Source organism: Hibiscus syriacus, unplaced genomic scaffold, assembly GCF_006381635.1.
Source record: "Hibiscus syriacus cultivar Baekdansim isolate YM2019G1 unplaced genomic scaffold, ASM638163v2 tig00113124_pilon, whole genome shotgun sequence".
Lineage (NCBI taxonomy): Eukaryota > Viridiplantae > Streptophyta > Magnoliopsida > Malvales > Malvaceae > Hibiscus > Hibiscus syriacus.
Window position 1 is genome coordinate 132,732 of NW_024063444.1, and position 60,948 is coordinate 193,679.

Genomic DNA, 60,948 nt, shown 5'->3' on the forward strand with positions numbered 1-60,948 from the left:
GCTAAGAGGGAATGGAAGAGTGGTAAAAATGGTCAGTTTTCACTTAGAAAAGAATGGATGGTTTTAAGAGCAATGGAGAACGATGTGCCAAATCTGAAAATTGCAAACAATAAAGAGGAGTCGTTGCAGGTTCAAGGGGCTTGAGGATATCGTCGAGGACAAATGACTACGTTTGGTTGGGAGTTTTTTTGAGATGGAGCATTGTGCATTTTCCATCTATGAGAAAAACCCTGGTAGATCTATGGCATCCTCTGAGGGGGTATTCCCATTCCAAATATGGGTGGCAAAATACGAGCTTGGTTTGAATAGAGTGTTTGAGGGATCCCCATGGTTCCTTAATAATCACTAGTCTCGGGAACAATACAAGAACAACCTAATCGTGCAACTAAATGAACTGAAACTTGCTTTAAAGTTTGCAATTGAGTTGAAATTAAAGTTGGAATCCGGGCAAAAACATAATACGGTAACCCGGTCGGTATTTTGTGCCAGCTCCGATTTGTCCGAGAATCTAGCAAAACATAATACAGTATTTTCCTGTTTTGTTTTTCTTGTCTTGTTGTATATAATACATGTATGTATGTACTACAACCGCTGGTTGTAAGATTCACAGCAAAGACTTAAAAAATAAACCACCATCTAATTTCTACGGTAAATTACTTGTTTAGTACTTAAATTATCAATTTTGATTCGTTTTAGTATCTAAATTTTTAATATTTTCAAAATCATAACTAAAGTTTAATTTTTATTTTATTTTAATATCCCGTTTAAAATTTAACGTTAAGTTTTGAGAAAAAAATGAAAGCTTAGGTATTAAAACGGACAAAAAATTATGATTTAGGTACTAAACATGTGTCGCGGCCGTATTTCGGGTGGGCCCGGGAATTAGGCTTCGACTTAGGAAAATGGATTAGGAGTCGCCACCGATCTTTTATTTTAAAACAAATTGGTAGATCGGATACATTACTTCTTACTTGATCTGCGTCTTACCGAAGATGTGTCGGATTCGAGAGTCGGTTATAGTCAAGGAAGGGTTAGCACCCTTGAACTGCCCTTTCGGTACTACGTAGTTTTCAGTTGTCTTTAATTAAGAAAATTGCAAGTTTAATTAAAAAGGTAAAAACTGATCCGAATTACTTACCTTTAACGGTTTAAAATGTACCCTTAGAGAGTCGAGAAACGTGTTAGAGGAAAAAAGTAACAAAAGTGAATAAAACGAAGAAAATAAAATAAAGAAGGAAAAACAAATGGAACGAAAATAAAGAAAATGAAAGAAATAAAAAAAATTAAAAAATAAAGGCAAATATAATAAATAAATAAATAAAATAACTAAATAAAGATAAAGAAAAATAAAAATAAGATAAAGAAAAGAGAATACATAAAAAATAATAAAAGAGTAATAGTAAAAATAAAATATACAAAATAAATAAAAATAAATAAAATAAAGATAAAGGAAAAAATAAAAATAAAATAAAACTAAATAGGATAAAAACAATAAAGATAAAAAATAAAAATAAAAGGAAACATGAAACAAAAAATATATATAATAATAATAAAGACAAAAGAATGATGAAAAACAATATAGTAAAAAAAATATAAAAGTAACAAATAAAAATAAAAATAGAAAATAATAAAAAATAATTAAATATATACATATATAAAATATATAAAATATAATGACAAATATATATATATATATATATATATATATATATAAGTAATTATAATAAAAAAACAGAAAGAGAAAAAAATAAATAATAAAAGATATAATTAAATAATATATAATAATGAGAGACTAAAATAAAATAAAAACCAAATTGGAGGCCAAATTCAAAGCCAATCGAAGGAAAAAAGTGTGAATCAGCGTGTATTTAAAATCAGAGGGACCGAAATGGGTATTAACCCACTTTAAAGCATAAACACGCGAATCTTGTGCGTGAAGGGGTCGACACGCGAGTCTAACTCAGGTTGGGTATAAAGCCCAACTTTCAATAACAGTTTCTCACTTCTACATTTGATCCAAAATAGATCAAAGCCAAACCCTTTCTTCTCTCGAGAGTTCATGGGTGTTCTTCATTCGTGAAGAACACTGCCGCAGCAAACCCAAAACGTGGTGGCCACCGCCTCGCCGGCCGTCGTTCATCGACAGTGGCCCACCCAACAAAATATATTTTTAAAAAGCCTTTTTTTCTATCCGAAAATCCAAGTAACTTTTTGAGATCAAGCCTCGAGAGGAGCAGATCTAGGGTAGATCCTTTCGAAAAACCCCTCCCCGGGTCATCGACCGAACATTCTTTGGGACTTTTGCGTGCTCAAACAATGAATCAAGATCCACAATGATACATGCATGTAAAAACAAAGATAAGAGCTTTTTACCTTTACTCTTTTTGAAATATAGCAAAAAAAAATATTCTAATTGCTTTGAGTTTTTGGATGATTTCTCTTTGTATTTCTCTCGAATTTCTGTGTGTAATTTGTATGTATTTCCATCGTATTTTCGTGTACAACCTTGTGTGATTGTGGTGATTACATGCCTATTATTTATAGTCTAAAAGAAACTATTTTTTAGTCCCGATTCATTCGGGTTTTTGACTCCTAACAAAACTGAAATTGGTTGTTTTTTGGTTGTTGATGTTGACGTTCCTTGCGTTAGAGGATTCGGATTGTTAGAGGCGTGAGACGTGTGGTCGTGGGAGTCTTTGGGGTTTGGTCGAGCGCCGCTTGGGTCAGATTCTGCTAGGGTTGGAAACAGACCCTAATTTGCACCGGGTCGTAGGGTCGATTCGGGTGCGATTCGCGGGTCCTGAACTTGGGTTCGCTCCATTCGAGTCACGAGTTATTGCTACTGGGTTGTTGGGTCGTGCGTCAGACTTGGGTTTTGGGCCTGACACAATGTAAAAGTAAATGTAAATGCCTGACCATGTAAATGATAAATTAATATAATAATATATATGTTATGTAATTATATCCTATAATGTGTATATTTTATGTAACATAATACCCATACATTATATACCATAACACATAAATTAATATGGAAACATAGTCGGACGAAAATATGTGTCGACAGCTGCCCCTCTTTGTCCTTTTTCAAGAACGAAAAATAGACAAAGATAAAAAACACAAATTTTCGTTCGGTGGAGTTGAAAATTGACTCTGATATTTCAATTAAGGATAACCCCCTGTCGAATTGAGTTGTGGATGACTCCTCCATTGCGAAGTCGAGTCCATCTTGAAATGATATAAGATTGAAGTTGTAGTTCAAAATTTGAATCGGAATGTGACTTCTCGTTGCCTTTTGGTCTTCTTCTCGACTTTAATACCTCGGTTAAAACTTTACCCAGAAGGTAGTTGATAAGGCATCGAGCTAAATAGAGTCGAACTCGAAAGTTTTTATTGACATATAACCCTTTTTTGCCTTGAGCTATGTTGTACTAAGCTAAGAGATTGCCCAGATCTTCTTCTTGACTCAAAGACCTTGGCTTCAACCAGAAAGTATTTTCTTGATGATGTGTCATCAAGCTAAATGGAATCGAACTCGATAATTTTTATTGACAGATAACCCTTCTCGCCTTGAGTTATGATGTACTGGATATGCCTTTGAGCTGAATATCGAACTTGAAGGTCTTTTGTTGTCAGATAGCCCTTCTCGCCTTGAGCTATACTGTAAATTATGTGCCTTTGAGCTGAGTGTAATCGAACTCAAAGGTCTTTGTTGACAGATAACCCTTCTAGAATTGAGTTATGCTGTAAATGATGTGTCTTGGAGCTGAGCGTAGTCGAACTCGAAGGTCTTTTGTTGGCAGATAATCCTTCTAGCCTTGAGTTATGTTGCAAATGATGTTCCCTTGAGCTGAATGTAATCGAACTCGAAGGTCTTTGGTTGGCAGATAAACCTTCTCGACTTAAGCTATACCGCAAATGATATGCCTTTGATCTGAGTGTAATCGAACTCGAAGGTCTTTGTTGACAGATAAACCTTCTCACCTTGAGCTATATTGCAAATGTTGTGCCTTTGAGCTGAGTATAATCGAACTCGAAGGTCTTTTGTTGGCAGATAACCCTTCTAGCCTTGAGTTATGTTGCAAATGATATGCCTTGGAGCTGAGCGTAGTCGAACTCGAAGGTCTTTTGTTGGCAAATAACCCTTCTTTCCTTGAGCTATGTTGCAAATGATGTGCCTTGGAGCTGAGTGTAGTTGAACTCGAAGGTCTTTTGTTGGCATATAACCCTTTTAGCCTTGAGTTATACTGCAAATGATGTGCCTTGGAGCTGAACGTAGTCGAACTCAAAGGTCTTTTGTTGGCAGATAACCCTTCTATCCTTGAGTTATGCTACAAATGATGTGCCTTGGAGTTGAACGTAGTCAAACTCGATGGTCTTTTGTTGGAAAATAACCCTTCTTGCCTTCAGCTATGTTGCAAATGATGTGCCTTGGAGCTGATCGTAGTCGAACTCGAAGGTGTTTTATTGGCAAATAACCCTTCTAGCCTTGAGTTATGCTGCCAATAGTTTCTTTAAAAATGGCTTCTCTTCACGGGTCTAAGCCGGTCATAATTCTTCAAGTGGTTCCTTTGAGCAGGTCTGAACCAAGTGCTATGATTTTTTGATGACTCCCCTTCACGGGAAAGCCCACTGATAAATTCTGTCAGCCGGATATCTTCCGTCATGGAATTGAAATCTGGCTTGAAAACGTAAATTGGAAACCTGCTACTAATTATTGAGTTAAGCTGAACTGGATTCGTTCTGAATTGGCTCTCGAACCCATCTGAAATTGATTATGAAATCGGTATATATGTCAAGTTGGTTGAGGTGTAGATTCTCATTGCTGAGTCAAGCAACCACCATCGATCTTTGCAGGTGTTTTTGAACCGAGTATCTTTCTTAATGAAGTCGAAACTTGACTCTGAAAGCTGCAAAAAAGTATGCATGTGAAAAATGATAAATGTAATGCTCTTAAGTATGTCTAAGATGCATGCAATATGAATTAGCCTTGGACGGAGTCTCATGCTTTGTCTGCTGATCTTGATCCTTGGAATCGATCATGCCCCATTTTCTTCTCTGGTTGCAGCCTTTCACATTTGAGATTGATCTGTTTGAAAATGATTTTCCTTTCTCTTATTTAGGAGGAAAAAGGATATGAAAATAGAATAATTCTATAAAACATTGCCCCTTAATTCAGGCTCGCACTCAAATCGAATCAAATCATAAACATGAGTTCAAAGAATATCAAAGGAATTAATAACTCTTTTAATGCTCTCAGAGTTATAGCTCTTTGAAAAATATTCAAGTGGATGAGTTGGCTTTAGGTTGACCTAAGGTTTCAACCATAAAAAATGTCATTTTTTTCGGTTATTGCAACATGCTTTTTCTTTGGCTTGATATTTTAATTGGATGCAGACAAAATGATGCAACTAGCATTATTAATTACTAGACCTTCTATTTTGATTCTCTAAAATCTTCCATTTGTTCAAGCTTCGTAGGCTCCTCTAACAAAGGTAGTGCAGAAATATCGGTCTAAAAATGAAATTCCTGAGTGCTCATGTGAAATTGACTACAATAGGTGTTTCTTAACTCCCTTAGTCCATCTTTTACCGAAACTCCTTATTTAATTTGCCATTGTATGGCTAGCTGGATCCATAAAGCCGGGACATTTAACCAATTTCTCTAGAGGGACAGCTCAATATCATTGTATAAATATTATAATCACCTTTATCGGGCTAGCTTAATGTTATTCATAAAGTCGGGCGTTTAACCAATTGCTCTAGAGGGACAACTCAAGCTTTATTATATAGATATTATAATCACCTTTATTAGACTTAGCTGAATCTTATTCATAAAGCCGGAGCGTTTAACCAATTACTTTAGAGGGACAACTCAAGTTTTATTGTTTATATATATAATTATAATTTGGGTATATGGATTTAATTTTTTAAGTTTGTCAAGAAGAACATGTTATAGTCTAGGTGTTTTTGAAAGTCAAGGAATCTCATCTTTAGAGTTCAATTTCCAAACAACTGACCTAAATTAGATTTGATTACTCGACTGTTCCATCTGTGAAGATCATTATCATCACTAAACGTCTTAAACAAAAAGTATAGTAATGTTATATGCAAAAGGATGCCCCATGTTGTCCGCACATATACATATCTAAATACCAAGTCTTTTTTTTGTTCCCTTATGAGAAGGAAATGCTATATTGGTTATCTGCAAGAGAATGGTACGTTGTTTAAGCGTATCTTCTTGGGTAAGGGTCAAAGTCCTTTGTTGTATTAGCTCTTCAAAGATATATAACTCTGAATCATTTACAGAGTTTTTTAATTCAGTTGATATTCAAAGAATTTCAAGTTGTAAATTTGATTCAATGCTCAGCATAAATTCATTGAAACATCCTTAAAAAGTAAAATATGAGAGTTCGAAAGCAAGTTACAAAAAAAAGTATATGAGAAAGTTCAAAAACAAAATCAAACATGATGCTGCAAAATGGAATAATACCTCATTAGGATGCCCCATTAGTTGGATTAGGGCCTTCATCTGCATTTGCGCCCTTTTCTCAATTGCTTTACTTGTCATAGCTTCTTTTGAAATACCCTCAAACGCACGAATTTTTACTCTGAGAGTGTCATTGTTTTCATCATAAAATTCCCGCTCTTTTCTGTTGAACGAGTGTTATGTGGATGAGGTGTGTCCAACTCTTGTTAGTTAATGTAAATGTAAAGGAATGAAAATAAAAAAATGCAAAATATGTTTAAATGCATAATGTATGCAATGTTCGAGGCATTGATCCAAAAATGTGTCTGTTATTATAAATAATCCTTATTGGGGACAAAAGTGTTACATCTTAGGAGACAAAAAACATTTTAAAGGTATAGATCCCGAACAGCCTCTGATAAGTTGATTCAATTTCTGTCTTTTTTCTGTCATCGGTTGAATACCCTGTCGAACCGTTCCGGCTCCTTTGGCTAAACTGTGCAAGTGACAAGCTGTTTGCCCCAAAAAGTCTCGAATGACTGCATCTCTGACTTTCACTCTCTGTTGAGTCTGTTCCCTATCGAAAACACCATTGGAGGAACTATCCGAAGCTTGTTTCTTTAGTTCATCAGCAAAGGCCTCCTATTGTTTTGTCATCTTGTTCTTGTTGTTTTTGAAGGGACTCCCCAAGTCAGTAACCTTTTCTCGTCTTGCCCCTGCAACCTTTACCAGCTCAAAAAGTCGAGTTTTAGTGTGCACATCTTGTTCTTGTTGTTTTTGAAGGGACTCCCCAAGTCAGTAACCTTTTCTCGTCTTGCCCCTGCAACCTTTACCAGCTCAAAAAGTCGAGTTTTAGTGTGCACAGTGTAAATCCCGGTCCATTCTGAGTATTCTCTGACCATAGCTGGACTTCAGAGCTTTTCATCTCTTGTATTATAACCTCTTTGTCCATTAATGCAAATTATTTACGTTTAACGAACACATTTTTTGTGGATCAACACCTTGTTTGAATGAATGATGCAAAAGATGAAAATAAAATAAGAGATAACAAAAATGAAAAGAGTTAGTGAGGTAAAGATAAAAACAATCATGAAAAAAAAAGTCTTACCCCATATGATATTTACCCCATATGCTTATTATTCTTACCCGAACATGATCTCTATCCCGTAAGTTGATTTTGAACAAGTCATAACCGCATAAATTTCTAGTTCACATGCTTTGAACAGAAAAATAGAGCATGAAATAATTTTTCATCCTACGGTTTGAAATGAGGTTTTGGGGTGGGCTATAATTCTCTATAATCTCCCGGTTTAGGTTCTAAAAAGGTACCAAAGTTCTCATTGCTAGTGCCCCCTTGGGCTTGTCAGACCCTTAGTCCTAAGCCCATTAGAAGCTTGTGTGGACTAAGTTAAACTCGAGAGGATACATTCCCTTATGCCCATACGGAGAATAAATTCACACGAAAGCATAAGGTATATGAATCCCGAAAGTTACTTGCTAGGCCAATACGGAGAATAAATTCTCACGAGAGCGTTGCTTTCACCCCTACTTAAAACGGGTTTGGAGCTCGGGTATAGAGTATGAGATGAAAATTTTGAATAATCTGAAATAATTGAAAAATGTTAATACAACTATTTATTTGATAAAATGATCAAAGATAAATAATTAGAACCAAATAAATTAATTAAAACTTAAATTTGTAATTTTCGCTCGAAAAAGACAACCGGAAATTAATTTTGGCCTGACTCACTTACCTGTCCCCAGCAGAGTCACCAAGTTATCTCGGCCGTATTTCGGGTGAGCCCAGAATTAGGCTTCGACTTAGGAAAATGGATTAAGAGTCGCCATCGATCTTTTATTTTAAAACAAATGGGTAGATCGAATACCTTATTTCTTACCTGATATGCGTCTTACCAAAGATGTGTCACATTCGGGAGTCGGTTACAGTTAAGGAAGGGTTAGCACCCTTGAACTGCTCTTTCAGTACTACGTAGTTTCCAGTTGTGTTTAATTAGGAAAATTGTAAGTTTAATTAAAAAGGTAAAAATTGATCCGAATTACTTACCTTTAATTAGGAAAATTGTAAGTTTAATTAAAAAGGTAAAAATTGATCCGAATTACTTACCTTTAATGGTTTAAAACGTACCCTTAGAGAGTCGAGAAACGTGTTATAGGAAAAAAGTAAAAAAAAAAGTGAATAAAACGAAGAAAATAAAATAAAGAAGGAAAAACAAATGGAACAAAAATAAAGAAAATACAAGAAATAAAAAAAATAAAGGCAAATATAAAAAATAAATAACTAAAATAACTAAATAAAGATAAAGAAAAATAAAAAAAAAGATAAAGAAAAGAGAATACATAAAAAATAATAAAAGAGTAATAGTAAAAATAAAATATACAAAATACATAAAATAAAGATAAAGGAAAAATAAAAATTAAATAAAAATAAATAGGATGAAAACAATAAAGATAAAAAATAAAAATAAAAGGAAACATGAAACAAAATATATATATAATAATAATAAATACAAAAGAATGATAAAAAACAATATAGTAAAAAAATAAAAATAAAAATTATATAATAGTAATAAATAAAAAGAAAAATTAAAAATTAAAAAATTAAAAATTAAAAATTAAAAATATACATATATAAAATATATAAAAAATAATAATGACATATATATATATATATATATATATATATATATATATATAAGTAATAATAATAAAAACAGAAAAAGAAAAAAAATAAATAAATAATAAAAGATATAATTAAATAATATATAAAAATAAGAGACTAAAATAAAATAAAAACTAAATTGGGGGCCAAATTCAAAGCCAATCGAAGGAAAAAAGTGCGAATCAGCATGTATTTAAAATCAAAGGGACCAAAATGGGTATTAACACACTTTAAAGCAGAAGCACGCGGATCATGTGCATGGGGCGAGTCGGCACGCAGGTCTAACTCAGGTTGGGTATAAAGCCCAACTTTCAATAACAGTTTCTCACTTCTACATTTGATCCAAAATAAATCAAAGCCAAACCCTTTCTTTTCTCTCGAGAGTTCATGGATGTTCTTCATTCGTGAAGAACACTGCCGCAGCAAACCCAGAACGTGGTGGCCACTACCTCGCCGGCCGCCGTTCATCGGCAGTGGCCCACCAACAAAAAATATTTTTAAAAAGTCTTTTTTTTTTCTATCCGAAAATTCAAGTAACTTTTTGAGATATAGCCTCGGGAGGAGTAGATCTAGGGTAGATCCTTTCGAAAAATCCCTCCCCGGGTCATCGACCGAACGTTCTTTGGGACTTTTGCGTGCTCAAACAACGAAACAAGATCCACAATTATACATGCATGCAAAAACAAAGGTGAGAGCTTTTTACCTTTACTCTTTTCGAAATATAGCAAAAAAATATTCCGATTGCTCTGAGTTTTTGGATGATTTCTCTTTGTATTTTGTATGTATTTCTATATGTATTTTGTATGTATTTCCACCGTATTTTTGTGTACAACCTTTTGTGTTTGTGGTGATTACATCTGATTTTCGGGTTTTTGACTCCTAACAAAACTAAAATTTGTTGTTTTTTGGTTGTTGATGTTGACGTTCTTTGCGCCGGAGGATTCAGGTTGTTGGAGGCGAGAGACGTGCGGTCGTGGGAGTCTTCGGGGTTTGATCGAGCGACGTTTGGGTGAGATTCGGCTAGGGTTGGAAAACATACCCTAATTTGCACCGGGTCGTGGGGCCGGTTCAGGTGCGGTTCGCGGGTCCTGAACCTGGGTTTGCTCTATTCGGGTCACGGGTTATTGATGTTGGGATGTTGGGTCATGCGTCAGACTTGGGTTTTAGGCCTGACACAATGTAAAAGTAAATGTAAATGTCTGACCATGTAAATGATAAATTAATATAATAATATATATGTTATGTAATTATAGCCTATAATGTGTATATATTATGTAACATAATACCCATACATTATATACCATAACACATAAATTAACATGGAAATATAGTCGAACGAAATTATGTGTCGACAACATGTTAAATTTTTAACCGCAAATATTAAAATAAAATAAAAACTAAACATTATGAATAATTTTAAAAATATTAAAAGTTTAGGTATTAAAATAAATTAAAATCGATAGTTTAAGTACTAAATACTTAAGTTTTATATTCCAAATGGAAAGTTTTGGCCATAACTTACCGTTCCAAATTCCATCGCTTGCGCCGATGTTCAAATCCCAGCGCCCCACCTCCACCACTACCAAGTTTCCCACTAACTGATAAATATCGACGGGGAGAATAAAATTACCATTATGCTCTTCCAACGATATCCCATTCTCCCTTCTCTTCTTCACCTTCACGTTCTCCGTTCTTCTCACCTCTTCATTGATTCTCTCTATGATTTTCTCCAGTTCCTCCTTCGATATAAATCGCTCTCTTCGGACTGAAGCCTCGGCCTCGTCGAACAAACCAGAGAGATCGAAACCGGATGAAAATGAGATTATATCGAAGGCGTTTAAGAACTTCTTGCCCTGGTTTCTTCTTTGAATACAAAATCTTCATCATGGAATTTGATTTCATTGAGACCTTCGTTGAACCAAGTTTCGTTGATGATTTCATCGGCGCATGATAGCAATCTACCTCTTAACATGCTCGGCGAACACCTCGATATTGATCTTATTAAATAAAAATTTACTTGAAATATTATTTTTCGGTGCACAGCCAACGACAGAAAATATTGAAGCTAGAAGTGTTTATGTCAATACTACATAAAGAACATTTGTGCAATTTTTTTTACTAACGGGATTGGTTTAAATGGTAAACAGTTTGATTTCGCTTAAGTAGGTCTTGAGTAAGAGTCTTTGTATATATATGCAGTAAATCCATGTTAGAAGATTCACTCACCAAAATTAAATGTGTGATCTGAATCGATCCAAATTAATGAAGGTGAAGCCTTAGAAACTTAGAGGTGAAAAAAAACAGTTGTGCATTTTCTCTCAAACTTTGTTGGAATGCGGCGAATGGTGAAATGAATTGTCCATTTGATTCATCCAAAAGGTTTGCTCAATTGCTCTACTTCCTTCATTGTTCTTTTTTAAATTTAGTAAAAGAAGTTGACATATTATTTGAAATTTCCCTCCTAAAACAATATTTTAATGATTATTTATTTTGTACGAAAAAGATATACACAAGATAATAAAGGTATAATTCAAAATTAACCCCTAATATTTATCAAAATGATCAATTTTGACTCCTTTTTTTGGAAAATTTGAACTCTTGACGTTTCATTTTGGGACAAAAACCCCTTTATAGATAAAAATTGTTAGTTAACAAATAATTAATGCTTCAAAATATGGGGTTCTTAATCCTAAAATAAAACATGAGGGCCAAAATACTCCTAAAAAAATATTAAGGGCCAAAGTGACTATTTTATCAAATGTTATGAGCATTTTTGTCCTAAAATGAAACGTTAGAGATCAAAATGCTCTGAAAAATATTATGGGCCAAAATGACTATTTTGATAAACGTTCGGTACTAATTTTGACATTATGTCAATAATAAAATGAGCTATACTTTCAAATGATAAATCTTTGATAGTTCTTTGGGTGCCTTAAGAGATCAATGTTCTCTTTTAATACTATGCGGTGATTATAAATTATTATTTGTTTTAAAATATAGTCAGTAATAACATACACATCCTGAAAATATGATTGTTCGAATCAAAATCTCTAAGAAATAATATTTTCTTTTATATGTGAAATCACTCAACGAATTCATATTTACTATGAACATTAAAAATTATAGAATTGATTCAATATGATATGATAGATGTTTGAAGAAAAATAACAAAGATCGTGAATTAAATTAATTGTTGCTATGATTATGTGCATCTCTTTTGAGGACGTAAAAGGCCAGGCAAAGGGAAGGAGAATAAAAATATTGTTCCTGATTGGCTTTCTAATACTGAAGGAGAATAAACAACGTTGCCAAAGGTCGATTTCATCAAGGGATTAAATCATTTTAATTTTACTATTATTTTTTTTGACTAATTTATTTTACTATTAAACATGTACATTAGGGCCGACTATTTAATTAGTAGTGTTTAAGATTAAGTGAATAAATCTAAAAAATAAAAAAAAATTAATTCGAACTATGACATTTATGTGATTTATGATTTATAAATGTAAAAAATATGATTATCTAAATTGAAATAAATTTAAAAAAATTATTATATAAAAATAAGTATTTCATATTTAAAATAATGGAAATCATGCAGTGATTACAAATAAGAGTTTACAAGGGATAAGTCCATTTGCAGTTCTCACAACTTGTTCAAAATAATGCAACTAACGTGGCACTGGTTATAGACGATGAGAAATCTGAAACTCTACGAGCGAGGCCATGTTTTATTTTTATTTGTGATTCTGTTTGTAATTAATGGGGATGCCTCTCTATTTTCTTATATGCTTTGAACATGTATCAAACTCTTCTGTATTAGCTATATATGTTCCAACTTTTTTGTATCAATTATGTACGTTCAAACCAAAGGGTGCTTCGTCCAGTGGTATGATTATCGTTTTGGGTGTGAGAGGTCTCGAGTTCGATTCTCGGAACCACCCCTATCTGTAAATTACCTTCCATAAAATTTAATCTATGAATGTCCAAACATCTTATAAATATAGATCATCATAGAGCAATGTTGACTGTAAAGTAAACAGGTTGTGAAGGATTTGAATGGTTTTGTTTTTGGATAAGGAAAAAGAGAGGAAGGTGAGTTGCTATGACTTAGGAAAGAATTAGTAGTTTGTGTTGAACTAATTTTATTTTGAAGGTGTAAATTTCATTCAAATGCCAATCGCATCAAGGATTATAAATTGTTCGATACATTCCAGTTCATCCATATAAAACCAAAGCGGATTGGGACAAAGTCACATTGGCAAAGGCATGAGACGTTCGATTCGCCTCTCAGTTGACGTAGTGCGCATTAAGGGACGATAATTTTTCTAAGACCTCTCTAGTTTCGTTGAGCATCAATCCAATAGCAGAAATATCTTTAGTCAGATTTGTCAAGCGGTTCACAATGAAGATTGCATCTCCTTCAATGGTTATCCCCTCTCACCCATTGTCTTTACAAATTTCGGCCCCTTTGTTAACGTTGCAGCCTATGTAGACTCGACGGAATGGACACGGTGACGGAGCCAGGTAGGCCACTGTTGGCCCCCAAATTTTTTTACCATTAAAAAAATAGGGATAATTACCAATTTAGACCTTTAAATTTTGATTTATTTTGATTGTGTCCCTATCATTTTCTATTGTTAATTATACTTTGCCCCTGAACTAAAATCCTGGCTCCGTCTACCATCAAGCTTTCGTGCAACGCCTCCAACAACAAGGCCATGGTGATCACGAGCAACCATTCAGATAGCAGCTTCCATGGAATGTTGGATAAATGTCCCGACGATGTTAATCTTAAGCTCCCTTGTCATCGGTTGTCTATTTTCTTGACGATTCCTTGTTGAGAACCTGAACTTGAGATTTTTGGGTAGCTTCCTTAAACTCACTTCTGAGTGTCCATGCGATATTGATCACCTCGTCGGCTGGTTGAAGTATGTTATCATGGCACCATTTGTTTCGTCTATTCCTCATATTCCAAAGTAAAATGATAAAGCAAGCAAAGACATCACGGTCGATTTTGGAAGCAACCTCTTCAAACCAAGCCTTACAAGAGGAAGCAAGAAGTTCAACAAATTTTCGCTCCAATCCCGAAAGAAGCACCTCTGGTGGTCACGTTCTCCTCCGGATTTCATGAGAAGCCAATTGTATCCCGACTTAACTGAATAAATTTCGGTGTTGTGGTGTTCCCAAATAAACTGCTAGTCGAGATGAGGTGTGATGAGCGTGCTAAGAATAGCCTTAGAGACATGTTTATGGAAGACTCTTTTAATCTTAATCCCATTCCATCTCAGTTGACCATGGATCATGAACTCCCCACATCTAATGGGATTATCCATGCTATCAATATACCCACTTGTTGAACTAATTTTGTTACATTATTTAGGGGTTTGAATAAATACTTTTGGGTTTAAAGATGAGTACAATCTTATGGGTGACTGGCTCAATCTAAGCTCACAAACTACAACTCAAAATGTAAAAAGTTTTTGCTAGCTTTAGTTCCGGTCGGACTTAGCTTTCCAAATTGAAAACCCGTTTTGTTATATATTTGAAATTGTACATGTCCATTTTTGTCCGGGACTTATTTAGTATATATATATATATATATATATTATACTTTATGTTTGTATTTTAGTTTAAATAAATGTTAGTATTTCAATTAGGATTTAGGATATTATTTTATTTTATCTTTGTTTTAGGTATTTTTGTTTAAATAGTTTTAAGTGTTTTAATTAAGATAAAATATATTATTTTAGGAATTATTTTTAGCTTGTTTTTAAGAACTTGAAGTCTATAAATACCCTCCCAGGATAAGCCTAGAGGGAACACAGACACACATCTGAGAATAAAATATTCTTCTTCTCTCTAGCTTTCTCTCTATTTTTAGCACTTCTTTATTTTCTTTTAAATTTTGTTTCAACAATTATGCTAAGAATGATTTTGGTCATGCTTAGCTAATTTTCTTTTAAGCCAAAGGCTAAAGCGAAGACTCAATTCCAAACGTGAAAATTAAGGGTTTGCTTATTGAAGCACATTCGACTTTCAAAGAACAAACTTAGCAAAATTGTTTGCTAAGAGGAAACTGAGATCGGAACCAGTTATTGTTGAAACAACATAATCTGAGTTGGCGACGAAGAATTGTCCTTGTAAGCCGACGTGAACTTTGAAGTAAAGATCTGTTTCGATGATCCGAGGAATTTGAGGTAAAGCTGAAGTCTGAGGCTACTTTCACTATAAGTTTCTCTTTATCTCAATCTCTTTAGATTATTTATTTAATTATTTTCTTTTATTTAATTCTTATCTTTTATTTTAAAAATAACTTTTAAAAACCCTTTTTTATCTTTACTACTACTATTTATTATTTTTCTCTTTTATTTATTATTATTTTGTTTTGTTTTATTTTATTTTCCCACTTCTTTTTTGTAACATCCCAAACTAGGGGTTAGTGACTAAATTGTAAAGTTTAAGAATTTTATGAATTAAGTAGAAGAATGGAATAATTCAATGATTTATTTGGAAATAATTCCTAAAAGTTGTTAGTAATTATTAAAGTAGATGAAGGGCAAAATGGTCATTGAACAAAGATAATATTAAATATTAATAAATGGGTATTATAATACATGAGATGTATGATTGAAGAGATAAGTTTTAGACTTATCTTCTTCATCTTCATCTTCTCTCAAACGTGAAGAGCCAAGCTTGCAAAGGTGAGTTTCTTTGTTAGTTGGTTATTTACTAAATTTATGGTTGGGTTTTGATCATTAGATAATAACTAAGCTTAAGGAAAGATTAAGTTATCTTAAGATTGAAAGATAAAGAAGTTATGAAAGATTAAAGAAAATGAGTTTTTAAAGGAAATTCTGGAAAAGAGTTAATAAGAGATTTTTAAGATGGAATTTGACTTGTCATCAATAAGAATAAGAGATTTATAAAGTTAGAAAAGATTTATAACAAATTTGAAAGTTTAGTAAGATTCTTAATTTTAAGAATCTTGATGAAATATGGAAGATAAATATGATTTATATGGTCATAAGTTGGTTTCAATAATGATAGTTGAGTTTAAAGACATGATAGAGGATTAAAATAGAAGAATTGAATGAAGAATTGATGAATTTCGGGCTTGAAATACAATTTCTGGACAAGGTGCATCGATGCACATTCATAAGTGCATCGATGCATTCCTTTAAAAGAAGAACATCGAATGCCTTTAATGCATCGATGCATTGCTAATGCATCGATGCATCCTTTTAAAATAAAAACATCGAATGTAATTCGTGCATCGATGCATAAGTAGTGCATCGATGCATCCCGTTATTAATGAAACATCGAATGCATTTTATGCATCAATGCACAAGTAGTGCATCGATGCATACCTTCATTAAAAGAGGAAATTGGCTTTTCTCTTAGCCTAAGAAGTGACAGTTTAGAATATATCAATTGGAATATTGATATGAATCTGTGTATTGTTATGTAGAGATAGAAAGTGATCCGTTTCGGGACAATTGAGGAATTAGAATCGAATCAAAGCAAAGCTAAGGTGAGTGCAATTTATTTTGTACTTATTTTATTGAATTAACATTGGCTTGTGATGAGCCAGTGATGGAGTTACTATGTTAAGAAGTAACTTCTAAATTGTTATGTGATTACCATGTATGCATTAATACATAGAAATAGATGGATGCTATGTTATATGATTTATATGCTTAAGTGAAAATGCAACATATGATATATGTTATTTGACATTATATGCATGGTTACATGAAAGAAAGCTATGTGACTACATGTATATGTGAAAGAAGCTATAAGCTTATATGCACATGTGATATATGTGATATGAATTATATGAAATGATTTACGTGAATACATGTATATAATACATGTGATATGATATGAGATATATGGTTACACATACATGTGGTATGTGACAGAAGAGAAAGAACAAGTGATACGAATGTATAAATAAATGCTCATAGTATATGATACGAGAGCTATAGGTAGTTGGCATGCCAAGAGTCGAGGGTTACCTATGTTGAAAGGAACATATGGATAGTTGCCGAGGATCTTTATGACCTCTGGATAGTTACCGGGGTTCTTTGTAACCTCTGGACAGGTCATTCGGGACGAATACTGAACGAATGTTCGGTGCCCCATGAGGGAATTTATACGAGCTGTGGTGACAGCATTAGTGCACAACCTCAATGTACTCATATACCTCTATTCTCAATAATATACATGGGCAATGAAATTGAAAGACAAATGAAAGTGAAAGTGATACAAGAAGGTAAGTTGCATGTGTGCATGACCTGATTGTATATTGTTATCATACAATAGATTCATGCATATTGATATGTCATGATTCAATGATATGAATGCACATACATGAATTATATGATGTTATGTGTGTTTCTGGGTATAGTGATATATGTGTTATATGATGAGTATATGGTAAGTGGAAAGGATTATTGATAGTGTTTGCATATGTATGTCTTTTATGTATATGAAATGATATATGGTTATATTATATGTTTTATATGCCTCACTAAGTCTATGACTTAGCGTGTAAGTGATTTACACGTAGGTACCAAGAAACGAGAAGTGAAAGAATAGAAGTGGCAAAGACAGTATCACTACTAAAAGATCAGATCAGAAGTATTTGACAAAGTATGTATTTGGTTATGTATAAAGTGTTGGCATGTAATAAGTCATTAAGTACGAGCACTCTGATCAAGTCTGTATTTTGTTTTAAATAAAGTTTTAAATTTCCCGGGATTTTTCTTAAGAGTCAAGATTTGAAAAGTCAATGTGACACGTCGGACTCGTATCCGGTTCGGGTACGGGTTGGGGGTGTTACATTTAATGGTATCAGAGCTACGGTTTAGCCGATTCTAGGCTAAAAATGAAGTCAAAAGTGTTTTAAAAAGTATACATTCCAACGAAATAGTGAAAACTTCTGATCTGATAGAAAGTAAGTATATTGTTTTGCTAATAGAATGATATGATTGTATTTTATTAGATGTCTGGACAAGACAACTCCCGAGACGTAGCGGGAAATGATAGATTAGCTGAAGGTAGTAATTCACCTGCCCTGGCCAGGCAAGGTGAATGACAGACACTTTCTGGAGTGACTGTGCATGACCAAGACGTTTTCTTTAGAACGTTAGACGCGGTGTTGATGCGTTTCCAATCTCCTGCTCCTTCCACTCCGAGAAGGAATATAGCAAAAGATTTAAAAGGATTAGGAGCTCCTGAATTCAAAGGTGAAGTTGAGAGAGTCCTGTTGAAGCGGACTTTTGGCTCAATGACGTAAAGATTATGCTAGATGGACTTCATTGTTCTGATATGGAAAAGTTAGACGGAGTAGTCTCCTTGCTTCGTGGACAAGCGAGAATATGGTGGACGAACGTTACTCTAAGAATGACAAGTGACCAAGTGACCTGGTTCTTGTTTTTAGAAGAGTTCAAACACAAGTATATAGGAGACCAGTTCATCAAGCAAATGAAACAAGAATTCTTGAATCTGAAGCAATTGGATCACACTATATATGAATATGAGTATGAATTCAATAAGTTGAGTCGTTTTGCGGCTGAGTTAGTTCCAACAGAAAAAGATGCATGCGAATGGTTTGTGGAGGGCTTACGCCCGAGATTAAAGGAGATGTTGATTGTGTTAAATCTGTCCTCGTTTCAAGAGGTAGTGAATCGTGCAAAAGCTCTTGAAAGAGCTCAGAATGAACGTTATGGGGATCAAAGAGTTCAATCTTTTAAAAGAACGGGGCCTTCATCGAGTTTAGTATCACCCAAAAGAAGTAGAGATTCTGGTTTTCGATCTCAAGCACGGTCAGAGTCGATGACATCCTCCGCTAGAGGATCAAGTCAGATGAGAGATAGACAGACTCAATTTGTAGAGTCTGGTGATAGAAGAGCACAATTGAGACATTGTCAGAATTGTGGAAGAAATCATGGTGGGATATGTAGAATTAAATCTGGAGCTTGTTTCCGATGTGGGGAAATAGGACATTTCATGAGAGATTGTCCATTGAAGGACAGAGAGCTTGCACAATCAGAACGATCTGTTTTGATGTCTCAAAGAGGTAGGGGTAGAGGTAGAGAAAGAAATCAAACATAATCTTCTACTCAACAGGAGATGCGCTCCACTGTTAGAATATATAATCTTAATGCTAATGAAGATTGTGAGGACCCAGAATTATTAGCAGGTATCTTTCGGTTGTATAGTAAATGCGTTATGATATTGGTTGATTTAGGCTAGCATAATTACATTTGAACAGTAAATTGATGAGAGAAGTACTAATTTTAGTTATGAGTTAATTGTAGTAGTTTTATTGGTATAAACCCATTAAGGTATAATGTTCAGGTAAATAAGATTTGTGGTTACTTGAGTGGATTAAATAGCATATGAGAACATGAGAAAATATATGGTTTAGTTATGCTATAAGGATTGCTTCATATTGTTATAAAATGAAAATTCGAGGATGAATTTTCTTAAGGAGGGGAGAATTGTAACATCCCAAACTAGGAGTTAGTGACTAAATTGTAAAGTTTAAGAATTTGATGAATTAAGTAGAAGAATGGAATAATTCAATGATTTATTTGGAAATAATTCCTAAAAGTTGTTAGTAATTATTAAAGTAGATGAATGGCAAAATGGTAATTGAACAAAGATAATATTAAATATTAATAAATGGGTATTATAATACATGAGATGTATGATTGAAGAGATAAGTTTTAGACTTATCTTCTTCATCTTCATCTTCTCTCAAACGTGAAGAGTCAAGCTTGCAAAGGTGAGTTTCTTTGTTAGTTGGTTATTTACTAAATTTATGGTTGGGTTTGATCATTAGATAATAACTAAGCTTAAGGAAAGATTAAGTTATCTTAAGATTGAAAGATAAAGAAGTTATGAAAGATTAAAGAAAATGAGTTTTTAAAGGAAATTCTGGAAAAGAGTTAATAAGAGATTTTTAAGATGGAATTTGACTTGTCATCAATAAGAATAAGAGATTTATGAAGTTAGAAAAGATTTATAACAAATTTGAAAGTTTAGTAAGATTCTTAATTTTAAGAATCTTGATGAAAATGGAAGATAAATATGATTTATATGGTCATAAGTTGGTTTCAATAATGATAGTTGAGTTTAAAGACATGATAGAGGATTAAAATAGAAGAATTGAATGAAGAATTGATGAATTTCGGGCTTGAAATACAATTTCTGGACAAGGTGCATCGATGCACATTCATAAGTGCATCGATGCATTCCTTTAAAAGAAGAACATCGAATGCCTTTGATGCATCGATGCATCGCTAATGCATCGATGCATCCTTTTAAAATAAAAACATCGAATGTAATTCGTGCATCGATGCATAAGTAGTGCATCGATGCATCCCGTTATTAATGAAACATCGAATGCATTTTATGCATCGATGCACAAGTAGTGCATCGATGCATACCTTCATTAAAAGAGGAAATTGGCTTTTCTCTTAGCCTAAGAAGTGACAGTTTAGAATATATCAATTGGAATATTGATATGAATCTGTGTATTGTTATGTAGAGATAGAAAGTGATCCGTTTCGGGACAATTGAGGAATTAGAATCGAATCAAAGCAAAGCTAAGGTGAGTGCAATTTATTTTGTACTTATTTTATTGAATTAACATTGGCTTGTGATGAGCCAGTGATGGAGTTACTATGTTAAGAAGTAACTTCTAAATTGTTATGTGATTACCATGTATGCATTAATACATAGAAATAGATGGATGCTATGTTATATGATTTATATGCTTAAGTGAAAATGCAACATATGATATATGTTATTTGACATGACATGCATGGTTACATGAAAGAAAGCTATGTGACTACATGTATATGTGAAAGAAGCTATAAGCTTATATGCACATGTGATATGTGATATGAATTATATGAAATGATTTACGTGAATACATGTATATAATACATGTGATATGATGAGATATATGGTTACACATACATGTGGTATGTGACAGAAGAGAAAGAACAAGTGATACGAAATGTATAAATAAATGCTCATAGTATGATACGAGAGCTATAGGTATAGTTGGCATGCCAAGAGTCGAGGGTTTACCTATGTTGAAAGGAACATATGGATAGTTGCCGAGGATCTTTATGACCTCTGGATAGTTACCGGGGTTCTTTGTAACCTCTGGACAGGTCCTTCGGGACGAATACTGAACGAATGTTCGGTGCCCCATGAGGGAATTTATACGAGCTGTGGTGACAGCATTAGTGCACAACCTCAATGTACTCACATACCTCTATTCTCAATAATATACATGAGCAATGAAATTGAAAGACAAATGAAAGTGAAAGTGATACAAGAAGGTAAGTTGCATGTGTGCATGACCTGATTGTATATTGTTATCATACAATAGATTCATACATATTGATATGTCATGATTCAATGATATGAATGCACATACATGAATTATATGATGTTATGTGTGTTTCTGGGTATAGTGATATATGTGTTATATGATGAGTATATGGTAAGTGGAAAGGATTATTGATAGTGTTTGCATATGTATGTCTTTTGTATATGAAATGATATATGGTTATATTATATGTTTATATGCCTCACTAAGTCTATGACTTAGCGTGTAAGTGATTTACACGTAGGTACCAAGAAACGAGAAGTGAAAGAATAGAAGTGGCAAAGACAGTATCACTACTAAAAGATCAGAGAAGTATTTGACAAAGTATGTTTGGTTATGTATAAAGTGTTGGCATGTAATAAGTCATTAAGTACGAGCACTCTGATCAAGTCTGTATTTTGTTTTAAATAAAGTTTTAAATTTCCCGGGATTTTTCTTAAGAGTCAAGATTTGAAAAGTCAATGTGACACGTCGGACTCGTATCCGGGTCGGGTACGGGTTGGGGGTGTTACATTTTTTATTTTATTTTGTTTTATTTTATTTTTTTAACATTTTTATTATTTTTCTTTTCTGAAATTTAATATTTTCTTCATTTATTTTATTTTTTCTTTTAACATTTTTTATATAACATTTTTTTAAAATTTAATATTTTCTTCTTTGATTTATTTTTTAATTTAATTTTTATTTGATATTTCTTTTATTTTATAATCTAACGTTTTCAACTTTTTAGAGATAATTTCAATCGATCAAATGTAATTAATTCCAATCAAGTCTTTAAATTTTAATTTTCGCAATTAAGACAACCGACAAATTAAAATGGTACTAAAAGGGCAATTCAAGGGTGCTAATCCTTCCTTAACTGTAACTGACTCTCCAATCTGACATATTTCTAGTAAAACGCAGACCAGGTAAGATGGTGTCCGATCAACCTAAATATTTTTAAATGATCGGTGGCGACTCTAACGTGTTTTATTTAAGTCGAAACCCAATTCCGGACCCATCCTAAAGACGGTCGCGACAAAAATATATTAAACCATTATTCAATAATATTTTTCTATGAATGAATTTATAACTGTCAAACTTTCATTTTGGTGATACGTCAGACCCCAGAGCCAAAGTGATTCATAAAATAAAGGTAAATTACACCGTATACCATTGATCTTTGTTCAATGACTCGTTCATAAATCATACTATTAAACTTTTAATTTTACTAATTATAACATTGAATTTTAGTTTTAAATTTAATTATGTTATTGTGTCGTTAAGTCAATAACAAAATAATAATATGACTAATAATTACTGACATGGTCTACCACACCAAAACAATGTCATTTTTGGTGCAATTATTTGGTGTCAAAAACGATGTCGTAGACATCCAATCATCACTCATCACCGATTATATGTGGTGGCAAAATCGGTATCGAAACTTTCACATTTCACTCATATTTCTTCTCAAATAATTAATTTTCTATGAAATCCACCCAAAATCGATAAAATTAAACAAAAAAATCTACTATTTTTTTAGATGTTTAGAGGTTTTTTTATATTTACGGGATTTGAAATGTTTGTTCGATAATTTAAAGAATGAGAAACATTATTTCAAGAAGACGAACAACATACCTCAAAACTAATCTCACTGTACGGTCTTAAAAAAGTCGTAACATTTAATACTTCATACTTTTAAATAAAATTTTATCGATTTTATATTAATTTCCTGAAAAATCAGTTATATGCTGCTTGAGATAAAAATAGGTGTCATTTTCATAAATAATCTTTTAAGAGAATAATATTTTTCATAAATAGTTTTAAAAAATAATGTATTTATATAATAAAACCACCTTTGAATCTATTTCAGGCTTGAAATCCTCAATAATTGCTTTTTTTAGCAAATAATTGCATATTCAAATCAATAATATTTGACGCTTTCTGCCGTCATTTTGCGACTAATTTTGTCAGCGGTAACATATTTCTCATTAGACATTATATAATTTAAATATTATTATTTCCTACTGTAGTGTAATGAATATAATTAAGGCAAACTCCAAATTTGACTTTGATTTATTCTAATTGCGGCGGGGATATGCAACTTCGTCCTTCATGCATGCATCTTGGAATTTACTTTTCCTCGCACGTAACATTTCTTTAATTTCCACCCATTTAAAATTTTAAAATAATAAATAAACGAGTTAATTATTATCGTTCTAACTTGTAACAATATATTTTTTAAACTTTTGTATTAGGTATCAATTAATATTAAATTAGAGTAATTAATTCTGAAATCAATTAATATTTTTAAAATTATATATAATAATTATAAGATAATATATATTTAAAATATTTTTTAATCATCCCTTACATACATCCTGTCGATATTATTATTTAAATTCAAAATTTTTCGGATAAATAATATTTTTTTTATTATTGAAGTGATTTGATTGATTTTGACGTCGATTAATATTAAATTAGAGTAATGAGTGGTTGAGAAATGTTAGCCTAAAATTGCAAAATGCCGCCGGGTGTACTATCCGTCGCCATTCTTATTTTGTTCTTGGCTATTCCATTCTGATTTATTTAGTAAAATAATTGGAACATTTACTTTGAACCTCAAAATCACGACTAAATACATCGCATGACTGAGTTTAATATAAAAATAAAATTACAATCCCAAAACAGTATTGGGGGCGTGGAATTAAAGTGTTGAAAAAATCAAAGGGGGACTTGTCCAAAATTAGACCAAGAAAGTTTATCTAAATTCGACAGTTCTTCATACCCAGTCAAGGGCCTACGCATTAGCATAATTCAAAATATTAATTTTTGGTAACATAAATTTGAAGATCTGGATTTTCATTTACATACAATGTATGTTGCATTACTCAGAAATAAATAAATAAATTCAAATGCATACTACCGCTTAATTTGAAAATATAAATTTGTAAATAAATACTACATGGGCCATGCAGAAAAGTTGAAATGCAACTGGCCAACCTGTTCTACCTGTTATCAACGGCTGGCTATATCTTCTTCTTCAATTCAAATATTTGACAATAAAGCTACCAAATTTCCTCTTCCATTAGCTCACATTTCTCTGTTACACACAATCATTCCGCAAGAGTTCTTTCTGTTTATATTCCGTCATCCATGGCCGTTTCTCCTAGAGTTCTCCCGCCAAGAAAGCGGCGGCCGTCACCATCTCCGACATTAGCAGACTTAAACCTGATCAATTCGCTTCTTTCTCTGTCTCAGGAAATCTCGACCCTTAAACCTCTTCAATGTCTTCTCATTCGAAAGTCTCTTTCCATAATAAACACGTCCAAGCTTCTTGCAATCTTATTCGAAGAGCTTCTTCGAGATTCAGTTTCTAACGTCTTCTTCTCTCCTTCAACACTCCTCTGCTTCGAAGAGATGTACATTGTTTTACAGAGAATAAAAGCTTTGATCGAAGATTGTTCCAATGGAAGCAAGATGTGGATGCTCATGCAAAACTCACATTTGGCCAGCAGTTTCCATGAGCTCACCCTCGAATTATCAACTGTCCTCGACATTTTCCCTGTCGAAGAATTTGATCTGAGTCAAGACGTGGAAGAACTCGTCGTTTTGGTTAGAAAACAGTGCTCCAAATCAAAACCATCGGTAGATCTCAGAGACGATTCTCTCAGGCGAGACGTTTTAGCTTTGCTCGATCTCATCAAGAAAGAGATCGTCCCGGATCATTTAAAGCTCAAACGGATCGTGGAGGATTTAGGATTAATCGATTATTCAACTTGTAGAGAAGAAATTTCGAGTCTCCAACAAGAAATCCAGAACAAAAGCGATGAAAAATCCAAATCGGAGATTGTTTCTTTGATCGGACTCGTTCGTTACGCTAAATGTGTTCTATTTGAATCTTCAACGACGGAGAAACCAGGCTATCGCCGACGAAAATCGATGTCAGATATTACTGTTCCAGTAGATCTCCTGTGCCCGGTGAGTTTAGAGTTGATGCGGGACCCAGTAGTCGTGGCTTCCGGACAGACGTACGATCGGGAGTCGATTAATCAATGGATTGAATCTGGACACAACACGTGTCCAAAGACAGGTCAGACTCTGGCCCACACGAACCTCATCCCTAATCGTGCTTTGATGAATCTTATTGCCACGTGGTGCCGTCAACAAAGGCTCCCGTTTGAAACGGCGGGAAATAACAATAAGGCTAACGGCGTTAGAGCCGCCTTTGAATCTACGAAAATGACGGTGTCCTTTTTGGTCAACAAACTGTCGGGTTCCCCGTCCATGGAGACGGCTAACGCTGTCATTTATGAGCTTCGTGCCCTCGCTAAAACTGATTCGGATACCCGAGCCTCAATTGCCGAAGCTGGCGCCATACCAATCCTTGTCCGATATTTAGCTCCGGGTGTAGGCTCCGAGCACCCAAACCTCGAAGTGAACGCCGTTACAACGATTCTTAATCTGTCCATCCTAGAAGTAAACAAAACGAAGATCATGGAAACTGACGGAGCTTTAAACGGTGTTATCGAGGTATTACGTTCGGGTGCGACGTGGGAAGCCAAAGGAAATGCAGCCGCTACAATTTTCAGCTTATCAGATATGCACGCGTACAGGAGAAGGCTAGGGAGGAGGACACGCGTCATCAAAGGATTGATGGATTTGGCGAAACAGGGGCCCACAAACACCAAAAGGGATGCACTCGTGACAATTTTGAATTTGGCGGGAGATAGGGAGACCGTTGGGAGGTTAGTGGAGGGAGGAGTGGTTGAGCTCGTGAGCGGAGTCATCAACCTGATGCCGGAAGAGGCAGTGACGATACTCGAGGCGGTGGTGAAGAGAGGTGGATCAGCGGGAATTGCAGCCTCCTATGATTTAATAAAGAAATTAGGCATAATTTTGAGGGAAGGTTCAAATACTATGAGAGAAAGGGCGGCTGCTGCTTTAGTCATAATTTGTAGAAAAGGGGGATCAGAGATTATGGCAGAGCTAGGAAAAATTCCGTCAATCGAAAGGATTATATGGGAAGTGATGGGGACAGGAACAACGAGAGCTCGACGGAAGGCGGCGACACTACTTAAGGCTCTTCGAACATGGACTGCTGGTTTGGATAGTTCGATGATGATGAGCGGGAGCGCTACTACATCAAGAACCATGTTAGCAACATAATTGTAAGAATTTGTTTCATTCTTTTTTTTCTGAGGTCGATTTGTAATGTTGGAAGAGAGGTAAAATTGTACTTAAACCATTCTTTGAAAGTTCATTCTATCACTTTCTATTTTATAAATTGCCTTCAAAATTTGATCCTACTACTTACTATATAGTTGATATACACATTAATTATTAAAATTTTTCGTATGAAATTAACATAAATAAAATTTTAGGGTGAGTACTCATAGTAAAAATAACAACTAAAATAAAAAAATTTAAATTCCAACACTCATAGTAAAATTTGCATCCGCCACTGCTTTTATTGGGCCACCAAATGTACGCATAATCACTTTCTATTTCTTTTAGGAGTCAATACCTTGATACATGGCATGTATCACATAGTAACTTTTGACATGTGATGTATTTTATGTCATTACTTCCGATATATAATATGTATTATATCATCATTTCAACACGTGATATATTTTACATCATAACTTTAAACACATGGCAATCTCACATTAACGACTTAATGACTTTCGTCTAACTAAAAACATTTTGTCTCAAAATGAAACGATGGAAGCTAAAATACTTCAAAAAATAGAAACTAAAATAATTATTTTATCAAACATAAAATATGAAGAGAGAAATTTTAACATTATAAAGAAGGGTAAACAATCTGAATGATCATTAAAGTTTGATTAAGTTTTAATTTTTTCACTGAACTTTCAAAAGTTACAAATTAATCATTATTATTATCAATTTGTTACAAAATAATCCATCGACGTTAGTTGACTTAACTAACGTTAGCAAGATAACGAAATGCTGATTTGGAATGTTAAGTCAGTTAATTTGGCTTTCCAACTGTCAAAAGAACCTGTCAAAACCCATCAATATTGTTTTCTTCTTCTTCGTGGCTTAACTCAAGGGCTTTCTTTAACAAACCCTTTGAAACCGAGGAATCGTTGAAGGAAAACCCAACATAACCGTCCTCGAAACCAAGTCAGAATAACCAATCAAAACCCATCAACTTTAAAACGGAAAGCTTCTCTGCTTCAGGTTTTTTTTTCTCTTCTTCTTCACCGCTTCACTCGACTTTAACAAAAGTACAAAACCAATTCGTAATCGATTCGACCAGACCTTTCGAATCTAGAAAAACTTTAGAAGATGCCCAGTAAGAGAAAGAATGAGAAGTTATAGCTACTCTTACTCATGTTTTGGGTGTTAGCCCGTTAGGGTTTTGGGTACGCAGACCCACCAAGTTGCTGCGAAGAAGGAGAAGTATGATCTTTAGGGCTGCTCTCGGAATTTGAGTGTCTGAATCTGAGCTTCCTCCTTCGTTAAGTCGAACTTGAACATGCCTTTCTGAATAGAGATCCGCCTGTTTCTACTGCATTGGATTTGGATGATCTTAAACCCTACTACTTAACTTTATTTTTCCATCTGTTCATGAATTCCATATGAAAAATATTAGTCTAGCTTAAATCCAAAATGCAATATGCAGACAAGTTGAGTTAAATGACTTCGAATCTTGAAACTGGTGGATTTTTCCATCTGTTCATGAATTCCATCTGTTCATATTTTCCATCTGTTCATATTTTCCATTTTAGATTCGTTTTCAGTTTGCTGTTGTTGAAACCTTTCTCCCATTTCCATTTGATCTACGCTTTTCTGTTCTATTTTTTCACATTTTTTTTATCGAAATGGGTTTCTTACCTTTGCTTTTGAAACTGGTTTTCGAAATAGTAGGCCCTGGATTCTCCCAAGACTTCCACGACACTCTCGACAAATGAAAGACTAGACATTCCAATCCTTTTAGCGACAATTAGAATGTTGTAAAAGTAACAACAAACTGGGAGAATTTTGACCAGAGATTTCTAATTTTTAATTGATGGAATGGTGACGTATATTTGGAACTCGGAAATGAAGGAGAGAAGCTTGGCAGGAAAGACAACGACGAGAATAGAGCAAGTGCTGGGAAACGAGAGAACGAAGAGGCGCTGATAAAGAATCCAAATGGAGTGAAAGCAGTGGTGAAGGTTGTGTTCATGGGAGGAGCTTTGACGCAGTTGCTGTTGCAATTAGTTGAAGCCCCCAAGGAGTCAAACAGGTTCTCCAGCGTGGCATTTGATGGCTGTTAAAGTCAAGTGACTATTTCGTTACAAATCAATAATGTTAGTGATCAATTTGTAACTTTTGAAAGTTCAATGTGAAAAATGAAAACTTACTCAAATTTTAGTTACCATTCGTGTAATTTACCAAAAAATAGCTTTAGAGCCACACCTCTAACTATTATTTGCCACTCTTAAGCCTTAGTACATGTGAAAATGGTGATTTTCCCGATATATCACCGGTGAATAGTATATTTTTTGATCTAACACCGGTCATATTATATTTCTTGATCTAACACCCTTAGTAGTAAATCGCGCCCTCTGTACCGTGCTATACGATGATTTGGCGCCACGTAGGGTATAGCGCGCCCCCTGCACCGCGCTATACGGTGATCTGGCATACACGTGGGTATAGTGCGGCCCCTGCAGCGCGCTATACGCCACGTAGGGGTATAGCGCGGGGCAGGTATCGCGTTTTGTATAACTTTCCTCGCTATAAATACCATTATCCGCCGGTTAAGTTTCTCACATCTCTCCTCTCAACTTATAAATTAATACAACAATTCCGTCAACGAGTCAATAATTCTGGCAATCTTCTCATATTTTATTTAGAAGTTCGTGTGATTTTTCGTTATAAGGTAATTTTGTTATAATTTTTTAATATATTTATTGTTTATTATGATTATTTGAAAAAAATATTATATTAATTATTTTCAATTAATTTTTGTGTTTGTAAAATTGGAATGCGGGAACATACGTCGAAATAGTTTTGCGGTGCAGGTAATAATATTAAATTATATTATTTAATTTATTTACGTTGATGTGTAAAAATTTTATTGTGTTATATGTTCGTTCATATATAATTTATTAAATCAAGTTTGTTTCATTTATTTTTTTTACAGATATAATAGTGTTGCACTTTTAAACTCAAATAATGGCGCGATTTTCAGCTATTGTTTATTATGATGGTGAAATTCGAGAAGATGAAACTGGCATTGCTTTCGTATCAAATGAGCGCGTTAAAATATCATTCAAGAGAAACATAACTCTTGATGAGCTGATAACGAAGATTTCGAGGAAGATTCATGTTGGAAGTAGTAGAAGAGTGTCGTCGTTGCAATATAGATTTCCAACATTATTGTTGTCATTAACTTATACAGCGTTCGAACTTTCGAACAATGATAATGTTGAAATGATGGTTGAAGCTCAAAGTAATTATTCAGACGCCGCTATTGAGATGTATGCATATTTTGTTCAAGTGCGTGCTGTTCGAGGTCAATCATTAAGCTCCCACTATGGGCTGACTGAACAAGTTGATCAAGTTGACAGCCCAACGACAGTAATGTGTAATGATTTTAATGCCATAATGGGGAGACATTCATCCGTAACTCCTTACAAAATATACCGAGGTAGGTCGACGAACAATCTGTATGACAACATCGCATCCAGTTCAAGGGGAAGGCATTCATCTGTAAATCCCTTTGACCTTAATATGGAGATGCCATCGACGCAACCATCTGTGCAGTTTCATTTGACGCGATGGCTTCAACGCTCTAGGGTGAGGCATTCGACTGCGAGCTTTTTCGATCTCAATATTGATATGCTTCCATTTCAAAGGGAAGACGTGCAAGTAGTAGGTTCTACGACCTAAATGTGGAGAGCATAGAGGAATCATCATCTCCACCAGAAGAATCGCTCATTCATCTGTAAATCCCTTTGACCTTAATATGGAGATGCCATCGACGCAACCATCTGTGCAGTTTCCATTTGACGCGATGGCTTCAAGCTCTAGGGTGAGGCATTCGACTGCGAGCTTTTTCGATCTCAATATTGATATGCCTTCCATTTCAAAGGGAAGACGTGCAAGTAGTAGGTTCTACGACCTAAATGTGGAGAGCATAGAGGAATCATCATCTCCACCAGAAGAATCGCTTCGTGAGCTGGTGCGGATGGCGCTGAGACTGGACTATTCATTCACCCAGAATCACCGAAATTCAACTCCGATGATGATGAAGTTCCAGGAAATGTGGCACAAACTGACCCTCCTGCACACATGTATGAAGCTGATTATGGTGCAATGTACGGGCCAGAATTTGCGGATATGCCTCATCTCGGTGACTATGGGTATTACTCATCAATAAATAATGGTGAGTTATCTTTAGGCATGGAGTTTTCAAGCAAAGAAGAAGCGATGATGGCTATCAAAAATTACAATATCCGTAATTATGTTCAGTCCAGAGTAGACCGCTCCACGACCGAAAAATATGTATGCTACTGTGCCCAGCGTGAAAACGGATGCAATTGGATGGTTCGCGTATCGAAGAGGAAGAGGAAAAACAACAGATGAGAACTAACAGTATACAACGATCCTCACACATGTTGTGCTGGAGGGGTCAACCAAGATCATCCCAACTTGGACTCTAAAGTGATATGCCAAGCCATCATGCCCATGGTCAAAGCAAGCTCTCATATAGCTGTTGCAGTGTTGATTTCAGATATACAATCGCAGTATGGGTACACTGTCTCTTATAAAAAAGCTTGGTTGGCAAAACAAAATGCCATTGTCAAACTTCATGGCGAATGGGATGCATCTTACAACGAACTTCCAGGTTGGTTTAGGCTGGTGTGGATGTTGAATCCTGGGACAATTGTGGACTTCGAAACCTCCTATGCATACCATAATGATCGAGTTCTTCGCGATCGATGTCAATTCTACCGGGTTTTTTGGAGTTACCCACAGTGCGTTAATGTTGTCAAATACTGCAATGTGGTACAGATCGACGAGACTTTCTTATATGGAAAATACAAGCAAGTTTTATTATTGGCAGTTGTCCAAGATGGCAATCGCAACATTCTTCCAGTTGCTTTTGCTCTTGTCGAAGGAGAAGATACATCTTCTTGGGCTTTTTTCCTCCGAAATTTACGGGCACATGTTATCACGAGGGAAAACATCTGTGTCATTTCAGATCGCGGAGTTGGGATCAAAGCAGTAATGGAGTCTTTGGGTCCAATGTGGCAACCACCCTTTGTCCAACATAGGTATTGTCTTCGACACATTGCCGCGAACTACCATGGAAGGTACAAGAAGAATGATGAGCGTCAATTAATTGTGCGCATGGGTAAGTGAAACTTAGCAAGTTTATTTTCTTTCGATCGTTTTAATTTTGCAAAGATAGCAAGTTAGTAAGTTATACATTTTTTGATCAGGTTACGAACTACTTCCTCGAAAGTTTGAATCAATATTTTAAGAGTTACGAGCGAAGAACGAGGAAGGATATGATTACATCAGCCTCATCGATAAAGAAATGTGGACGAAAGCATATGATGGTGGATATCGATATGGACACATGACGACCAACTTGGCAGAGGCAATCAATTCAACCTTGAAGGGTGCACGTCACTTACCAGTAGCAGCTTTGGTAAAGACTACATATTTTTGTTTGGGGGCTCTTTTTGCGAAGCATGTCTATCACCCTAGATTAGTTGCAAATCTACAGAAAAAAATTGTTGCATCAAATGGAATGTCTGTAACAAGCTTCTCTAGAAGGAATGAAATGTTTCATGTCACAGAGTTGCCGCGACCTCTTCAAGGGATTGATGATGTGTCGTTAAGAGTAAATATAAGGGACAGAACGTGCGACTGCGAGCTTTTCAAAGTTCTAAAGTATCCATGCTCTCATGTGATAGCAGCTTGCTCGCATACACGTCAAAACTATATCCATTTTGTGGATCCCATATACCTACTATCTGAAGTTTTTAAGGTATACGAATTTGAGTTTCCCCCCATAGGTAATGACAAAGACCCTGATGAGGTTCAAGATTGGCTTCCGACTGTACCAAATCCGAGTTTATTGAGGGAGCGTGGTCGTCCAAAATCTAATCGAATTCATTGGGATATGGATATTAGAGAAAGATCTAGACAAGACAGAAGATGTGGGCATTGTAAAAACCCAGGACACACTAGAAAAACATGTCCACTTCTATTGTCATCAAGTAACAATTGATGAGGAAATGATGTATTTTATTATCAAATAATAATTCTTGTACTTTAATTTTCATTTACTTCAAGTTAATGTCATTTGATAATCACCGATGAAGATTAAAAAAACAAACACAATCATTAAATTTTAACAAACTAATAACAATAAGTATTAAATGGTAAATGATAACCAAATTACAATAACTGATATTAAATGATAATAAACAAAACAAACTGAAATACATTAAAAAGTCCAACAAATTTAACAAAATAAAGTAAGTATTAAATGAGAAATAATAAAAAATTACAATTTAACAAATAAAGTAAATAAAAATAATAAAAAACAAAATCTATCGATGCCTGCAACGCGAATGTGTTCCGCAGGGCGGTGGCTGTCGGTCTCGAGGAGGATTTCTTCGTATCACTGGTTCTGACTCCTCACTGTCATCATCATCACCATCGTCATCGTCGTCGTTGTCGTCTTGCGCAGGTACATTAGGTTGATGAGGAGCTGATGACGATGAAGCACCTCTGTAGAATAAGGACCCTGGAGGTGTATGACTGACTATCCCACCGGCCTGCGAAAACTGGGAAAACTCATAAAACCCAGACATCGCTGAGTGTGAAAACTGTACAGGGGGCGGTGTCTGTGTTGCGGCCATGGGTGATGAGGCTAAACCCGCCAAATATCCAATATATGAACCCCATGTTAGATCTGCAAACATAGACCCATAATAGCCTCCAGAATTGGTCATCTGTGACGGTGGCGGTGGCGGGGTCATAAAACCAGGTGAAGGCGGCGGCATCTGGTAATGGAAAGGCGATGGCGGCATCATATATGGCTGCGGCATCATATATGGCTGTGGTGGCTGCTGGGAAGGTCCTGCTTGTGCAGCTAAGGATGAACCGGAAGCACCTGCTCTCCGTCCACGAGTCGGGGGACGATGGTGCTGTGTCGGTGAACGTCTCTGTCGACGTCGTGGAAATGTCTGCCCTCGTGCATCCTCGGGAAGTAGAAACGGTTTCCCGTTACTGTTGAACCACTCATAATAATCCTCAGCATACATCAAGAAGTCAGTAAAAATAGGCTCTCTACGTAGAAGGCGCCGATGTCGATCCTCCCACAACACGACCCACCCATGATGCCTCACCAGCCAATCTGTATCTGTCTTGCCGCGTCTATCTAAGCTATGCAACTCGTCCATATTGCGAGATGCTTCCAGAATTGGTTGAAAACAACCAAACTGCCGGAGCACGCGATCAGTGGAGTGCCACTCGACGGTCACATAACAGATCAGAGGGACCATCGCCATCCAAACATCTAATGGACCCCTCAACTCAGGTGGGATCACCGCCCTCACATCATCAGTAGAATATGGCACCCATTCAAACTAAAACAATAATATAATTTTTATCAAAATAATAATCTAATTATATAACTATAATCTAAAATCGATTTTTAAACATTAAAATTCATACATGTGTGCCAGCCTTCTGATCGATTAGCACCCTAATCTTTTCTAAATCATTAGGTAGCTCCTGATGATTTTTCTTATCAGTAGACCACCTATTCAAGGACAAAAATTTGTTATACGCTGTATAAAATTATTAATATACAAAATCAGTTTTATAATTACCTCAGAAGTAGTGGAAATACGAATGGGTTCTTCACAACGGGACATAAAAAGGGCAATCGATAACATGCCCAAGACTGCAGCAGCAGGAGACATCCGCCGATAGCATTACGCCTGTAGTCAGTGGCTCCACACATCTCCCTGTACAGCAAAGCCAAAACTGCCGATCCCCAACTGAATGATCCGGTGAGACGAAAGTCGCTAAGATGTTGCAACCACATGCAGTGAACTAGGTTGCGCAATTTTTCTAGCATCAGCAACCCTCCTATCAGCTGCAGTATGCATGCCCGTGCATACATCTTAACCTCATGCTCAGAGGCGTTTGCGCTTAACTCCCGAAAATTGGCATCTAACCAATTTAACGGTATCCTACCTCCGATAAAATCTTTCGGGACATTTCCTAGACTATCCCGACACAAAGTAGTCCAAGAACCGGAAGCTATCCCCGATATCACATCTCCATCCACCGGAAGCCCCAGGTGCATAAAAACATCCTCAAGCGTGATCGTGCACTCTCCGCACGGAAGATGGAATGTGTGGGTCTCCGGCCTCCACCGCTCTACTAAGGCAGAAATCAGGTCTGGCTCTATCTTACAGTGACCCTAATATCTACCTTTGTAACCGAATCCAGCCTTTACTAAATACGACAAGACACGGCGGGGTATCACTAACTTAAGATTCCTAATAAAATGATCTAACACACGGTCCTTCTTCTAAAAATAAATAATTACAAAAATTAATTCTTAATCTAATAATCATGCATTAAATGAATTAACTAATTATTACTAATAATTTAAATTAAATTAAAACGTTAAAATATTACCGTATCAGCAAAGTGTCGAGATATTTAATTCTTAATCTAATAATCATGCATTAAATAAATAACTAAATGTTACTAATAATTTAAATTAAATTAAAACGTTAAAATGTTATCGTATCAGCAAAGTGTAGAGATATATGATTTCCATTCGAGCGAAGTAGACTGCCTTCCATTATATATCTGTAAAAGAATTATATTAATAAAATATTAAATAAAGTAAAAATATAATAGTAAAAATATTATAAAATATACCTTAAAAAGAGAGTAATTGAGAGAAATTTAGAGAATTTGATAGAATTTGGTGTGATAAAAGTGATTGAGGATGAGGGTATTTATAGGGAGGATGGGGCGTGAGGGGGGGTAATTAGGGGTATAGCGCGCCCCCTGCACCGCGCTATACCCCACGTGTCAGATATCTAGGTATAGCGCGCTGCAGGGGCTGCGCTATACCCATGTGTATGCCAGGTCACCGTATAGCGCGGTGCAGGGGGCGCGCTACTATACCCCACGTGGCGCCAAATCATCGTATAGTACGGTGCAAGGGGCGCGCTTTACTGCTAAAGGTGTTAGATCGAGAAATATAATCTGACCAGTATTAGATCAAGAAATATACTGTTCATCGATGATATATCGGGAAAATCGCAAGTGAAAATAGTCCTGCCAGCAAAACCATATAGACACGGTACAAGACTGTCTTATATTGGAGCACACTCTGAGTTAGACAAAAGGATAACCCTGTCCTGTCTGTCAATATTCCAACAAACTCGCCATTAACTGCAAAGGAAATTTGCGTACAACACCAGATCATTAGGTCCCCCATTCCTTACCACATTTAAGGTAAAAGATACGCAAATTTCTCGAGGAACTGGTTGTACAAATCCCAACCTCTTAAAATCAATGATCCACCTCAGATAAGATTAACGCGATACTTGATATTGTCTTTTATGGAAGTATTTGCGATAAAATCGAGACAGGCGAGCATTTGCTAGTGTACCGTCAATCCCGAGAGAATTTATGTAGATGTACACATCGATACCAAAATGAAAATGGGTGATCGACGAGATGAAGATAGGGTTGCAGTTGCTATCATTTTGCTTATTAAGTTAATGATACCCAGAATATGGAAAATGATACCATAGCTTTTTCAGCACCATTACTACTCTCAAAAGCTTCTCCTTTTGACTTCTCTTTTGTTATCGGACGCTTTTCTTTCCGACTTATCTTACTTTGATTTTTATTTATGTATCATCACATCTGATTTTTATTTTATGTTATACTCGCATTCGAATCACATAAAAGAGCATATGGTTAAAAATGTTATTTTTTGAGTTGTCAAAGGCATGTCTTGAATTTAATCAAACCTATGACAATATGATAGATAAAGAGCTTTTAATACTACGATCTCGAGTATTTTAGAAGATAACTAACAAAATTTAAGATATGATCAAATTCAGGACATGTATTTGACAGCTCATAATCAACATGTTTGGCTTTGAATTTCTCAAATCTCACATTGTTTAGATATGAGATTTTCTTTAAGTGTTTAAACATAACCTTTTAAACATGCATTAATTTAGTGGTTGATTATAAGACTAATATATATATATATATATATATATATATATATATATGACGTTGTCGCCTGAGTTGTGATCGTGCAAATACATGTCTTTGACACACACCACATGAGTGTTTGAAAACTCGAACCGACCCATGCTTACCTAATTATAAATTTCCTACAAAAATAAAATATTATTCACATGCATACAAATGTATCTGAAAATTTAATTAATTATTTTATTTATTTTGTGCTGTAATCGTAGTATATAATCACACATAACAATGGGCATAAGTAGAAAACTGTGTTACCTATTCTCATCCATTCAAAACTTTAATCCTTCAACGACACTGAATTAGGTTATAACTAATAATTATGCAATTTTTTTTTGTTACAAAAAGTTTAGGTAAGAGGTGTTTCTCTCAATCTAGGGTCAGGATATATCTAAAATTCAATTGGAGAATTTACAAATTGTTCACCAAGAATGACAGTGATAAGATTGGTCAAATAAAATTATCTTTGATTGTCATATTGACATTGGTCGAATAAAATTCAAGGCTTATCTTTAACAACTCAATTTCAATAAATTTGACAATCAAATTCTCAACTTTCATATTGTTTATATATGGTTTGTTTTTAACTGTTTAAATATAATCTTTTAAACATACACTCGTTGATTGATTGAAGACAAAGGCTCTATAATCACACGTTGTCATCATCTAGTCGACTAATGCTCGTACCTATTTAAATCTTAAAATTTAAAAATTTAAACCCTAAATTTTAAATATAAATCATAAACTTTGAATCAATAAGATATGCAATATTAAAATAAATACACTTGTGTAAATTAAATGAGTGTTGCTCTCCCTTAAAATTATAAATTTAAACAGTTATATCTACATATACGTATGCTGTCAATAATTAAAATAAATTATAAATAAATATTATTTTATAATTTCTCCATATCATTTTTTTAATAATTTTCCATACAATGAAAGTTTATAAAAAAATAAAAAAATCGATTCAATTAATTTACTCATCATATATTTACCTCATATTTTGTTTTTAACCGTTCACGTGACTCTTAATTTTATCCTATCAATTTGATCAATATAATCATTAATTTTTAATTCACTCAATCGAAATGATATGACAGCCATGCTACAAATTAAAATAAATTAAATATATAATTTAGACCTTTCTTTTTATTTTGGGTAAATTAGATAAATATTACAGTTTGTTTTTATATTATATTTTTTTAATTTTTTAATTTATGGTAAAATCTACAGTAATTTTAAAGACACCCAAAATATATCTTCACTGTTTAAGAAATTATTTTGAATAAAAAAATAGGACACCATAAAGATACGACGTTTTCACCGTTTATTTAAAAAAAATCACTCGGATATCATACATACATGGTGTCTTTACTGTACTAATATTAATATTAAAAAAATGGGACGGCAGGCTTCCAAACCGTCTTCACTGTGCATCATTATTTTGAATTTGAAATTGAACCCGGTAGAGCCGCGCAGTTCTGACAAATAATCACGTGTGACAGTTTTAATATATAGTTAAAAATATATTATTGATTTTATTATTATTTAAATAAAAAAATAAAAATTATCTGAAATATTATTATTTTTATTATTTTTATTATTATTGGACATTTTACTTATTTTTTTTATCGATTTTGTTATTGTTAAACATTTTACCAGAAATATTAAAAACATTAATGTTTTAGGTAAAAATAATAGTCTTTTAAATAATTTTTTATTGATTTTATTATTTAAATAATAAAAAAATCAGTATCACTTTTTTAATTATATATTAAAGGCGTCTGTATAACTTCCCCGCAGCACGTGACCAACAAATTGCAGGGGTGAGGCGGGTGTATGAGACTTTGGGAAATGTAGTAGAATAGTATTGATTAATATATAGAGAAGGTGTATTAATAATTTATTAAAAATTAAAATATATTGTGTAAGGGTAAATGATAGGATAAGTAACAGAAATATAATTTTTTAGAGAATTAATTTTTTATGTTAAATATATGAAGTTGAAGATGGAGTGTGGGGGAAAATTAGAGTAAAGAAGAATGAGAAAGATAAAGAGAGAGAAAGTTAAGTGAAAATATAGTAAGTTAAATTTTGTATTTTAATTTTTATTTAAGTAATATTATATTTCAAGTTTTGTTTTAAATTTTTAGATTGTATATTGTTGATATATTTCAGTATATTTTGAGTAAAAAATAACGAGAAAATGATATTTAGAGTTTTGGTAGAATTTTAGTGGTTTTGAAGTAATATATTTGTTTTGATTTTTGTATTTTGATTCAAAATATATGTGTTTCTTAACGTGCAGAGAAAATGATCGACAAGTTTTTAGCGTTTGTCTATTGCAATGGACAAATTTTGAAAATTGATGTCGAGATTGTATTTGAATCTGAAAGCCCTATTAACATGATGTTTAAAAGCGAAATCACGCTTCAACAATTAAAATAAATGACAAAACAAATGAAAATTGGAGCTGAGATTGGTGATTTGTAGTACACGTAGATGACATGTAACAATCCAGTCAGATATTCTGCAACATCTCTTTGAGATGATAGTAATGTTAGAATCATGATTGCAGTACATGAATTAACAAATACTCAAATTATTGAGTTATATGTTGAGGTGCGCGAGATATATAATGTTCCCGGCTCATCCAGAAACCTATTTAGAAATTCATCTGAAATGGGTCTTGCCAATGGGACATCGAGTGCATTTAATCCATATTGTTGCCTTTCGATATACGCATATGTTGATCCTAATGTAGATGTTGTCGTTGAAGCCTTCGAGGTTGTGGGGGAAACACTTATCGATTCTAGCGATGATGACGAAGAGGATATCTATTTGATTGGTGATGACTTTATTTTCGATGGCAGTGAATTTACTTCTAACGATGACGTAATTACATTCTACCAACCTCCTACTCACATGAACTTAATAGATTACGATGCGATGAAGGTGCTTGAATTTATGCAGATGGCTTCGGGTAACTCTCATGACTTATCGATTGGGATTCAATTTAATAAAAAAAAGATGAAGCTATATTGAAAATTAAAAAGGATTACATCAAAAACCGCGTGAACTTCATTGTTGTAAAATCCAATCTGAGAACTTTATTTATAAAATGTATTAAATACGAAGAAGAGTGTAATTGGAACATCCGAGTGTCTAAACTTCAGAGGAAAAGTGCTTGGGTGATCACAAAGTACAATGGCGATCAGAAATGTTTACGAAGTTCCATCCAACAAGATCATCGACAATTGAACCCGAATGTAATATGTGAATACGTGAAGATGTTGGCTGCAACAAATCCAAGGGTTCTCATTTTAGTGATACAAGTTTCTATTAAGAAATAGTTTGGATATCAAATAAATTATGCCAAGGGTTGTCATGCAAAAGAAAAGACAAATAAGTTAGTGTTTGGCGATTACATTAAGTCCTATAATGAGCTACAGGCTTTATTACAAGCAATGAAATATTTTATCTCAGGGAATAAAGTAAAGTATCAAACATTGGATGCATACAATCCAGAAGGTCGACTTGTGGAAGGGAAGAAAATATTTCATCGATTATTTTGGGTATTCAGACCATGCATCGAATGATTTCCATTTTGCAAACAGATGGTTCAAGTTGATGGGACATGGTTATATGGAAGAGACAATCATGTATTGTTGATAGCAATTGTACAAGATGGTGACTGAAATATATTTCTGATTGCATTCACAATTGTTGATAATGAGTCAGCAGAGTCTTGGAACTTCTTTTTGAGTAATTTACGTGAGTATGTTGTTCGAGAAGACGATGTTTTCCTGATATTTAGTAGTGGAAAAGACATTTTAGTTGTAATTGAACGGCCAGTAAGTCGTTGGACACCTTCACACGCATATCACACGTACTGTATACGCCATATTGGTAAGAATAGTTGGGAAATGTGAAAAAACCACCACATTCGTCGTGAAGTTTTAAACATAGGTAAGTTTAATTCAGTCAATCTCAATTATATAAGCATATATAGTTATACATTTTCGTTGTTCTTGATGCTAACATCATATATGATGGAAACATGATATGAACTATTATAACCGAAATTCGAGAGGAAGTTAGAGTATTTAAAGGTTTACGACAACCATGTGTGGACATGGGCAAACAACATCAGAAGGGAAAGATAGGCTCAATCATACGATAAAGGTCGAAGATACGGACAAATGACAAGCAACCTTGTTAAAGCCAAAAATGGAGTACTAAAAGGGACACACCATCTCCCAATTGCAAGCTTAATGAGAGAGACATACTACATGTTAGATAAGGTTTGGAGCGATAAAGGGATGGAAATCAAGTCCATGATAAATAGAGAACAACGTTAGTCTCTCGATCTTGTGAGAAAATGTAATACAACATGAAGAAGTCAACCTCGATGATTGTTCACCAGTTCGACCGACTAAATCATACATTTGATGTTGTTGAATCCATATACAACAACAAAGAAGGACACAAAAAAATATTTCAAGTTGATATTTGAATTCGGTGGTGTGACTGAGGTCGATTCCAGGCATGGTGATATCCATGTGTCCATGTAGTTGCTGCATACATGTCTGTAGGGGTTGATACGTTCACCTTTATGGATGAATGCTTTAATTTACAGACGATAATAAAAATATACAGATGTGAGTTTTCACTGATCGTGAATTCACAATATTGGCCACCAGCATAGCATGAAGTATGGCTACCGAATCAAGAAATTCGTAAATAACTAAAAGGAAAACCTCAATCAACTCAAATCCATACTAGTATGGATCTTAATTATAGAGAAACAAGACAACCAAAGAGATGTAATTTCCATAGGGGTGAAGGACATTCAAAGAAAAAAATGTCCTAATTGACCAAGTTACATGCCTCAATAATTTAATATTTGCAATGTTTTAATCCTTTGTAATTTAAAGATGAACGTTTTATTATTCCATCTATTTGTAATTTGTAGATGAACGTTTTATTATATTTGTAATTTGTAATGTTTTAATATTTCAAATATTTTATTGTTGTATTCCATCTATTTTTATTTACGTTTTAATATTTCATCTATTTGTACTTAAAAACAAGCCATAAATGTCATTTATTCATGCATATAAAAAACGAAAAGTACATGAAATCATTATTCCTTAATTTTTGTCCATGTCGATGTGTCGTGGAATAATAATACCTTGGTGGATGTCGATTTCGTTGTGGCTTTGTAATTGAATGCGATCTTTCTCATCGTCAGTCACAATAGACATAGAAGCCAGTGTTGTAGAATAACAATCACCACTCAATTCTCCCGTAGGACTTTAAGTTGGCATAGTAGACATTGTTGTGAAAAAACAGTCACCACTTTGTTCTCCCGGGGGATTGTACATTGGCATAGTAGACATATAAGCAGTCATCTGTTAAAAATTCATGATGTCATCAATATTTTGGTCTCCCGTAGGACTGACACATTCATGTATGTATGCTTTCAAATAATAAAAAATTTGATTGTGTGATGAGCTACCATCGATTACTGGCTCCTTTTCCCATATCGCCATCGATACTACTGGAATCTTTCCCCACACAAACGGCCAAGGGCTTGAAGGGTGTTGTGTTACTACAGCTTCATTATAAGATGATGTCGCTTCACTACGAGATGTGCTTACTCTACTTGTAGATAATTCACTGCGACCACCATATTTATTTTTATAGTTGGAACATTCACTTCGTTCTTCGATCGTTGTCAAGTACGATCTTTCATTCGCAAGATAATATCTGAGGTATTCTGAATTCTCCCAATCAAAATCATCATCTTCAATGAGAGTGTGAGATGGAAATAATGAAGCTATGACATTCCACATATCAACAAAATGAGCATGTATGACTTTCCAATTACGTTCGAACTTGCCCCGTCTATCTACATCATGGAGATAATCATAATTCGCTGGAAATTGTGGAATAGGTTGGTGGAAGCTAAACTGCCTCAACACCCTATCTCCAAACTAGAAATCGACAACAAAAAAGTGAATCATTGGTGTAACAACACACTAGAGATTAACATCCACCACCAAATAATCTAGTACATCTATAATTATATCATCATTGTCGTATGGCCTCCAAATAAACTGTAAATATTATATATAAACGATTACACAACAAAGTAAATTATAAAATACATAATATGTGAAATTGTTTTACACTAACCTTGCCTTTTTTTCGTTGACCTTTGCAATATATGTCAATCATCTATCTAAACACTCTGACATTGTTTTACACTAACCCTGGCTTTTTTTTCGTTGATCATCTGTAAACAAATAATATGTGAAACTAACAAATAATATGCTAAAGATATTTTAAACTAAAGTAAATAAATTTTAGATTAAAATCAAAATATTATCTTTCAATAAGAGGAAAATGAATCAAATTTCGAGTAATCAATGTAAAAAAAGGCAATCGTTGCCAAGCCCACTCTTGTAATAATAGTAGGCATCCATTAACGTCTACTCTTTTTTTTACCATTTTCTAATAAGGAGACCTTGCAGAACTCACAATATGAAAATGCTAATATTGATGAACCACAACTATAGCTGGCAGTTTCCCAAAATTCATCCATGAATTAGAGATATTGTGTGCGAACCAGATTGCCATAACTATTGGCATCAATATCCTTCCAATGAGTTGTATGATATATGCTTGATCTCCACGCTTAATCTCCTCTCACGTACTTCATTCTTATACAATAACCTTTCATAACACTCTCGTTTGTTACTTTTCCAAGATATTTTAAACAAAGCTGCAGAATAGTGAAAACGCCATGTCTTCGTGACGTCAGATTTTTATTTATTTTTAAATGCCGAATAGTGGTGAGATTTTTTAATGAACAATGAAGACACCATATCTTCGTGGCGTCCTATTTTTTTATTCAAAATAATTTCTCAAAATTACTATAGATTTTGTCATAGATTGGAAAATAAAAATAAAAAACAATATTTAAAAAAAAACTGTAATATTTATCTAATTTACTCCTTTATTTTGTCTAGAAAGCAATCTAACTGATTTGAAGCCATAAACCAACTATCCATTTTTAATGGTAGTACGAAAATCATAGATGCTGGGGGCCCTAGCGAAATTTTCTAAAACAAAAACAATGAAGAATCGCCTTTGTTTAACATGTATAAAAAACAGTAATGATGAGTATGAATACAAAAAAAATTCTGATTACTCATTAATCCCCATTAACAAACACCTCAACTCAGTTAACACCTGGTCCCACTCTTGTGACCTTTCTTTCTTCAAATAACTTCACTTTTTCCCAGGAAAAAAAGAGAGAAATTTGATGGGAAATTACAGGTTTCGGTTCTCGGATATGATGCTCAATGCCCGGTTTTACAAGCTTAAAGACATGGGAAAACCAAAAACCATGTCCATTCTTCGAACAAACAACGCCAGATTTCGTCACCTTCATCATCAGTATCACAGCCGTCAAAAACCAAGCAGAATCACCATTTTCATCCCAGAAAATCTTACTACTTCACTAGAGAGCTTGTCCCCAGTGATGGATTCAATGTTTCTCCTACGAAAAATAACAAATCTTCAGCTTCCAATTTACTTGACCCGCCCAGAATATCAATCATCTCAAAAACGATCCAGGAAAAGAATCATCTAGGAAGCATGTTAGCTCCTCTGTTTCTTCCGGTTGTCTTTATCGTGCCACGCTCTGGACAAAGCCTGATTCTCCGCCGCAATACTCAGCTTCCTCCTCCTCTGACGGCGTCTCTCAGCCGCAAGAATTCAGGTCTGACTGCGTTATCATGACTCAATCGTTCGATAACATGGTTTCCTTATCGCATTCTTCTAGCTGCAAAGCCATGGATTCTGAACTCAAGGACATCGTCGTTGTCGATGACGGAAGCAACAAGAAATTCAACAAGCTGGAGGAGTTTGACAACTTTTCTGAATTTCAACTCCCTCGGATCATAACCAAGCCCGTTGAATTCAACTATAACAAGGAACAGAACATCGAACCAACAAATCATCGAAGGAGTTCAGCTAAATTTGAAGAAAAAAATGTTCGTAGTTCATACTTGGTGAACAAGAAAACGTGTCCGGGGAGGAGATTTTGTGTGAATTCTCCAGGGCTAAGGCTGAGAATTAACTCTCCGAAAATCGGAAGCAGAAGATTACAGGGTCATTCTCAGAAAAGCGTGTCATGGAGTCCGATTTCGAGTTGGAAGAGTCTGTCGGGTAGTTTCGCGGTGAAGTCGTCGTTCAATCCTCAGAGAGACTTCAGAGAATCAATGGTGGAAATGATTAGGGAGAACAACATCAGGGCATCAAAGGATTTGGAAGATTTGCTTGCCTGTTATCTTCTATGTTGCACGGGTACGATAGAGGATGGGCGTTTCAAGTACCCGAAACGTCCCAGGGACGTGGTACGTACCGGGGACGTGCCACAGTGATAGGGTACGGCCGAACGATACGAGGATGTTTCGGTGCTCGTTGGGGACGTTTCGGGGACGGCAGCAGCCACCACCGTGCGCACCTTGTCTTCTACTCTTCTCCACCACTGCGAAAATCTTCAGCGGCTGTCGCAGCAGCCACCACCGACCGACCAGGTGATTCTCCTCTTCTCCTCCTCTGCTCCTCTTCTCCTCTCTTCACTTTTTTCTCCTTCATTTTTCCGTTTGTTGCCTTCTATGGTCGGACACTTTCTTTCACTATTTTGTTGTTTCGGTTCACTATGAATGAAATCCCAAAAGTACCTGTTTGATTAGCTAAATTCATTCACTTTCTTCCACCCATTCTCGGGAAGGTCAAAATGGGGATAGTTATGTTGTTGATCTGCTTCCACCCATAAATCGGTTATCCGACCAAACTACTGTTAATGATGACTCATGGTTTAATAGGGCAAAAAAGAAAGAGTTATTGTTGGAGGATGTAGTTGGTGGTACTATTGGTTCTTCTACTGCCCAGCCAGGCATTGGAAGTCCTTTGTCGAGCAGTTCAAAAGGAAAGAGGAGTGAGATAGACCGAGACGAAAATGGACTTGGTAGAGAGGTTTTATTTAGAAATGGAAATAATAAGATTGGTTGACCAATATCCAATGTTAAGGGGGAAAGGAAATTAAAAATAAAGCCCAAGCAAAAAAACAAATCGCATTTACTTAACTGACACCTTTTGTCTGTAATATTCTCTTTTTAACACTCGTTGATCAATATTTTTCGAAGTAGCATCATTTGGCTGACGTGGTGCAAAGGCGTATCCCCGAGGATGCGCTTTCTCGGCATTATGATGACTTGGATGCCACGTGTGGAAGGCGCATCCCCGGGGACGCGCCTTCCATTAAATGTCATAAATGCTCCCATCCGTTTTTCTCCAACTACCCCTCCTCCTCCCCTATATAAACCCCCTCAACCCTCCCTCATTCTTCTCTTCTCTTATATAACTCAAATTCTCCAACAAATTAAAAGCAAGACTAAATTGATAAAATATGTAACTATTGAAGATTAAATATGTAATTATACTAATTTTATTAACTTATGCATCAATATTTTCTTTCAATATTGATAACAAATGACTAGATTTATAACATTTAAATAATTAATTGATAAAATTAATATATCGATAATAAAAAAATAGATATATAACAATACGTGTAATATTATAATTTCATACATTTAAAAAATACATTCGATAATTCTTAAATTATAATCGAAACACTTTACATAACATATTAATTATTTATAATAATAATAAAAATAAAATCTTTATTATTAAAAGAAATACCAACGTGGCATCTGACTCAGCAGAACCCAAATAGAAGGTGCGTCCCCGGGGATGCGCCTTCCACACGTGGCATCCGAGTCATCAGAATCCCATGAAAGCGCGTCCCCGAGGATGCGCCTTTGCGCCACGTTAGCCGAAAGAGTGCTACTTCGAGAAATATTAGTCACTGAATGTTAAAAAGAGAATATTACAGATAAAAAGTGTCAGTTAAGTAAATACGCCAAAAAACAACTCAACTATCTGTTTCTGTGAATGGCAATCTTGGCGAGATGTCGGAGCAACCCAAACTATCAATCCCCATATCAAAGTCAAATTGAATAACTACTACCGATGATAATGCCAAAGAAAAAGATGATTTTGGCCAGGATGTGTTGGATTTTATTATTCTAAAGTTAATATTGTGGTTTGAATCTTGAGATTTGACACTTTAATATTGTTATTTGTTTATGGATTTTATTGTTCTAAACTTAATATTGTGAGTCTTGATATTTGACTTTATTTATAATTTTTTACATCTATTTATAATTTTAAAATCATTTTATATGTCGTACCCTTACTGTCCATGTACCCTGTAATTTTAGAAATTATTGTTTCCGATCCCTGTCCCAGTATTCATCCCCGTATCCATATTAGTGCAACATAGGTTGTCTTTCCTTTAATTCCCATGAATATCATGGCCTTGTCATCAAGGTTTTCAAGCAAATCTGGCTTGATTTGAATCATGTCGGGTTCAAATAATTTATTCTAAAACATAATAACTAGATTCCTATAATATTAGGTTACTACTACTTCTTAAGGCATCAACATTGTTTGTCACACTTCAAGTTAGGGGTTAGATTTTATTAATTTTAAAGTGTCGAATTAAAATTGTAATAAGGAAAATTTTGAGGACCAAATTGTAAATTTTTTTAAAAGTTACAGCTCGGTTTTGGAACCTGTGGAAAGTTCAGGGATTTAACTCTAGATTTTACCATTTTCTGGTCAATAAAAAATAAACCCTCTCGGTGATATACCTAAAAAATTTCCCAAATTTTTCCTCAATTGAGCAACCCTACCCATCGCCCCTTCACCATCGATCAACTGTCGTCCGACCGTCGTGCCCGTCATCGCCCCAACCAAAATACTCCCCATCCTTGTTCGATCGAAACCTCTCAGCCAAATTTTCGAAAGGAGTCTTTATTTGCCGTGGAGACGTTGAAGAAGTTCGGTTGAAAACCCCCACCCAGTCGCTCGATTTTTCGCCGATTCCAGCCACCTTGCTCATCGATCCACCTCACCACCCTGAATACCGGACTCCTAGCTTCGTTTCGACCAAAACCCAACCGAAATCATCGTTTCATCGCCGGTTTTCGCCGTTCACTGTTGGGTAAGCTCGGTTTCTTTTGATTTAATTTTTGATCGATGTTTTGGTTGGATTATTGGGTTAATCTGAGTTAATTTTGGTGTTTGTTGGTGTTCCGGGTAATCGGTCGTCACCCTTGTTCATCACACGCGCCGCCACGTGCCACCGTTGCAACCGTTGCACGTGGGGCTTGTCGTCTAGCTGATTCTTCCAGAAGCTGAGTCAACTCGAACCGAGTTGACCATTGACTTTGACAAAAAAGTCAATTTTTTTTTTGAAAAAGTCATATTTTATGTTTTTTACATCCTGAATCCGAAGCTGAAATCTGTTTTGCCAAATTCGCACTCGGTAATCCATTTGTCAATGATTTATCTTCGGAATCAAATTTGGTTTTCCGATTAAGTTCAGTTTCTGACGTAAATTTGTTTGCTATGCATCCGAGACATTATGGGACTTGGAATCAAAGTTCGGGTGCAATCAATATGGTTTGTAAATCGAGATAATACATTACTACCTTCTTGCATGCTTTAAGAAACATGTTGGTATGGGTTGCATGTATGAATATTATTTTATCATTTAAGTATAATTAATTATTTCTGGGCTAGAATCGGATATGGTGAAAAATTAGTAAATTGAATATGACTCAGATGACTCGTATAGGAAATTGGAAGACCTATATGGAATTAAATTACAAGTTCTAAGATTAAATGGTAAAGCAATCGACATCAGGATATGTAAATTTTGTTTTATCTCCTTAAAGGTTAAATGCCAAAGGTGCTCATATGAGAAATTATAACAATACTTCTGTTAGGTATATTTATGAAAATACCCTCATATTGTAAAAAGGACAATATTCATCCTTAAAAATGGAAAAATAATTCTGAAAAATATATATTGATCCGAAGAAACTACTGATGTACAAGGAAAAATGCTAGTTTTGCTTAGAAAATCATAGATATCCGATTTTTAACCTTCAAGATGGTAAAAGATTTAGATTTGGTGATCTTTGGACAAAATCACCTGATAAATAAATTACTAAATTGATTCATACGTTTGAATCGAAGAAAATGATTGAATACCCTTGACCTATAAAATGACCAAAATTCCCCTAGAGTGTAAATGACCTAAGTTAACCCCAAGTCACAGAATGATTGAATGCATGCTCGTCTCCCTAAGATCCATTCAACGATGATTTTGAAGATGATTAGTTCGACGAGAGTTGTTAGTATTAAAGTGTGAATACCCTTGAAGTGCATTGATTTGACCAGTTGATAGGTATCACAGTGCTGGGATTTGTTCAGTTCGAGTTAATTTGATATCCTAATAAATCGACACAAATCGTAACTACCATGAATCATCATTTCTCCCTTATTGGATCAAATTACTAAGAACCCTCAAAGAACCTAATGTCCAAATTGCCCCTGATTTCCTAAATAATGAAATCACAAGTAACTTTAATACAAAGGATTCTGAATACCTTTATGATTTCATAGTGTCTCCAAAAAGTATCGGAAAACTATATGATCTTGATAAATCATGTCCCGAATAACTAATGAATATGTCAGCTATCAAACCCTTTTATAGGGATCATATTTCTGAATTTAATCAGTTTACAGAAGTTTCATGGCTCCCTACCTAATAAATATCAAGTACCTTCGAAAAATAATTGGATCCTCTAGTGTGTTCCCTATGTGTTATATGATTGGGTTTATCTGTTCTGAAATGTGTTTTACTGATATTTCTGAGTTACTAAAGTTTTAAGTATGCATGTCAGATTCATGATCTTCGGATATCGTTTCTATTGAATGGATATGTCTAAACTCTGATTTTCTGTTACCACTGGTTACTGCCTGGAAATTTTTTTTGTTCGGGGTACTCTAGGATCTGGTATGAAGTCTCTACAGGTTCAGCTTGATCAAACTGGTAATTCCTCACATTGGTTCAGACCGATTGAACTGGTAATTCCTTACGAAAGGTTTAGCTCGATCAAATTGGTAATTCCTTATATGACTGGTATTCCTTACGAATCTAAGGTGACCCTTGGGTGGGCTCCTAGGCCTAATGGGCTTAGTGGTAAGACCTTATGGACCATAAGGAACTCCCTTACGGTGACACCTCATCTATGTGCTTTGAGTAAGTCCTTATGGACCTGAGGGCACTCCCCTCAGGTGAGCACCTCAGCTTCAACTAGGGTAAGACCTTATGAACCCAAGGTGTTCTCTTAGATTGGCACCTATGTCTAATGGGCCTAGAGTAAGTCCTTATGGATGTAGTTCTAGGGAACTGCATATTCGCGTTCGATTGGAGGATTTTACTACGGTTTTAAAAATATGTTTTAAACTGTTCCTATTTTAAAATGATATGTATTTTTCAGTGGTTTTGTGGGAACACACTAGACATCCTATTCTGATCTTCTGAACCTAGTCCTCCGAACGTTTCCTCTGAACAGTAAGTTTCATGTCTTTTACTACCTAAAATATCAGTGGGACCTCAGCTCATCACAAAAATCTGTAGATGTTCGAATCAATAAGGAAAATTTTGCTTGCTTATTATTTGCATGTCCTTCAGCATCATTTGGTAGTTCTGTATTACTGATCTTCCCAAAGCTCATTCTGTTACTCACTATTTCAGGTTAAATTGTTCTAGTTCAGCTATCGACATCAGTATTGGAGTTCCACCGGTGTTACTTGCGGAGTACGGTGCATGTGTTTAGGGGGCAAATAGGTTGTATTCTGTTTTTATATCCGAGTCTGAAACGTGCATGATTTTAATTTTGTTTGTATTATATGAATGATTTTATGAACTTGTATTTTAATTATAATTTGTTTTATGATTTTACACGTTTTAACAGAAATTTTAAGTTTTTTCGGGATTTTTACTGTGGGTTGTTCCGGTGACCCTAATGTGACACCTCAGATCAAATCGGGTCACCCGCATCAATATGTGTGTGTTACATTGTTTATAAATCAAATTTACATATCAAATTACAGCCGAATAAAAGTTAAGATATTCACTTGGTTGGATCTTTTGGTTGCTCTGTTTTGTTCTTTCATCACCCTCTTACCTGTTGAGACATGGGATCATCTCAAATATTTGGATCATGCTATTTGATTCGTAGTAGCACGAACATGGATAAATATAATATTTTATATTAGAGAATAAATTTATAAAATTTTAAAAGAGACGAAATATATTATTAATAAAAAATTTAAAAAATATTTAAAATATAAAATTTTTTGAAATTTTTAAGAACTATCCTCGCCACTAAACATAAACTAATTGAGTAAAAATTTGGATTCCAACATCATATATTATCAATGATGCTTTTTTATTGTTCTTTTAGAATAATTTTTTTATTTAAAGAGAGAAGGAGAAAAAGAAAGTGTTGGTGCAAAAAGATGTAGAAGCATATTTTTCTTTACTAGTGATTCAGTCAATACCTACTTGTAAAGAATTGATCTCTCAACCTCTATTTTTTGAGTTATTTTGTTAGCCCATTTCGTTCAAATTAAGCTACCAATTTCTAGAATATTAGTTCATGTTAAATGTATGTTCGAAAGATAAATATAAAGATTATTTCATATGATTTTTATTGATTTTGAAATTAAATATACTATTAAATTCTTTATGTTAGAGTAAACATATACATTAATAACATTTTTTTTTGTTTGGAGTGGACATAAATAAAATTTTAGGGTAGATATCATCAATAAAATAAACAACTAACATAAAAAATTCGAATTTCAAAATGGACACGTACTCAAGCTAAAATACATTTCCATCTATCACATTATTTTTTCATCCTCAAAAGAATTTCTAAATCCTCCACTAGCCTATCATACCCTAATGTCATTATCATCATCATTAAAATTATACATAAGGAGTATTTATATTGTGATAAATATCACCCAATTGTATATATACATGTTTACTTTCGCCCTGCTTTTTTTTTAAAAAAAATAAGACTGTAAAATTAAAAAATAAAATATAATTGAGAATAAAATTTTAAAATTTTATTATTTTTATTACATTTTTATTACATTTTTATACAACATCTAAATTCTTATTATAATCTCGTTATATAAAAATAATTGAATTTAAAAAAAGTGCTTGCATTCTCTCTTAAATTCCCTGTCATTAATTTAGATTATATACAAAATGTTTTAAAATGAACTAATCAAGAGGGTTAGCCTATTGGTTTGGGCGTGCTTTCTGTTGCATCAAGTCCCAGGTTCGACACTCTTTGGAAACAATTATATTTTAACGTTTCTTGCTTATCAAATAAGGCATAGACATGTATTGATTTCTAACTGATTACATCTTTGGGAGGGGATTTTATAGAACCCTCCCTTCGAAAATGGAAAAAAAAACCTTTTATGATTTTCTTTTGTTTTTGTTGTCTGTTTCGACTTTTGGTGGTCTGACCGAGGAGGGGAGGGCTGTGACGGTGACGTGGGTGGCAAAGGGGTAAAAATTTTTACCCGAGGCTCATTTTGGCCGTTTCTGGTGACCGGCGTAACTCGCGGCGGCGGCGGCAGACCTCAAGAACACGAGAGGGCTCGGGCGCGTGGGAAACAAAGGGTCGCGTGTGGGCACGTGGCGACAGCAGGAGCAGCTGAAGAGTTTAGGGTTTCTGCTTGGGTTCTAGGCCAGCGGTGCCTGTTAAATTTTTTAGGTTTTTAATTATTTTGGGTCTGATGTAATTTTTTAATATAATAAAATAGTGATCGAACCCTAAAAATGGTGATCACACACATGGATAAAAAATTTTGAAGATTAACTTTTGTTAAGCCGAGTAAATCAGGTCTATTTTGATTTGTTTCGTGAATGTTTTCCATCTCTTTAAAATTGATCTTAGTGGTTCAAAATGAGCATCTACAATAATTTAGCGTTCCATATCGATCCCCATAAAAAGAAAGAGAGATTAATGGCTTCTTTGTTGTTACTTCTCAAAATTGTCACCTGATTTGAAAAGTTTTTCTTGTTTAAATCATGAAACAACAATGACAAATGCTAAGGACTAATTCCACAAATCCTGGGACAAGAACCGTATCTATCTGTGTTTACAGTAGCAGGATTAGACATTACAAAACCTGGGACAAGAAATTAAACTCAAAACAATGGCATAATTACACAAATCCTATACGTTAACAGCTCACTATATAAAGTACATCGGCTACAACGACGAGGACGATTAAACCTGAAATAAAATCAGTGAGAATGTACAAAATGCTACCTTTCCAACCACAGAAAAATATTACCAATGATAATCAAACTCCATACAAAAAAGAGCTTTGGAAATGGCATTCAAAGTAACCATGTACTCGCACAAGCTGATTGCTCAACCTCAGGCTGGTTTCCTGCCCCCTTTGTTAGTGTTAACTTGTGTTTTTCAATAGCGGTCAGATGGATAAAGGTGGGAAATCTTCTTCATTCTTTAAATGGAATGATTGTGCAAGTACCCTGCGTGTTACAAGAGAAAAAGCTCAGATAGATTTATACCCTGCAGCATACGGTTTAATATGAAACTCCATTCTCAAACCTGTTCTGATTGATGCTCATAGCTGATTTTGGCCTTGGCATTCCTATTTGTGGATGACTTGAATTTTGAGCATAAGGAGAACCTGGATTTTGTTGTTTGCTGCTTTCCGGAGAGCCTGAACCCAACGGTAGGGGCCCAATTGACCCAAATTCTACAACCCTGTCTGGCTGATGTATTGGGCCACTGGCACTACGGGATAACACTCTTTTAGAACTAGAATGGCGAAACTCCGAGGACCCAAATTTTTTACCACCTTGATTTACTGACAGCACCTGTGCTAGCTCATGGCTGCTTCTCTCTGGTGAACTTGTTTCTAAGGGTGTAATGGAATGGCCATTGTTACGAGGAGACCTTGTTGGTGCAGGGTTCCGTCCCCTTGATGTCAAGGATCTATCCCAGTAATGGTTCTGCAAAAAAAAAATTATTAATATAAAACACACTAAGACAAGGCCCAACAAAGAAATTTAACCACCTCCCCCCTCCTCCAAAAAAAAAGTGACACCAGCAAAATTTTAGAAACCCAGTCCAAAGGCTTAAATGAGTATATACCGCATTGGGATTAGGAAAGTATGTCCCTGTTCCTCGAGGCTTTGGCATTTCATCCATTCCAAAGCTTGCAACATGTAGCATTGGAGGGTTCACGGGGTAGTAGGCTTGCCCTGCAACAACACCATTAGTGTTCATTGGGGAAATTGCATTTTTCCACTGCACAGACTTCCGTACTACATCCCATGAATTTTTGCCCTGGAACTGGGAAACCAAAGGTGAGGAAATTGGAGGAACAGATGCACTTAAGACGTAGCCATAGAACCAGCGACCATAATTCAAACTCTGAAAGTGAGAATCATAATCCCCACAGAGATCTGACAACGAGCTCAAAGCTTCCTGAATTCCAGCAGCAATAAAGGAAGTTGGATAACCAGAATATGCAGGATATAGATCCTCAGATGACCAAGCAGAGTTTGAAATCAAAGGATGGTGCTTTAATCCAACAGGGGACTGAACCCCTTGACTATTAACCAACTGCTTCTCAATGAGATCACCATGTACATTAGTGCCTATCTCACCAGTTGCCGGAAGAATACCGGAAGTCATGTTCTTTTCAGAAAAGCTAGAACTTTCTGGCTGTTTGCTTTCTTCATTTCCATTTCTTATATCTCCATTATCCAGAGATGAGCTAGAAAAATAGAGATGAGGTGCATGCCATACATTATCCGATGAAGAAACACTGCCCTCTGCATTTGGAGAGCAAGGTTTCTTTGCATCATTTGAAATCGCAAGACCTTGAATAATGGAGGTTGCCAGGTCTTCAGCGTCATTAGACGGTTTGATTCCTGAAACACTTGTAGAATTTCTAGAACCTTGCAATTCATTACAGGTTCTATTTAAATTTGTTTCCGCCAAAGAAACATTACCATTACTGACTTCGTTCAATGATCCCTCATTATCAGATAGGTAATTCCCAATCATGGCACTTGAATTTGAAGATTCTGATTCATAGAAGGTTTGGTCTTGAACTGAGTCCGCACCTGAAACTGATGATGTAGCACCAAATCCACAGAATCTGGACAACGGGGCAGGATCTTGAGCATCAGGCCTCTGTCCACTTCCATGCCTATCCAGAGTGTTTGAGAAAAACTTATGAAGTTCTTCTGCTATGCTTTCTTCTGCCTGGGTAAGAATGCGCCCTAACTTCCGAGCCCCATAAGTGAAAGCACTTCTTATACGAAAAAAGTTCCCTACAGAGGAAAAGGTAAATTATAATTGACATTTTATCCCTCAATTAATTCAAGAATCACCAAACAACCATTAAAAGAGGATAACAAGAATGTCCCTTTGTCACATTAGCTTAGAAATATTTCTGCCATCCTCAAGACAAAAAATTTGAGTTTCAAATGAAAAGAATGCAGGAATTTGTCAAGTGATTCTACCTTTGCTCACACTACGACCAAGATTGTTGTTTTCTCTTAAAGGATCTACTATATTTAGATGTTTTTGTGGAAATGTGCGTGAATTAGTCTCGAATCCTCTTGGTGGAACTGAGAACATTTCCACACATTCCTTCAGAAAATCATCGCTAAGAAGTAAATCTCCCCCACCATTTTCAGGTGTCTCAACTGAAAAAAAAAAAAGGGAAACAGAGAAAAGGACCAATGACATAAGCAACTTAATCATGTATCAAGTAGAATACAATCGGGAATGAAAGCAAAATGAAGTTGCTCACCCACAAAATCTGGCAGGGATGATATATGGATTGGACCATTCAAACTGATGCAGTAGTTTTCCCAATCAAATTTGCTGAAGTAATCCAAAAATTTATATAAAACCTGTAACATGTTCAATCACTTACATTGATGTGATCAATTAGTTTACACTGCCAAAATTTCTGCAGCACTCACCGCTAAAGGACCATCTAGTGATGAGTGGAAAAGATGGAAAATGTACAGCACCAAAGTCTCCAGAGCATAGGTAGAAATCAAGCCATGATGAGCCCCAAGAATACGACTCTCATAGTAGCACCAAGCTTTTATTAGTATAATACTGCGTTTAAATAGATGATCTTTTCCAATAAGACGGTCAACCTACAACATTACTAGGAATGTTAGCTTGAAAAAGGAAAAAAAAAGACGCATTCTGCTTAATACCGATATGATACAGCCACCCCCATAACAGAAACCTTATATCCGTATCTAAATTTAACCTACCTGCTCAAGAAAGCACAAGGTACATAGCCCCCCTAACTGATTAAAAGAGATGTCTACCACAATATTCTGCACTAGACACTTCACAAGCTTTACCTGCCACCAAAGAAACCAAATTTTAAAATGAACGACAACATATGATATCAAATGATTTCTGAAATGTACATTGTAAAAATATAAAATCATCTCAAATCATAGCCATGAAGATGATATCTTATAATGCAAGATCAAATGACTATACAACCATTTCCACTATGCCTACCAATCAAATCTGGGATGATAAAGAAAACTATGGTATAGTCCATTCCTAGAAAAAGAACCACAGATTTTGAAAAGGCGATGGACACACAATAATATGTATAATAAGATTAACTTCAACCACTCTACATCACAACACTATAATCTGTTCATGCACAATCATCTTTTTAATGAGATATTTAACTAAAGCTTGGTAAAAGTCTCTGCAAAACATCCACCCTTCAGACTTGGTTACAGTTTAACTTTTAACCAAACATTTCCTATGTCACAGTTTCAACTCACCCAACACATCATTAGAGATATTAACAATGCCCCAGTATTCACTGTTACCCTAAACAATTAACAATAAAATGATGCATGGCAGAAACAATTATGTCACTGTTCTCCAAATTCTGGACATATAATTGCAATTCGTACTTGATAGTAAACTTAAGATCTGTAGACTACAAATAAGAAGCAGACAAATGCTGACAAAGCCTAAAGTGAAACATATTATATTATAGCAGTCTTTACGCACATAACACTGAATTAGAGAAAATCCTTCATAGGGATGGCTTATTTATATCCTCCATCTTAGCATAGACATCATTTAGGCCTCGTATTTTACAGAAAAAATATTCATCAAAATGACAGAGAAACATATGGATGCAAAATTCTTTTGTGCTCAGGTATCCATGTAATAATGAGGCTAAAATAAATGGTCAAGGTTGGGAGATTCAAAATGAAAAAGGATGTAAATGTCAAGAACAAAAATAAGGAATTAAGTAAACCTAATATAAACAGGTTAGTGTCTTACACATGCAGAAAAAAGATAATTTCACTAAGCAAAGATCTGTAGAAACATATTAGGAAGTTAAAAAACCTCAGCCCGAATCAATTGGACATCCTTCACCACAAACTCTGCAGCTCTGTTATGGTCTCCTCTTTCAAGGACAGAACATACATCATTGGCCAGAGCCTCCTCAAAGTTTAGGCCACCAAAGGCTGTCAAATCAATATCTCCATCAGGAAGATATGTCTTCAAGGGCACTGACCCAAATGGAAATACCTGTAACAAATATATGATAAATGATAAATATCTATCTAAACTGGTCACTAATTATGTATACATTCATGATCACGGCAATAAATAGATAAATAGGGGGGAAATGAGACATATATCACCACAGATACTATTGGAATAAAATGTTTATATTCTGTCATCAACAGCCATATTCCTTTCAACTGTGAATATTAAACAATAATTTTCCCAGCTGATCGTTACACTCCAACATAATTGCAATTAATTGCTACAAATTTAAGTTTAAACATCACCTTGATAACGTAGTTCAAGGTAAATGGAATGAGTTTGACCAAAGTTATCAAATAATCAAAAGCATTCTATTAATGGCCTTATCTGCCACCCTCCCAGTCGATAAGTAATCTGCTACCTATGATGATCAAAACATTAGAAAATGAACATGACAAAGGCTCGTCCATGCAATAGAAAACAAAAGTTCCAGTTGGTCCGTCAATAACAGCAACAGCTATTAGGCCTTATCAACAATTTTCATCTACCAAGGGCGTTTGTTACCACAGTAAAGGAGCTCCAATTCGAAGGAAACCACTTACAACCAATGAGGTTCCTGAAGCAGGAACATAAACAGCAGCCACCATCATTCTTCAATTTAATTTCATTAATAAGTAAAAATCCCACTTCCTCTTAAAAAGGTATTCATGTTCCTATTACTACAAACTGCATAAGAGTTCCCTTTAAGTTCTAATCCATTCTAATAGTATTATCCAAGTAAAAAATAAATACAGTATTAATCTCCAACTAAATCACTAATTAGGCAATGTTAATGTTCTATCACTTAAGCATAATAAGACAACAACATATTATTATGATAAATTGATAATTAAAAGCTTAACTAATGTTTGATTATCTGACCTCGCAACCAAGATAATTCTTAAGTAATCGCTGAACGTAATCGATAACCGCTTTTCTTCGGTCTTCTGAAACAACAGTTGGTCGAACCTGGGCTATGATCCCGTCCGTCGCTTCCTCAGCCTTTTTCCAATACTCAAGTGCAATCCCCGCTTGATTCGATGATGAAGACGATGACGATGAAGACCTCTCTTCCTCGACGACGCCGTTTCGTTCAGGCGACCAATCACGGAGATCGCCCATCAAAACAGCCCACTCTCCTCCCAATCGGAATCAATTTTCCCGCCTCACGCCCCAACAGAACGTCCGATCAGTCACGCGCTTCGATTCGCCGACGCACTAATTCAACGCCTTCTCCTTGATCCAAAACCCTTTGGTATTTGCTTTTTATTTTTGGATATCTTGCACGATTATCAGGGTTTCAATAGAGGGGTGAAAGGAGCAAAACGCAGGAGAAATTACGATAAAACGACTGTGAAACTGTGGATTCTATTCTTTCCAAGGGAAATTTTGATGGTGGCAAAAGGTAGAATCTAAAAGATTTATTTTCTTATTTTCTTTTTTTTTTAAAGATTTTGTCGATTAATGTTCAAAATTTTTCTTTTTGTAATTACCTTTTTATATTTCCTCCGTTTCGTAATTATTGTTGTTCATTCAGAATTAAATATGATTATTAATATTTTTACTTTTAACCTCCTAGTTTTGTTAATAATACATAAAATTAAAAGATTGTTAATAAAAGAATATCTTGATTGTAATTGGCTTAAATATAAAATAACTACACAAACTATATTGATTTTCACGGATAGATGTATAAAATATTTGTTGATTCATCCCAGTGTTTAATGTTTCAAACATTATTGTTTTAGGTGCTTGGACCATCCAGGCGTCGACGACGTTAGTTTCTTCTATTAAGTGACACATGTTACAATTTGGTATTTTTGAAATTTTTATTTTTTAGAAAAAAATTAAAAATATATTTAAAAAACCTAAAATTTTAAAAAATCTTAAAAAGCTATCCCAAACTTTAAAAGCCCTAAATCTAGTCCCTCTAACCATGCCTATCGTCGTTGTTGTCAATTGGACTTCCACCTGATTGTGCCTCTACCGAAGACATGTTCCCCAACGAACAATCATCATAAGAGTGACGAAATCGCAACGAAGGCAACCCAAAATCACCTCTGACGAATGCGAAAAACGACGACCATCGCGAAGCCCACGACAATCCCACATCAAAGACGACGTCGTACGACTATAAAGATGGCAAGGGAGGTGTCGAAGGTGGTGGTCGTGGCCGGAAACGGAGGTGTAGTCATGGTTAGGATTAGGATTGTTTTATGGATTTTGGGGTTTTTGGGTAATTTTAGAAAAATATGGCTTTTTTTATAAATATAATAATTTTTATTTTTATATTATTTCAAATTTATCGGATTGTGACATGTGTCAATTAACAGAGAAAATTAACGTCATTGACGGATCAGGCACCTAAAATTGTAACGTTTGAAATGTTAGGCACCAAGATGAGTAAAAAAATACTTTATGCCCCTATTCATGAAAAGTAGTATAATTTGGACACTTATTTTTATATTTAAGCCATTTTAATTACATCTGTCATAACGAAAAAAATATCATATCAAATATTCAATTTTTTATAGGATAAATTACACCCATGACCACCTAATCATGAATAGATTTTATCTTAACCGTTAATCTTTCAATTTTATCAATTGAACCATTTAAAAATTTTAATTCAATTTATTTTTTTCAATATTTACATATTTTATTAATTTGGTCATAATTTTAATTCAATTTAATAAATATAATCTCTAGTGAGATGGTCACCACCTGATTGATAGGAAAATATATTTAAATTTAAAATTTAAATAAATTTTATAATTCTTTTAAAAAATTTAATAACAAGTCCCATTTATTATAATAATTTAATGCCCACGTGAAGCTCACTCATCGAGGTCCATTAAAAAAATATCCAAGGTAAACTATTTCTGAATAAAAAGTGAAGTACCCTATTGGGCCAATTAATTTACCTGCATATAGTGTTGGGCCAAAAAAACCGATATGTTTTTTTATGCTCAAACAGGCCGAATCTATTTCTGAATCCCCCCTAGTGCAAAATCAAATCACATGAATCGAATTGGTCCAATATGAAATAGACCAAACTAAATCAGTTAAGCTGAGCTGAGCCAAGTTGAGCTAATGACTTTGACTGGCGAAAACTTTTTCTGTTAACCTTAACCATGATATTTTTCATGCATTACTACTATTTTTTGCGTTCTATTTTTCCAAATTCTAACCTAAAAGTCTTGAATTGAGTCTGTTAACACGAGCATGCATTTGTAATTTTAGCATTCTATTTTATTTAATAGATTTTGAGTATAGAATTGATTTAGAATTTTATTTTAAAATGTTACCCATGTTTTATTTGATTGAGTACAACCAAATCCGCTAGTGCAATAGATCCGTATGATTCTTGTACTAAAAATATTACTCGTTTTAGTACCGTTACCGATTTCGATAGTCAT

At 34.8% G+C, this 60,948-nt stretch overlaps 2 protein-coding genes across 2 annotated transcripts; one reads left to right on the forward strand and one right to left on the reverse strand.

Moving 5' to 3' along the window:
* Positions 1–24,593: 24,593 nt before the first annotated feature.
* LOC120185684 (U-box domain-containing protein 16-like) lies at positions 24,594–44,666 on the forward strand. Its single transcript, XM_039189844.1, has 4 exons — positions 24,594–26,658; positions 29,116–29,160; positions 39,433–39,837; positions 44,323–44,666. The coding sequence occupies exons 1-4, from the start codon at positions 24,702–24,704 to the stop codon at positions 44,664–44,666; spliced, it is 2,751 nt and encodes a 916-aa protein (XP_039045775.1). The 5' UTR covers positions 24,594–24,701.
* An 8,358-nt stretch (positions 44,667–53,024) lies between these two features.
* Positions 53,025–58,887, reverse strand: LOC120185641. Its single transcript, XM_039189810.1, has 9 exons — positions 58,412–58,887; positions 57,344–57,529; positions 56,227–56,319; positions 55,921–56,103; positions 55,746–55,848; positions 55,453–55,638; positions 54,071–55,260; positions 53,522–53,928; positions 53,025–53,442 (listed from the first exon to the last, which is right to left on the reverse strand). Exons 1-9 carry the CDS (start codon positions 58,649–58,651, stop codon positions 53,382–53,384), a joined length of 2,649 nt encoding a protein of 882 aa, XP_039045741.1. The 5' UTR covers positions 58,652–58,887; the 3' UTR covers positions 53,025–53,381.
* Positions 58,888–60,948: the final 2,061 nt, after the last annotated feature.

Bases quoted from the DNA above. Each gene is read 5' to 3' on its own strand.
- LOC120185641 (XM_039189810.1), bottom strand. From the start codon at position 58,651: ATGGGCGATCTCCGTGATTGGTCGCCTGAACGAAACGGCGTCGTCGAG. The intron at 55,849-55,920 runs GTGAGTGCTGCA...AACATGTTACAG, and splicing joins CACTAGATGGTCCTTTAGCG to GTTTTATATAAATTTTTGGA. The intron at 53,929-54,070 runs GTATATACTCAT...TTTTTTTTGCAG, and splicing joins ACTTTCCTAATCCCAATGCG to AACCATTACTGGGATAGATC.
- LOC120185684 (XM_039189844.1), top strand. From the start codon at position 24,702: ATGGCCGTTTCTCCTAGAGTTCTCCCGCCAAGAAAGCGGCGGCCGTCA. The intron at 26,659-29,115 runs GTTCGATGATGA...CACCCTTAGTAG, and splicing joins ATGGACTGCTGGTTTGGATA to TAAATCGCGCCCTCTGTACC. The intron at 39,838-44,322 runs GTAACTCTCATG...CTTCATCATCAG, and splicing joins ATTTATGCAGATGGCTTCGG to TATCACAGCCGTCAAAAACC.